A 52404-nucleotide genomic window follows, 5' to 3' on the forward strand; every position below is an offset into this window, starting at 1 on the left:
AGAGAATTGGACGAATCTTTTCAAATTGTAGACTCGAAGTCACTAATCTGGGCCCTGGGGAAATCTTTTAAACCGAAAATCAGCTTAGATTGATGCCTCTATCCATCAAATAAATAGTGTACCCATAATAAACCATCAAGTTTCTTGGTATTCCCACTGCCAATACCACCACCACCATCATTTGGCTTTTGCAAAAGGGAAAATTCCTGATTAGTATCCTATACTTTATACCTACTGTCACTTTGGTCCCCGAATTTTAAAATGTAACAATTCAGTACACTTTCAAAACTTGTTGACCACCTGTCGTTAATCAACCGTTAACTAGCATTTGAAAAAACACACAAATGTCCTTCAAGTGTCATCTAATTTTCTTTATCAATCATCCAAACGTTGACAAAAAATGAATAGTCCCAAATCTTTGCTTCTTCTACTCAAGAAAGTCAGGGTTAGGTCTCAATGGACATTCTGTTGATCCCAACTTTCTTGAATAGAAGAGGCAAAGATTTGGGACTGTTCATTTTTTGTCAACGTTTGGATGATTGATAAAAAGAATTAGATGACACTCAAAGGGTATTTTTGTCTTTTCAAATGCCACTTAATGGCTAATTAACAAGCTGGTTAATGACAAGTATTGGATTGGCACATTTTGAAAGTTCAAGTACTGAATTGTTGCATTTAAAAGTTTGGGGACCAAAGTGGCACTAGGCCCAAAGTATAGAGTATTAATCGAGAATTTTCCCTTTGCAAAATTGCAAAAAGAAAAATGTGAAGCGGGAGGGATTTGGGCATTTTGTATAGATGTGGCTATTGGCATTGAAAAATAGAAAAGCTACCGGTTTCACGAGGCACAGTGACATCCCCTGCTTTCCATCGGGATTCACTATAATCACTTATATTTCCTAAAAAAGAGACAAATATCATTCTATAATGCAATGGCACATCTCCTTAATTTTGGCTTGTCCAGATTCCGTGTTAGAGAAACTGGAGTTATCTGTCAACCACCAAAATGGAAGTTGGAAGTTTATCCTATGGAGTATGGACTTGGAGGGTGCCCCTCTGGTTCAGTTGCAAGAGGAAGAAGGGTCGTTTGGCAAGTCTTTTTTGAAAGACCTTCTGGAAGTTCTGACAGTCAAAAGATGTAGTGAGATTTTGCATTAAGATCTTGACAGCCCGAACACCGTTTGGTTAAGGCATGCCTTTTTGCACGTCTTTCCCCGCGAAGACAAGTTAAAAAAAAAATGAAAAGCTTCGTTTAGAGCTTCCAAAAAATCACCCAAAATGGATTTTCATGCATCTCTTTGGTGCGACGCCTTTTGATGGCTAGATATTTTCCCAACCAAACGGGAGAAGACAAAAACATGGGCTGTCGGGCTTCTAAAAAGTCAACAGCCCACACGAAAAGACATCAAATGGGGCCATGCTTCTCCTTACATCAAGAGTGGGGATATTTGGAGGGGCAGTATGGGAAATTTGACAGAACTCTTTTTTCTTTTAAGGGTGGATCAATAGCAAGGGACTCTCAGGAGGTTTTGTGAGTTAAAGAGAAATGTGTTCCATTTTTTTAAAGCCAGTGGGCAAAATCCATTCAACAGAATCAGTTACAATCTTTCTCTTACAACAGTAGGGAGCAAAAACTCAGGAGGATTAGACCATGTATTTGTCTGAGAAAGATAAACCAAATTTTGCACAAGCATGCACCAAGCCATTACAAGATCTAGGAGCATAGACAACTTGAATGGAACTAAAACAGCACATAACCCTCCTGCAATCAGCTATCACTGACCATAACCGAGTACATGGATTTTATTTTCACAGGGTTCAAAAATTACAGTAAGATGATTGGGCACATGGGGTTGCTTTTAGCCACAATATTAAGATTCCCCTCAGTTAGTCCCTCTATTTCATTCATAATCTGGAATCTTACAGATTAAGTTTGTAACTTCAAGAATTCAAATTCAAAAATTACAATGACTAAAATTAAGCAATGACCACATTAAGTTATGCTGGGTGACCATAACCTTAAGAATCTCCATTGTGCTTGCCAAGGAAGAGAGCTGTACACTGCTCAGCTGTATCCTCTGGGCTGGTGACTGCAAGAAAAATGAGAATATTCAAATCAGAACCAGCTAGTACAGAGGGGAAACAAAAGATAAAATACAGCAGTACAAGGGAATGATAAAATAAGGAGCCTGTAACAATGTGCACATGAATTTTCTGATCTGCAATTTTTAGAGTGACAGTTTAAATTGGTTGATTTTCTTTTTTCCCCTAATTGATTAACTTCTTGTCAGCGTGTCACAAATAATAATTTCCTGTTTATTACTTTATGTTTTTAAATGCATCTGAAAAATTATTTCATTTTGTGCAAAATCTACCATTAAGCTTAGTGTCTAAAATTACATAATGATTCTAGTTTGGATTTAAATCTTGTATTTAAGAAAGAATTTAGCTAAGATGGAAAGGGAATGGTAATCAGCCAGTACCCAAAGTCCTACCAATATATTCTGATTTAAAAAAAAACTATGTTTTCCCTAGAATACAATTCACTTTGACCTAAAAAAGAATAATTAAAACTCAAAAAGAAGCATATACTGCAACCAGTATTGATAATGATAGTCAATGGAATGAACAAAGTCATCCAACATGACAAGATATGACAACTGTAGGAGGTAGTTTCATATGTTACAGAGCAATGATTGGCAACATCTAAATGCTGCTAACTACCAAATCAGTTTTTCTTGTTTTTGCATCTACCAAACCTCATGAACCCAACAGTTTCAAATAGACCGGTTCTAAATGTTGAAGTTTCAAATCTAGAATTAGACACAGAAAAATCTTAAAATTAACATATAACTTAGCACAATAGAGCCAGGCTACTCTGATTGAGATTGACACAAATGAAAGCATAATATTCATCAAAATATAAGGGTTTGGAGCTAACCTTTGTGACCAACTGTTCGTTCAGATTCATAAATCTCATAGTCATTTCCTCCCTGAAGAAATAAATTATAGCTCCTTTAATCCAACAAATGATGCTAGAACACATAACTAAGATGAATCGTGATAGATGACAAAAGACAAGAAAAAGTATTTACATGAGAAAGATTACCTTGTAAGTTTTGTCTCCAAAGAAGTGAATTTCATGAAAATCATCAAGGTATCTCAAGCAGTATGTCTTGTCCCAACCATTGGGGAATACCTGTCACAAGTATTTTTTCCAAAAATAAATTTATCTTTATAGATTTCCCTCGGTACAGTTAGTTTCAATTCAGGAATTGTCAGTGCATAAACAGTAATTGGCATTCACTCACGTCAAAGCTTATTTGTCCTCCAATGGAAAATGTCAGATTAAGGTGAGCAAACTTCTCTTTAAGCACAGAAACCATTTTTGGTCGTATGTTGTGAACCTGAAAATAAATATACTTGTAGATATTTTTCTAAAACAGAAAAACAAAAAATATTGAGCATCAAACCAAAAAACTCTTAAAAGAAAGTAAAAGTTATACCTTATCATACTTTTCAAACTCATCCCTCTCCTCCTGACTGCAATTTCTCCCAACCGGTGACACATTAAGCATTCCACTTCGGAACTCTATGAATGTTCCTCTAAAAAACAAATAAGAAACAATCATACTCTGATCTTTAATTAGAAAAAGTAAAGGAATAATACTTAGGAATGCACCAACCTTTTTATTGGGATATCCAAGTCAGCAATATAGTGGAGTGTAAAATTAATGAATTCCTGTAAAATTTTGCAATCCATGAAAACTCCATGGTTACGAAAGTAGATCATGATATTTTCTAGGGAAACCTAACTGGTGAGCATATTTTCTAGTTAACCATGGAATATCAGCATAACTGGTGAGCATATGGAGGATCAATATCACACAATGGCACCAGATTAGGAATCTAGCATGTCAAAACTTGATCCAAGTGGAGAAATGGGCCCTCTTTCTCTTCTTTGTTTTATGGGGACCTTTGTTTTGAAACCAATAATCATGTGGACTTGGATAGATATTTAGAGTAAACTGACAAATAACTCTTTTGACATGAGACATGTCCTAGTTAGGTTCATCTAATTTTAGATCTGATCCTTGCATGTGTACTATGATGTCATATCTAAACCATTGTTTGGGGCTCCCATATATACCTAGATTTTTCACAATTATAAATTCTCTTAAAAGCAGCTATTGATTGCAGCACGGGAGTCTAACCTTGAGTTTTTCTTCTCCAAGAAATGACTTTAAGCTCTGCCACAGAAAAAGAGTCATTATTAGATGAATAGTGCTCAGTTTAAATAAATGTTAGCTCTAAATGAAGGAAATTTGGTATGGCACTTGATAACTCCAAGGTTTAACTAGAGCGGTATTAACATGAGAGATGGTTATCTCCACATCAACAAAATGTTAATATGCTTATCCTGATCCACAAGAAAAATAATAATAAAAAAATGCATCATAAATGGGTTACCAACTTCCATTTTGTAGTTCATAATTATCCAGTTATGTTGTGCTGAGCTTTATTAACCTACAATATAGTGCTACCGAATTACTGGTAGTCCAAGAGAAAATTTTCACAAGAAAGATAGCTGGAAATATAGTTACATTTCAATAGTTCCTCTATATACATGGTTTTGATTTATTTCCCAAGTAATTGATATGCAAGCACATGCTCACAAAGAATTCTGTTGACAAAGTTAGCTTTACCCACAAAAGTGCCTTGACTAGCTCCAAAGTTCCCACTTTGGTAGAACAGTTCAATAATATTTGTAAATCTACCAACCTAAGAAGCCTAAACACGGATAGTATAAACATTGATATGAAGAATATGGACTTCTAAACATGGGAAAGGATTTACATTATGTTGACAGTGTATATAACTATTTTTAAGCAGAGAACCATTATCATGTCTTCATCCAATGCAAATTCATCAAGATTTACAAAAGTTATTAGCAATACCTGAGTGCCAATAAGCTTTCCACCTTTGTGAGCCACAAGGCCATTTTCAGAAAAAACATAATCATAATCATTGATAACTGCAAGTAGAAGATATTGTCAGACACAGGACTTTAAACATGAATATGGAAAATAAGCATTCACTTGAAGATTTAATCAAGGATTATATTTAAAGAAATGGATCCATAAAGTGGGGTAAACATGAAATCCTTAAGAAAGAAGAATCCTATAGTTTACGACTAATTTTCCATGATACCATTCTCCATTCAACTTGAGTCCTATTTAACACAACATAAACGTTAAAAATTTAGAATTTGCAATAGATGATGCAGAGTCCAGGATTAGTTCATGCAATCAAGTCAGTTCAATTTATCAGATGGAGTCAAAGGGGATAACTAGGAATGCAAGTAGAGATTCAAACACTAGATATATTTAAATGCATGATTCAGCTTATGGTTCATTGTCCAGAGGAAATAGCAATATAATTGAATAGCATTGTATTAAATTGTAATATTTTCTCTTGGATTCTTCTTTTTTCTAAATATCCAATTTTATAGTCTCATGTTTATTATTAATGCACGTTTTCATCAGTAACAGTCAAAATTTGATTATTAAAGAAGTTAGGAAATGTGTACATCGTAGTTATTACATCCACTAATCGCTAGCTATCTTACATGTTTACTAATTCATGTTTAAAAGAAAATCCCGATTTATTGTCTTCTTACATGATTAAATTTGATCTATAATGATTTCAAAGACATGATAGAAAACTTAAGCATTCTTGCATTGATCAAAAAAAGCTTAAGCATTCTTGCAATGCACCGATGCTTGCTAGGATCCCATGCAATTCTTTCCTTATCAGTCATCTTTCAAAATCCTCGGTGGCACAAAGACTATTTTTCCCATCCCTCGATAAAAGAAAAAGAAATATATACCATTAAGCTTTTTTGTTTTTCTACTTGAGGATATATGAAGCAAATGCAGTCTGAATTTATGGTCTCAAATATAACTAAAAAAACATCTTTCCCATGATTTGGAGTTCTCTCCTTTTCTAGAAACATATTTTCAAGTTTCCAGTTCATAAGCCTGGAAAGGTTTCCAGAACAAGTAAAGAGAACCGACAATGAAATCTATTAGAATAGAACTCTAAGTCTAAGGTTCACATACTCACAAAGGAAAACAACAAGGCTAGAGGAATTAAAAATATGTAAATAGGCCAACAAAGTTTATTAAGTGAAATGGAGAGAACTGCATTTTCTATGTCCAACATGTTCGCAGATTTACTGCATCCCTTCCATGTGCTTAGGAAATAAAATCAGGACATATTTGCCCTTGTCCTGATACTCAAGCAGTGCTAAAATCAAACAAAACCTATTTCAGTGAAAACAAGAGTGAGATCAACAATGAAGAAAACTGTATCCTTTCTGAACAGGGGATTACATTAATGTTAAATTCCACATGGACATTTAAGTTGCAAGGCATGCCGTCAGAAATACAGAAACCAGAAAAGGCCTAAATTTCAGGAGATCTACAAAGCAAACCTGTTTTCCCTAGCTGTTCTGATATCTTAACAAGATCAGATCCTCCAACAACACCAACCGCAACAACCTGCCATTAGATAAATCTTTTATAGTTTAAATGAAATCTACTCAGGAATGTTCTGCTTTGGAAAATCCAAAATTGACAAGAAAAAAAAATGTCAGCATCACATGTTTAAACTTAGAAGTGAAGATAGGTACCAATCAAGTACCTCACGAAGTTTCTGCATGAATTCTAACATCTTTTCAGTTGCTACCTGGCATTTAAGAAAGACAAGATAAGTCAGAGAAAGGAAAAGAAAACAGCCTTCAATACTTTCCCAATATAGGTAAGAAAACACAACTCACATTTTTCTTGTATAAGAATAAGAGGTGGATCAATCCAAAGTTGACCCAATTATCACTAAAACTTGGTAAAATCTTAAGAAATTTGAATACTGATCTCGTTTAAAGTACTGCAATTATGGTGAATTAGTTAGCTAAGGGTGTTCTCTTCCCCTACTTCCTTAGCTAGTCAATGGACAAAATAACTAGATGTTGTCTCATCTACTCGGTAAACTTGGCAAAATTGAACCTCCACAAACCTGGCAACATATATCCAGGTTGAGCATGTTTTGAAACACAGTCTTTGTCTAAACATATAAAATCTGTACCTCTGGAAAATTCCCCAGAAGGGAAATCAGAAAATGCATTTCCATACGAAGAGATCTTAACCTAAAATTAAAAGAAAAAACAACAAAGACAAACCAAAAACCCAAACAACTGACTAAACTACAATTTGTGCAATCCACTTCACAGATCAAACCACAAGAGTGACTACAACAAGGATAAGAAAGAAAAGTTATACCTTTCTTGGAGCTGTGAGCGTCCCATCAACATCAAATAAAGCAATTACACCCGGCTTCCTTCCTGCCATTTCTAATTACCAATACCTGGCACCAAGTCCACAAACATATAAAACTTTTATACCATCGTGAAAACAATCTGGAGACCATTGCTCAAAACTCCAGAAGTTAATACGAACTCAATTGATTATAGACGTTGTCAACTCTGCCGGTTTTGATGGTATCGGAGTTTGGATACTATGGTCAGACAAAATCTGTCGGCTCACGGGCTCAGAGCCTCAGGCGAGTTTAAAATTCCAGTTAGCCTCCACGAATGTGCATAGAACTCCTAGATGGGCTAGGAAACTCAGACGAGCCGACTAAAATCAGCTTGGTTCCATGCACAAGGCCGTAGCTTTGATTTCACACAATGACTAGGGAAACAGTGAATCGTTCTTGAACTAGGAAATTAAAAGGGAGAATACGAAAAGTAATGACCGAGTCAAGGTGGGTAGTGCAGAAACAATCCGACCCAACAGGGAGGGAGAACACGAAAAGTAATCGAAGAACGCAGGCATGTGATCGCTCGAATTGTGTCCAGAGCTAAAATCAGTTCCAGATCTACACTAAGAATCAAAGAAATATGAAGAAAAAAAACCGAGGAATGTACCTGTAATAATTCAACAAAGTAAAATTGGCGCGAAATCCCTCCAAAACTAACGGATTCCTCTGAACTGGCAGAGTCAGTGAGTCACAATTGCAGAAGCAGATCTTAAACGCGAGAAACTTGGGGGGATGGTGGACCAAATCAATAGATCTTTGAGTTTTGCTGAGCGCAGATCTAGAGATCATGTGAGTTAGCCCACATTCATTCTTATAGGTGCATTCGTGAAGAACTTTTAATTCAGTGTAAGGCTTCTATTCATTTATACTGTACACGGTTGATCCAACTGTTATAATCGAAGATTGAATCTCGGTTAGCGGTGACAGAGCCCCAGCCAATAGAAACTATGTAGATGTAGATTTCCAAACGGATAGGATTGAATTTGAATAGGATACAGTTTGATTCAATATCCGAATATCCCAACGACGCAACGATGGAAAATATGGAACGTGGATTCAAAATTCAATTATAAGTAGATGCAGTACACCTCAGAAAATCTGAAATTACAGTCTATCCTAATACACTAGTAGTTCCTATAAATCGCATCCTGCCCGTAGATTTAATATCGATTCACGGTCAGATTCATTTCACCTGTACGGTGAGGTTTAGATTTTTGAGGTTGACTGAGCTATAAAATCCCTTTTCTGGGTAAAAATCCATTTCACGTGTATATCCGTACAACCGATTTGATGTTTATTTTATATTTTTTGTGGATTTCAAAAAAAATTATTAGTGTGGTGCAAAAGAGTCAAGCTGATTCATTCGATTGAAAGTCGAGTCCCGATCTGCTAGTTAGAGGGCGCTCTCACACCAACCTCACAATGTCTCCCAATCACATTGGAACATCTCCCGTATTTTGTATTTCATAGCGCCTCGCATTGATCTCACAGGAACATCCTACCATATATTGGGAACACCCCTCGTACTTGTTATATTACTATTCACGGGATGTTTTCAATGCATGGGGAGGCTGGTGTGAGGCACCACCTTATATGAGGAGCAGATCGAGCAAATCTCAATTTTTGAAAGTTGGCTCATGTGAAGGATTTTGAATCTGTTCCTCATACGACCTGACAGCATGTTTCAACCACACATTCGGAACATCTTTTATACTTGTATATTATTATTCATGGGAGATATTTTTAATACATGGTGGGATGTGATTGTGAGGTTAGAGTGAGTAGTAGATCTCAATTCAGCTTGACAGAATTAAATAAAAAATAAAAATGTGTTGTAAATAGATAAAAATGTATTTGGTATCATGTCTTTTCGGCATCATAGATTTACGATTCATAGATAAGGATTTTGAGAGGGGGAAAGTTGGTCCATGGGATTCACAATCCCATCGACCAAGAAACCCATATTCTTTTTTTCATATTAATGTGAGGACTAGGAAAATTTATTTTCTTGGGTGTCAATTATCTAGGTAGGTGATAACCATTTAAGTTCACATTTGTGCCCCATAGAGAGCGCCCGAGAGACACCCCACAACACATTTGAACTGTGTATTGGGAACATCTCTCAATGCATGCTAAGATGTGCATATGGGGTGCTGATGTGATCTCTACCTATCTCCCACCTAGGCAAATACTTTTCCACTTTACTTAAGAAATAAAACAACATGCATAAATAACTTACCAAAAAGGAAACGGAACCTAAATTAAAATTCTTAAAAGGATCCTTTATATGGGTATGGCTCTATGCATTGTTGGATCAAATTGACTCATGCGGCATGCAAAATTAATTTGATCTGAATATAATGAATCAGATTTTCAAATATGATTTTGATTTTATGATGCCTAAATGATACCTGAATTAGGATTAGATCTGACACATTTGCAGTGGAGCCCCTCGCTCATTTAAAGGTCCAAATTCCATAGTATCAACACGTATAGGCTGATATTGGATTTTTGGAATTTAGATCAGATCAGACAATAAGATTCAATTGGAAATTGGATCGAATTCGAGTCACTAATGAATTTCCCGTATATATATATATATATATATATATATACCGGAAAGATATGATATCAGAAAAACTTCTGACTAATCAATTGGAATCATAAACGTGGTAGTCAATCAGGTGTTATCTATCAAAATTCATGGATATATATAGTATTTTCCGTAATTCTTTTTATAAAAAACACATGTGTATATATGATGAAAACAATTGAAAAAATACTTATATTTTTATTTTTCTTTATATAAACTGTTATATTTTTTAAATTTTTAGAAAATAAATTGGATCAGATCATATTCAGATATCCGACATTATTAACGATTTTGAATTCAAATCTGTATTTGTGAGATATGACTGGATCAAATATGCAATTTGTACTATCATATTGTATTGGGATATACCCTGATTTGAATCCAACCCAATCCATTTTGCATCTCTAAGCTGATACAATCCAATTAGATATGCAAATTGGGCACATATTTAAAGATTTTTCAGTGCATTAGGTCCAGGCTTTTGGATCAGCCCGTTCAAATTATAATAAAATCCCGAACTGGATTTGTGAGCATCAAATCCAGTTTCGTCCTTGAGGCAGCACTCACCCTTGATTAGCAGGGTTTTGGTCCACAAACTTCATGTCAAATTTTGGACCACATTTAACCCAAACCCAACCTGTGCAACTTGGCAGGCCCAACTTGAGTCTGGGCCAATGCAGCCTAAGTCTAATTCAATATATATATATATATATTATGGTGAATTCATTGACCAACCGGAACTAAGCCCAATCAAAATGCATGAAATTGTAAGGTAGGCTGGACTCGAGTTGAGAAGATTGGACTTTAGCTTGAGCTTGACCAGGACTTAGGCTCAAACGTTAAAATTCCTGAATTGACCATAAAGCTGGCCCAGCCTGTCCCACTTACACCCAAGTCTTTAATTAGTTATAGTAGAGACCCAGGATTGAATCGATGGAATTCACCAGGGTTTATGGGTTTCAAAGGACGGAGTACTCGCATTGTGTAATCTCAGAAAAATAATAACAATAGTAATAATAAATTCATGAACATGAAGATCGAATAGATGTCAAATTCCCAGAGAAAAGTGGATAGTGAAGCCAAAATATGTCAACCTTTGTAATTTGTACGGGTTGTTCATACTTCACAGTGGTTTTTTTTTTTTTTTCAAAACAAAAACAAACTAATACGTCAGAAGCAGGCCCAGTGAAACCTGACTCTACGATGAAGCCAAAGGTCTGTTCTTCGTTCACAACTCCACCCCACAACGTATTACAGCACATCTCGATGATGGTTTTAATACATTTCTCGGCCTTATAACTGTAAAATCGGTGTGAGACGCGCTTTGTGAAGAACAGCTCCCATTTCGAATGGAAATATCCAATACGAAAGCGTTCATTTGAGAATGAGGTAAAATTGAAAAGAAGGGTCTGCCATTTGAGAATGACGTAAAATTAACGTAAAATTGGTCTATTATTGCCAATCAGCTTTACCACCGGAGGATCCTTCTACGAACTTTCGTTATGTTTTGTCACATTGTTTTTTTTTTTTTTTTTTTGTATTGAGTGACGCGCAAGAGAAGAAAGAATAGAGATAGATGACAGTGATAGCTCGGTGGAGTTCTGAAATTAAATTCACATGTGCGTCTTATATAACGCGCCTCACAAACGCCCCACAGCACAGCCCAACCGTGTATTGGGGACTCGGGAGATGTTTCCAATGCACGCTGGGATGTATATGTGAGGCGTTTGTGGGGCGCAGATGTAAACTCTCGCCCCACCTAGCGGAATGACATTTTTTGGATATTTTATATTTTTATTTGCAATATCCAATCCATTTACTTTGCGTTGTTTAGTTAAAGTACAAAGTTATTTGATTTGCATTGATACAAAACTTTGGTGGTGCAAATAATTAAGGTGTAAATTCGGATTTAATTTTTGTTTCAAAATTTACCTATTGCAGTAAAATGAAGTAAATCAGAAGAGATTTTTTTAGGTGTCATGCCCTTCGATAGGGGAACTCTTTTGTCTTATTCGTTTTATTCATAAAATATAATATTAAAATCATTTTTAATTCATTTTATTCATAATATATGGTATTTTAGTCATTTATAGTTTAATTTATTGACAATATTCAATATCTGACTGCAATCGAATTCGATCATTATTTTTATAAAATCTGAAGATGAAATTCGATTTCAAATATAAAGGAATCAAACGCAGATCTGCCCATGTCGAATTTAATTGCAGCTTGTTAGTTTTGATGAAATCAGTGTTTTTTTAAGCCAAACAGCTAGAGGATTGGAATCTATCAAGCTTATTGTTATTGTCTGTTACGGTATGCAAGACTGGTTGGTTGCGTTATTGTCAGCAGTTAGTCTAAGTGAAGCAAAACAGATCTAACCTAGCAAATGTGCAGGTGAAAGATTCTACTGTGGCCTGAAGTTTGCTGTTGATGTAGGTTTTCATAGTATGCGTATTGAAGCCGATGTTCTTGGAATTGTTAAGCTCCTATTGGAGGGTATAATCTCTCCTAGGTTTGGTTTATTAGCATCAACATCACCACTGCTGATTGCAGAATCGTCCTCTCTCGCCTAGATTATCTTTGGTCACTCATGTGAGATGTAAAAGAATTCTAAATTAAGGTAATTTGATCATAGACTTACGAGTGATCGGTGATCTGTATTTATAATGTTCTGTTACAAGAAATGAGAGACCCAAAAGTTTGATGAACTCTCAGAGATAAATACAATATTTAAAAAAATAAATAAAGGAAGAGCAAATAAAGATAACAGAATAGAGATAGAATGCAGAACAAGATAATAGTACATGGGATAAGTGTGAAGAAAGGATAAGTTCCTAATCATGTAGGAGTCTGAAAGTTTGCTAAGAAGGCATAACTGTCAAAACCCCCTGTTGAGTTGATGGGTGGACTGATCACTCCAAGCTTGGAATGAAGGTTGTAAAAACAAGGAGCTCCAAGCACTTCAGTGAAAATATCAGCCACTTGGTCAATGGTAGAGATGAATCGGACATGGAGTGTCATGTTGGCAACATGCTCACGAACAAAGTGAAAATCAATTTCGATATGTTTCGTGCGGGCATTAAACATGGGATTGGTAGCAAGGTACATAGCACCTATGTTGTCACACCATAATGTGGGTGGATGGGAGATGGTGACACCTAATTCCCGAAGCAGAGAGCATAACCAGAGAGTTTCAGAGGTGGCAAGAGCAAGACTGCGATATTCAGCCTCAGTGCTGGATCGAGAGACCGTGGTGTGATTCTTGGAAGACCAAGCGACCAGGTTGTCGCCTAGGTACACACAGAGTCCGCCTTGAGAATGTCGATCATCTGGGCAGCTTGCCTAATCGAAATCAGAGAAGATGTGAAGATGAGTAGACTTCGAGGGCACCAAGCAAAGACCATAGTCAACAGAGAAGTTTAGATAGTGAAGGATTCGTTTCACAAATGCCCAATGGATTGTGGTAGGAGCATGCTTTGTTGACGACATAGGCTAGATCAAGTCGTATAATTAGTAGATATTGAAGAACTCCAATGGCTTTCCTGTATGTGGATGGGTCAGGAAAATGATCACCATCTGTTTTGGTTAAAGTGAGAGAGGTGGACATCGGAGTTTTAATGGGATTAATGCCTCCAAGAGCAAGATTGTGAAGGAGGTCATGAATGTATGTCCGCTGACTGAGGAAGATACCAGAGGAAGTTCGAATAGCTCCTATGCCCAAGAAGTAGGAGAGTTGACCAAGATCCTTTATAGAACCAGATCATGTAAGGAAGAGATAAAGCAAGAACCAGATCTAGCGAGCAAAATGTCATCAACGTATATGAGAATGTATGCAGTCACAGATCCATCATTGTAAATGAATAAAAAGGAATCAGCTTTAGAGGATGTAAAGCCATGACTGAGAAGAAACTGCTGGAGTTTAAGGTACCATGCCCGAGGATCTTGCTTAAGTCTGTATAATGATTTGCTAAGGCAACAAACATAGTTAGGATGGTCAGCATCCTGGAAGCCTAGGGGTTGACACATGTAAACCTTGTCCAACAGATTTCCATGCAAGAAGACGTTATGTACATCAATTTGGCGAACATCCCAATTATTGGAGACCGCAAGACTAAGGACCACATGTATCGTAGTGGTCTTAACCACAGGACTAAAGGTTTCATGGTAATGAAGGCCTTCTCTTTGATTACAACCCTTGGCAACCAGCTAGGCTTTGAATCTGTCAATAATTCCATCGAGTTTCCATTTAATGTGGAACACCCACTTGCAACCCACTACATTGATGTTGGGTGTAGGAGGCATGAGTTCCTAAGTTCTATTGCGTATGAGTGCATCAGTCTCATCTTGCATTGCAGCTCGCCATTGGGGATGGTTGTTGGTAGTGAAAAAATTTGTAGGTTCAATGTCCAATAAAGGGTGCTTGGAAGCACAAAGGGGTTGAGCCTAAATATTCCAGATTTTTCTTGAGTTGTCATTGGATGAGTGGGAATGATTTGGTTTGAATTTGTATGATGCATTGGGAGGGTGGTGGAATTGTTGAGATGATCTATAGATGAGGTGAGCCCAGGTGGGGGCCTATCAGGAACATATTAGTTTTCTGAAATGGGTTCAAAGGGGGTAGTTGGTGGCAAGGTAGAGGGTTGTAATGGTGATGCATTTTGTGAAGACATAGCCAAATAGTGAATAACTAGAGGACATCCAATAGAGATGACTGAAATTGAGGGCCCAATAGCTGGTGGAGAAGAGCTATGATGAAATGGGAAGGCCAGTTCATTGAAAATAACATGTACCATGATGTAGCACCGCCTAGTTGATAAGTCAAGACATTTGTAACCTTTATGAGATGGGTTATAACCAAAGAAGACACAAGACTTGGATCGATACTCTAGCTTGGATGAATTGTACAGTCTGAGATGAGGAAAATAAAGACAACGAAAAACCTTGAACAATTTATAATCAACAACCCGTTCGAACAAGATTTCATAAGGGGATTTGTAGTGAAGTACTCGGGAAGGGAAATTGCTTAATAGAAAAGCTGTTGTTTCAAATGCATCATACTAGTATGATCGAGGAACTGAAGCGTAAGCGTAAATCCCATTTCAACAATTTGACGATATTTGTGTTCAATCTTGCCATTTTGTGGATGAACATGTGGGCAAGAGAATTGATATAAGATGCCTTCTTGACTTAAGTAAGAGTTGAATGTTCGATATTCACCCCCACCGTCACTTTGGAAGCTTTTAATAGGATACCCAAGAAGCTTTCCAACATAACATCAAAAATTAATAAAAACATTTAGAGCATCTGATTTGTAGAATAATGGAAATATCCATAGGAATTGACTGTAACAAACCAAAAATGAAATATAATAACGGTAGCCCTTGGTGGACTTCACAAGACATTGTCCCCATAGATCAAATACAATAAGCTCCAAAGGTTGTTTGTAAATAATTTTTGACGATGATAAGGGAAGTTGATGACTCTTTCCTTGGGCACAGGCAGAACAAAAAGTGAGAGAAGAACCCATTGTGGGAAGATCAGAGGCATGCACCACCCTTTGTACAACATCCGAGATTGGGTGTCCGAGTTGAGAGTGCTAAGTGTTTAGTGAGGTCCGAACACCAACAAAGGCTACCACTTTATTCTCTATGTGAACTTTATTCAAAGGAAGGGATAAATGATGGAGGTCATCCTTAAGTGGCAAGCGAAGCAAAGAACCCATGCACTGATCATTGGTGATACATTTAGTAGAACGGAATTCAAATAACACACCATTGTCAGAAGCAAATTGAGTAACAAATAGAAAGTTTTTACTAATATGAGGGACATGCATAATATCTTTCAACAATAAGGGCCGAGAAGAAAAATAAATTATAAATGAACTAGTGTGAGATATGTGCAAACCTTCACCATTATTGATGGTAACTTGATCAGGGCCAGTGTAATCTGAGTGTAGCAGAAGTTTGCTAAGGCCGACTATCATGTGGTTTGTGCCACCAGAGTCAAGATACGAGCAATCATCTAGAACAGATGCCGAAGATGCTATGTAAGCTAATGGAGAGGATGGATAGGGATTAGGCTTCTTAGACTTTGGTTTGAACTCCTTATTGTATCTCTGACGGCACCAGAATGCTGAGTGGTTGTGTCCTCCATAGATTTGACAGGGGTTATTTGCATATTTTGACTTAGTTGTGCTTGAGGATTCCTTATCATCAGGTTGTCAAGGAATTTTGGAGGTGTTGCCTTTTGCAGAGTAGTGTGTAGATGGGAAAGAAGAGAGTGTTTGTTGTTGAGCCTCCATTCTAAGCTCCTAACTCATAAGAAGGGCTTGCAAATCGTCAAATCCAATATCATCTTGCTGAGTTTGGGTGGAAGTAACAAACGAACCATACTCTGCACCAAGTTCGTTGAGAGTGTAATGAGTCAGGTCCGAATAAGAGAGAGCAGAGCTGGTTGTAGATAGACTATCTAAGATAGACTTGATCTTTTGAAGATAAGCATCCATCAAGTCTCCATTCTTTCTGATACCCAAGAGCTGATTTTGAAATTGGGTGATGTGAGTTTTGGATCATGATGCATACAATGTAGCAAGGTTGGTCTAGACTTCTTTCACAGTTTTGCATCCAACGAATTATGCGATGACAAATTCTGTTAGAGTGGAGATAAGCCAGTCATTAGGAGATGGTCTTGCTAAATCCAGAGGCTATGGGTCGGATTCACCTCATTGTTATTTGGGAGGTGATGAGGTGGGCATTCCAGGCTTCCATCAATAAAGCCAGTCATACTAGCACCGACTATGAAGATGAGGAATTTCCACAATACATAGTTCCGGTCGTCCATCTTGACTAATATCATGTTTGAGAAGTTATTGTTGCCAAAGACCAGAGACGAGGTAGCAGAGGGTAGGGTATTCAGAGGGGTCGAGTTGGTGACTGGAGTAGAGCCATTCGAAGCGTTTGAGGTGGTCGACATTCTGTTTGGAATGATTGCTTTGATATCATAAAAGTATTCTAAATTAAGGTAATTTGCTCACACACTTACAAGTAATTAGTGATATGTATTTATAATGTTCTGTTATAGAAAATGAGAGACCCAAAAGTTTGATGGACTCTTAGAGATAAATACAATATTTCAAATAAAATAAAGGAAGAGTAGATAAAGATAACAGAACTGAGATAGGATACAAAACAAGATAAGAATACAGGGGATAAGTGTGAAAAAAGGATAAGTTCCTAATCACGTAGGAGTCTGAAAGTTTATTGATAAGGCATAACTGTCAACAAGATGACATGCCAAAAAATCAGTGCACATATAGCTAAGTAGTGTATTCAAAATCGCACTGGACCAGACAGTCAGATCGGAAAAATTGGGAACTTGTCACTTTCGCTTCACCCCAAAAGTGCTTTTTGGCCAAAAACGTTGATTTGGTCAGTAAACCGTTGACTTGGGTAGTCAAATTTCTGAACCATTGACCCGAATAATAGTTTTTGACTTTTTTTATTTTTTTATTTTTGACCCAAAAACCTAATCTAGAATGGTTCTTTATCCAGTCCTGTTTTAAAAACCTTGTAGCTAAGCATGCCCTTTCAATTCAAGTAACTATCCTATCATTACATGCATGGTATTCATGTCTTTACTTTCTTTATCTAATTGTTCCTCGCATATGGATGACCAAATTTGCATTAAAAAAGTGTAATGGGTGATGTATTGAAAATATAACAAGTGAACTTGTTTTATGATAAAGAAATGTAATGGACCTTGAGAATGAGTTGTAATTTAATGGGTAGAGTTGTAGAGGGGCTTATAGCTTTGTAAGTTTAAGTTTATATACTTTAGACCTCATGTGTTTGCCTATCGGTATTTAGCAAAGGCTAACACAATATCAATGTTCGTTTTACAGTATATTACATCTTGTGGTAAATAAGGATTCCCAAGTGTCATGGGGCTAGTCAATGAGGCCCCATGCGGCATTCAATTGCGTCAAATAAGTTTACAAAAGCAAGCAACAATACACAAAAGGAAACAAAGAAAGTCACGAATTAGTCAAAAGGCTCTTTGTATTGCATAAAATGATGGCAAGTATAAGCATACGGTTTAGTGTTGAGGGGACATCATGCTTAACCTTTACACGTTCTTAATTAACTCAACTACCTATCTCCCCTCAAATAGTAAGTTAAGTTTTGGGGGGAGTGATAGAAGGAAACACCAAAACGGTAAAAAATCATATTACATAATTATAATAACGCCATTGGCATACCCCATGTACAAAATACATACATAGCCCACCCATGACATACACATTGACACTCTAAATGCATGATAACGCACGGTAGAAGGTGCTTGACAGTGCAGTGAAGGAGTCACTTGTGATAGTCTCCCCCACTCAATTCGACCTACGTCCTCAGAGATTGGCTTCAATTGGTCTCTTGGAGTTGCTAGAACAGAAGGAAGATTCTTCGGTTATTCCATGAACATGTTGTTGTCCAAGGCTTAAGTGTACACTTAGGTGGAAGGGTTGAAGTGGCTAACTAGGTTAGGGAATCCTATGGCTAAGTCCTTTCCTAGCTGCTTTGAGGTATGACAGTTGACAATTCGGCTTAGTTGTAGGCAATGTTTGGGCTAGGTCATGGTCAAAATGATGTTTTGACCCATGCATTTTCGCCCAAGAATGGTTGCTCACAGGGCTACTACATGGTTTGGCTTGAGAAAAGATGTGGAAGTGGTCCCTAGGGTAGCACTCTCTCCCCGATGGTTGACATAGTAGGTGCGGCTATAATTGGAGATGGCTTTGGATCTTCTACTTTGCTTGATAGTTGATGGTGGGCACAATGACCGTTGTTGTTGGAGTGATGAGGATGGCTTGTTGGGTTGCTGCTTCATGCTGGCATCAAGGTTGAGCTTCAAAGTGACTACTTCGATAAGGAATGTGGAGGTTTTATCTTGCAAGGGGAGTGCTCATCCAATATGCATAATGAGTCAATGTGAGGCATGAGTACTGCTTCTGCCTGCGCCTAGAAAGTTATTCCCAAAACAACTTGGAAGTCGTCCAGGGGTACCACTGATAAGTCAATCTTTCTTGTCCAAGGTCCAACTTAGAGATCAACCCCATGGGCCACGCCTTCGATAGCCTTGGCGCCAAAGTTCACAGCCTCGAGTCACCTTGTCTCCTTTCAGGTTAAGTCACTTGGCCTCGGTGATCGAAATGAAGTTGTGAAATGCCCCTGAATCAACTAGGGCCTAAGTCGGCTTCCCATCGAAAATAATGTCTACATACTTCAGCCCCTTTTGGGTTTTCTTGGGTTGTGTGGGATTGGCCCCTTTCTTCACCATATCATTGAAAAATTGTAGGGAGCCCACTCTTGGTGCCTACACAGACTTTTCCTCATTGCTTTGTTCATCATCACTAAGTTTGGCAACAAGGGCATTAATATTCTTCCTGTAGGGCAATCACGAAGCCAATGCTTCTCCCCACAAATAAAGCAAGAGTGTGGGGTCCATTGGATCTTGGCTTGTAGTTGTGTTGGTGACCCTGTTCTTCTAGTGGCTTTTTCCAAAAGTCATGTCTTGCTAGCTTGTTGAAGTTGGAGTTATCATGAGGGCAGCGTGATTGATTTGCTCCCCCACTCAAATCTGAGGCACATGGGTTGATTGGCTTGGGGACTTCTTCATTTGACAAGCAAAGTTCAAAGTATCGGATACACTTAGTGTATCGAGAACGCAATTTTAAGATATGTATTGAGATACACCTTGGATACGCATGCATATTGGAGAAAAATTAAGATGCGCATAGAAACACTATAAAAACTTTAATATAACATAAAAATACTTCAATAACACTAAATATAAGGCTTTAATAAGATATACACATTAAATTAATATATTTTAATAGAATTCATGAAGAGCCACATCATAGTCAAGCATACGTGAACATCTAAACAATGTTTATTAAAATTATAATCACATCAATATTTACAAAAAAAAATAATATTTGAAGAAAATATCAAATTAACTTTGGATATGATAGATCAACCATATATTAAGAATATATTCAACCCTTATGGGCAAATTACAATAAAAAATAATTAATTAGTATTTGTTTTTAATTCTAAAATGTACAAAACAACAACAACAAAAAATCATATTTGAAGAAAAAAATATCAAATGAACTATGGATATGATATATCGGCCATATATTAAGAATATATTGAACTCTTATGGGCAAATTACAATAAATAATTAATATTTATATTTAATTCTGAAAATTACAAAAAAAAAACAACAAAAATCATATTTGAAGAAAAAATATCAAATGATCTATGGATATGATAGATCAACCATATATTATCACTATATGCAGTTCTTATGGACAAACCACAATAAAAATAATTAATTATATTTAATTTTTAATTCATAAAATTACAAAAAAAAATCATACTTGAAGAATAAATGCCAAATGGTCTATGAATGTGATAGATCAAACATATATTAACACTATATGTAGTTCTTATGGACAGTTCACAATAAAAAATTAATTAATTTTTAATTTCAAAAATTACAAAAAATTCAAAAAAATAAATATTACAAAAAAAATTCAAATCTTACATGGATATGGTAGATCATCCATAGGTTTCTAACATATTAATTTCTTACATTCAAATAAAAAAAAAAACATTTTTCTATTTTTTCTTTATATTTTATTTTTTTCCAATTTTCCTCACAAAATCCATAGACCTACACATATAATCAAAAAATTTGTGATTTTTGACATGGGAAATGTAGATCATCCAAGATTATAACACATTCAAGCATTCAAACAAAAAAAGCAACAAATCAAAAGGATTAAATGAAAAAAAAAAGTTTAAGAACTCACCTATTTTTGTAATATTTCCCAAAACTTGAAAAAACTTTCTCAAATCTTTACTTTTGATGCGTTTTTGTTGGGTTTTTTTTTTATTGTAGATCTAGCAACGTAGGCAAGTTTTCCAAAGATTTGGAGTGGTTTGGGGGGGGGGGGGGTATCGGTTGATACACCCCCGTATCAGTAGTGTATTGACCGATACGACATTGATACGCCCAAAACACCCCTGTATTGTATCGATACAGTACCCGACACACATGAAAAAAGACAATATGTCCGATTTTCATGTGTATCCTGTATCCTCTTTTCAAAGATACAAAACAATACGACCCTGTATCGGGTGTATCATGCCAATGCTTTAAACCTTGCTGACGAGGTTGTCTCAGCGAGTTTTTCTACCACTGCCATTTTTGTGGCAAGGTCTTGCACATTGCGGTGTTGGAACTCTAGTTCCTTCCATAGCTTCAATCCATCCATGAAATTGAACAATAGATCCTTGTCGAACATGTCCATGATTTCCAATGTAAGTGTTGAAAACTCTTTGACATATTCGTGGAGTGAGTCCCCGTGCTTGAGTCCTTTCAACTTTTTTCGGGCTAGGCACTCAATGTTTTCCAGATAGAATTGCTGCTTCAATTCTCTCTTGAAATCAACCCATGTGTTGATGGTGCATGTGCCACGTTCAATGTCTTGGCATCGCCTGCACCACCATAGCATAGAAATGTCAATCAAATACATGATTGCAGTACGAACTTGAGTTGTGTCATCATCAATGTTAGCAGCACGAAAACATTGCTCCATTTGCCAAAAGAAACTGTCAAGTTCTTGAGCATCTTGGGAGCCGGCATAAGGTGTAGACTTCTGAATCTTCACATGAGCAGAGGCTAGTGATGTGGAGGGTCTAGGTGTGTTGGCCATTGCTCTCTTTAGAAGGGTCATATCCCCACTCATGTCGTCTAGTTGTGCTTGGATGTTAGCAGGGGCGGCCATGGCAGCTTTCATGGCCATCCACTTTCTCTTGATTTCTTCTAATTGTGCTTGAACAGCTACGGGCATAGGCATGGCTCTCTTCCATGTTGACCATTTAGCTTTCATCTCGTCAACTTGGTCTTGTATGCTGGAATGGGAGGAACTCCCTTCCTGTCGAGGTGGCATGCCAAAGACTTCCTTGAGGGTGTCATTCAGGATGTATTGGACTTCGTTCAAGATGCCATTCATGTGGGCTTCTAGCTCCACCATGGAGCTCTTGATGGTTTAACATTAAGATGGATTTCTTCCACTCGATCACACATCTCCCTAACTATTACCTTGCAACAAAGGATGTGTGTGTCAAAAGGCAGCAAGCTTGTCAACCAACTTGTCATGCTTGCTTGATTTGGATGTATAGCCCTTTGGGGCTTTCTCCACAATGGCTTCATTGGTCTCCTGGGCATGGGTAAGTCCATGTTGTACCCCGTCGGTGAACTCCTTGTTGTGCTTCATTGCGCCACCACCAGTGTCGTGCAAGGGTCACAATGCGTCAAGGGCAACCTGGCTTTGATACCAATTGTCATGGAGCTAGTCGATGAGGCCCCGTGCGGCACTCAATTGGGCTGAATAAACCTACGAAAGTAAGTAACAACACATAAAAGGCAAAAATAAGACACAAATTAGTCAAAATGCTCTTTGTATTGCATAAAATGATGACAAACATAAGCACACAATTTAACGTTGAGGGGACCCCGTACTTAACCTTTAGATGTTCTTAGTTCACTTGACTACTTACCTCCCCTCAAAGAGTAAGTTAAACTTTTGGAGGAATGACAAAAAGAAATATCAAAATGGAAAAAAATCATACTATATAATTACAATAATGATATTGGTATACCCCCATACAAAATACATACATAACTCACCTATGACACACAATAACACTCCAAAGTATGCTGAGGCGCGATGGAAGGTGCTTAATGGGTAAAGCCGTAGAGGGGCTTCATAGCTTTATAAGTTTACGTTTGTATACTTTAGACCAGTCTATTTGTATTTAGTAGGGGATAAGTCGGTCAACTGGTAAGTTGACCATAATATCAATGTTCATTTTACATAATACATCCCAAGTAAATGAGGATTCCCAAGGGTATCAGTTACTCAGGCAACCGATACTCTCCTTCAACTTGGGTAAACCACTTACCCATCTGCTGAACCATGTCAATAAGTGTCCGAGTAATTGATACTCTCTCTCAACTTGGGTATGTGTTCTCACCATCTCACCTCTCTTTACTCTCTAACTATATTAAGTGTATAAGAAAACCAGAAGCATGCTTAGGCAAACAAGTTTTAACCAGGAGACATTTCACCGGATAACCACATTTACCCAGGTGAGTAAAAACGAATGAAACTTATGTGTTATGCAGAAGTTGATTTCTTGACTAGTAAATTTGTATAAGCATCGATGGTGGCTTTGGAAATTTTATAGCACAGACTGTGATAGGGCAGCAATTTCCCTGCAGCACCTCATCGTTGAAATCCTATAAAAACCAGGGCAACAGATCATCGAACATCTCTTCTCTTAGGTCATCAATATTTTAAATTACTCCATTAGCGTTTTTTTCCGGAGAAAACGAAGACAAAACATGATTGCAGTAGTCCAAAATTCCAAATGACCACTGTTTCTTCGGTTCTGCCAATAATCCTTCCTTTCCATATTTCGGTTTTGTATTCAGTAAAATGTATTATCCTTTCTGCATTTAATGTAGAATGACATTTTTTATTTCTTTATTATCCTTTCTTTTGACAAAAATTCTTTGTCCAAGCAGACTGCAGACGCTAAACAGCCTATGGCGGCCCGCCATTTATGCGGTTGGAACCGAACTTGTGAAGGATAAATTTCAAGCCAAGGCAATTGGCAAAGTTCATTCTTTTGTTGTTCATATTATGATCGCAGTCAGAGAAAAAGAAATGCTCAAAAAAAATCTGAGCAAAAGAAAGTGAAGAATTGAGTTGTGAACTCCATCACGAAGTTTCTGATCGCAGTCAGAGAAAAAGAAAAGCCAAAAAAATCTGAGCAAAAGAAATTGAATAATTGAGTTGTGAACTCCATCACGAGGTTTCTGATTTCAATTTTTAGTGAATAAAATAAACACTATAACATGTTTTGGTGTATAGTAATCAATCCAAAATGCCATTTAAGTCATTAAGTTCAATCATTTTTGCCGTTGTGAAGGGACCCAGTTTCAGTATGCTTCGGGGGATTCAGCAGAAAGCCAGAACTCGGGCTGTTAATACCACTGTTTTCAAAACCAGACGGTCAGATTAGAAAAATCGGGAACTAGTCACCTGACCGGTTTCGTTTTTTTCTAAAACCGTTTTTTCCCTAAAACTGTTGATTTTAATCAGCAAACCGCTGAACCGGACGGTTAACCATTCAAACCGTTCAAACGGTTTTAACCATTTTCCAATTTTTAAATTTTTTTATTTTTTTGTCAGAACGGGCCAAAAGTTTGAGTTGAATGGTCAGACCATTGAATCAGTAACCGGATCCCTGACCGGTTCGTTTTTAAAAACCATGGTTAATACAACCATACGTTCATCTTGAAATCAACTCATTCGAACCTCCAATATACTAATATATAAAATACACGACAAACAAGCTAATCCTTGGGTTTCTCAATTTATCCAAGCAGGGACTATCTTATTTCTATTATCTCGAGGGTTAATATAGTAATTCAAATAATCTATATAGGTGATCTGGATCATCCATAGTCTTTAGCCCCATCTTGCATTTTTTTTTCCCGAATGATTTTAGCCATCCAAAGTTTCCGTTTTTTATTTTGAAACTTGTCGAAAAAAAAAAAAAAAAAAAGGAGGGCTTATTCTGGGCACATGAAACTATGAAAGGCTTCAAGGCTAGCAAAAAGGAAAGAAAAAAAGCAAGGCTTTCAAGGTAAAATTTGCCCCAGGAACAAATGGTGGTCAGAGAAACGCACAGGTTCCTTTTGGGTCCTGGCCATCTTACCATGTGGAAGATTCTTGGGTTGTCTAGGCTTATTTTTGGCAAAGTTCATTACTGCTGTAAAAGTTAAAAGGCTTCATAATCGAGTAAGGGAGGGAGCTTCCATGCACCTTACTTTTGCTATGTGGAGGGATCCTGTGCCCAATCCAGATCATCCACCAGACAGGGGACCTACTGGATTGACGTTCAATACTAAATACCTGACCTTGTATTGGGTTTGTGGCTTTTTGCAACCAATAATAGCCATTCAAATTTTAGCTTTTTAAGGACCAAAAATTTTCCCATACAAAGGGTGGGAGAGGAGTACGGAGACTCCTGATTCCCAAGTTGGAACGTTGAAGAAACAATAGGAGTGATGCAGACGGCAGACTCAACATAATTCTGGTTACTGCATTTCTTTTTTCTTTTAAATACTTAAATCTGCAAGTTCAGGCAAAAAAATTATGGCAAGGATCATCTGAGAGGCAATAATTATGGTATAACTGCCTGGAACCTCCCCAAAAATTGCTGAAAATGTGACCCTTATTTCTCATGAACAAGGGGGCTGTAGATAGGGTACCACATATTACGTGCCACATATTCCACAGTCTCCTCCTGCATCGACATAAGATCAATAAACAACAGAACTTTAAAATAAGATTGTTATGTGATTTAACTTTAAATTTTTACTGCATTTCAGGGCCCTTTTTAGTATGGCCGTAAATCAAGGCTGGGAATCATCTTAACACTATTTTCTCACAATAATGTAAAAGAAGATCAGCACACTCATACCTTTGACATCTGCATGAGCTCTCTGGGCCCTATTTCGCCATGCCCTTCAGCTAGATCTTCAGCAACAGCTGCTTGCACAACAGCTGCTCCAACCTGTGTCGTTATGTGCCGAATACTGCATGGTACACAACAGGTTATGAAACTAACCAGGTGGCCACACTTTTACATCCTATACCAAGAATACCCACTTCTTCAACTTCAACATCAATCTCAATTTATTTATATACTGTGCTAAATGCCATACGGAATGTGTAGTCACGTCAAAAATGTAATTTTCAATCACTGTATAAAACAGTGAACTTATGCTCTCAAATGCAATGAAAAACCACGATGAAACCATGCATCATGAGTGGTTTCCAAAGATCCTATTACTAAATGGCATAACATCACAATAATTGCAAAGAAGCTAACTAACAGCAAGCCAGATTGGGTTATTCATCAAAAACAAAAAAAAAAAAAAAAAAAGCCAGATTGCATCAGATGAAAGAAGCTACCAACTAGACAATCAAGCATCTGTAAAACAAAATTAGCAAATACAAGCATGCATACGCGCAAGCAATCCAAAAGTCCGAGGACTAAGGGGCTGTTTGATAACAGATGAAGTAGCTGAATTGAATGATGCACTGCTTTGTCTTTTAGTGGATAAAATAATTAAGTAATAAAGCATTCAAGGATATAGTAATCTACCCAACTTCAGCTTCAGCCATTAAGGAGCCCATAACCTCATTAAAAACTTACTAAAAGACAAAACAATAAGCTTTTCAGTTCAGCCATTTCAGCTGTTATTAAGCGGCCCCTCAGTCTATTAACTGAACCAACAAGGCAATTATTATTGTTCAATTAGTCAAGAATTTTGAAGAAATTGATCATTCAATGGAAGGTGCTAATTTGGGCAAACCTTATTTGATAACTGGGACATGACTAGTAAAAATACACAGATGACCTTAATTAGTAATAATAAAAATAACTGTATAAATTTTCTGTTCCAAAAAGTGCCTTTTCAACTAATAATTGTGGTGCTCCATTTTCCAGAAATAAGATGTCCCCACATGACCACACTAGAAGACTGCATCAAACGACATGGAATGCAGAATATTACCTAGATATAGAAGGGAAAAGGATGCCATTCTGGATTTCTTCATCTGTCATATATGATGCAAGACTGTAAAAATACCAGCAAGCTAAATTAGTAGAGTGAATTTAAAAGAAAGCATTTTAAATAAATAACAACATGACAAATCTATAGACCCCATGTTAAGTTCCATTTAAATAAGTCTTGTATCAATGGTAGCGCTTCATAGACATTTTTACTGTCTTATATCTATGACAAAATAAATCAGCAGACTCAATTATACTTGATTGTGCCCTACGTGTCACCCCAGTAAATAAAAATATGGAGAAAATTGAAACTTCTTTTGAGGGTACCTGTTTTTATCCAGGTTCTGATGAAGTTATAGAACTGATTATCAGGTGTGCAGACAATATTCAACAAATGCAATGCAATAAGATTTTCAAGGATTGCCCAGATTCGACTAGGGAATATAGAAGTTATGATGCAGAAATACACAGTAATGCAAAGAGTCTCGGTGTGGTACAAGAAAACCGCATCAACCTCCTCCACATTCCAAAACTTCTAGTCAGCATTCATTTAAGATCTCACCAGTCCAAATGAGTTCTTCCAAAATTTGGGTTACATATCCACCAAACAAGTTCTACAATTATACCCAGTCAGTTCAAGACTCAAATATCAAACCAGAAATTCTTAAATGTTGCTCAGTTATGGTTCCAGTTCTTTGTACACATTAAAATTAGTGCTAATAAGTTAAACTGAAAAGCATGAATTCTATTCACACTGAGTTTTACCATTCAGCAGCAGCTTGCAGCATCCCATCTGAAATAAAATGAGCACCTGACAGAAGAGTTCCCAGACCAATCCTGAAAGAGGACATCATATTAGAAGAACATACGTGGATATCTGGTGGCTGAAGCAAGATGTGTAGTTCTAAGATCAACCCTGAACAACAAAACAGTACATACCCTGGAAATAAATACATGTTATTTGCTTGATTAACATGACCTATCTTTCCATTCCCTGCACGTATGAAAAGGAGTGTTATTTGTTGGTGTCATAAAAATTAGGAGTATTGACAAAAGAACCACTATTTTTCCAAATTCCGTCCTGCTCAAATTCTAATTGATTGAAAAGAGCAGCTGCGAAAGGGCTCCCACTAGCAAAGGGCTACCAAAATAATGTTGACAAAAGAACCATTATTTTTCCAAATTTCAACACCTCCTTGAGGTGCAAACCCACTCCTTCACTAAAATAATGTCGTAAAAAAAGCAGGAAGGCTACCAAAATGAACATTTGCGAAAGGGCTCCCACTAGCAAAGACTACGTTTTCTCCCGCATGCTTGAATGCATCAGCAGCTGTGCACTCAGCTGTTCCATAGAAAATGGAAAAGAAGATAATATTCAAAAAAGAACAATATGCAATAAAATAAAAGAATCCCTCTTCTTGAAAAAAACTGTAAGGCTTGAAGTACAAACCATTCATGGTAGGATTTGACATTGCAAATATGGCAGGCCTAGTGGACTCTGATTCCTGCATCGCTTTAAGCACCTGCCATATGCTCCAGAAATAGCATCAAACATTACAAATATGGAAAATAACCAACTGTTAGAAAGAATAAGAAATAAAAAAATAAACGTCAGAATATAATATTCATCAATGACTATAGGGAATTGAACCATGTGATTTAATGCAGGCAGTTGAAGCAGTAAAATAAGGTTAATACAATGTGATGTTAAAGAACTAGATATATTGTGGCATACAAATAATATTTGATAATATAAAATACTTCAATTTATTTCTTAGAGATTATATGACCTAGGATAAAGTGAAAAGAGAAAAAGGAATCATGTCTTAGGTCGGATATAGTTGAGACATGCATTGGAAACAGTTGAGGTAAGACATGGATGATAATGATGACATTTATTTACAGAAATCAGGTTATAAAAGCATTAGTATAGATGTTTCTACTGTAGCTACAGTAGTCCGAACCAGTAAGGAGAAGAAAGAGAAGAAGAAGAAGAAGAAGAAGAAGAAGATGATGAAAAAACTGTCGAACCTGATAGCTAAACCCTATCAGTCGACCTCTTAATAGTGATTAGGCTTCTAATTAAATGTACAAGGACTAAATTGCCCCTAGTTAAGTATGGGACAGAAAACCTCTAATAAGACTGCCACATAAGCTCATAACTTAACCAAGGTGAGTTGACTAATCTACCCTTATTCGGCTAACTCTAACACTCCCCCTCAAGCTGGAGAATATATGTCATATAATCCCAGCTTGTTACATATATAGTTCACTCTCCCTGAGCTTAAGGCTTTTATAAACAAATCTGCCCACTGATCACCTGAGCTTACATGTTCTGTGCTTATCTCTCTAGTAAGAACCTTCTCCCTCACAAAGTGGCAATCAATCTCTATGTGCTTTGTTCTCTCATGAAAAACAGGGTTGGATGAGATATGGAGCGTAGCTTGATTGTCACAGTACAACTTCATAGGTTTATCCATGTGGAACCCAATTTCTTGTAGGAGATTCCTCAACCACACTAATTTACATGTAGTGTGTGCCATGGCTCTGTACTCGGCTTCAGCACTGCTTCTAGCCACAACCGTCTGCTTTTTACTCTTCCACGTCACAAGATTTCCTCCAAGAAATGTGCAGCAACCTGTAGTAGATCTTCTATCAGACACAGAGCCCGCCCAATCTGCATCCATGTACCCAACTACTTCAAGTTTTCCTCCTGGTTCATACAATAGCCTACGGCCCGGAGCTCCCTTCAAATATCTTACAATTCTAAGAACTGCATCCCAATGAGATATACGAGGGTTCTGCATAAATTGGCTCACCACACTAACTGCAAAGGAGATGTCTGGTCTCGTGATAGTCAAATAGTTTAGCTTCCTCACTATTCGTCTATACCTTCCAGGATCATCAAATATTTCCCCTGTATCACTGCTCAACTTAACATTTGGTTCCATAGGAGACTCAGCCGGTTTTGCACCTAACAGTCATGTTTCGTCCAATAGATCGAGAACATATTTTCTTTGGCACAGGTTTACACCCTGTCTTGATCTAGCAACTTCTATACCCACGAAACACTTCAATGTCCCAAGGTCTTCTGTTTGAAAATGATTTTGCAGAAAGACCTTGAGTTTGTCGATCCCCAATTTGTCACTGCCAGTTATGACAATATCATCCACATAGACCACTAATAAAATCTTTCCAGCTTCTGAGTCATAGTTGAACACTGAGTGATCAACCTGGCATTATTTCATTCCAAAATTCTTCACCACTTCACAAAACTTCCCGAACCAAGCACGAGGCGATTGTTTCAACCCATAAATTGCCTTTTTCAGTCTGCATACCTTACCAGCCTCCCCCTGAGCAACAAACCCAAGTGGTTGCTCCATAATATACCTCCTCTATAAGATCACCATGAAGGAAGGCATTTTTTATGTCAAGTTGAAATAAGGGCCAATCATACATAACTGCCAGGGAAATTAACACACGGACAAAGCTTAATCTTAGCCACTGGAGAGAAGGTCTCCATATAGTCCACTCCATTCAACTGTGAATACCCTTTAGCAACAAGTCTGGCTTTCAAATGCTCCACACTACCATCTGGCAAGTAATTAACAGTATACACCCATTTACAACCCACAACATGCTTACCAGGAGGAAGAGTAGTGAGCTCCCACGTGTGAGTATGCTGAAGAGCAGAGAGTTCCTCCTCCATTGCCTGCCTCCACCCAGGTGAACTAAGAGCCTCTTGGACATTGTTAGGTATGGAAATAGATGACAATAGTGAAACAAACTAGCGATGTGAGGCGAAAAGGCGAGATATTGAAACAAAATTGGAAATGGGATGGAGAGTAGAACTACGTTTACCTTTCCGTAAGGCAATGGGTAAGTTAAGTCCTGAAGGTTCAGCAACAGGAGCAACGACAGGATCCGCGAACAAGGTAGAAGCTGGAGGAGGGGCCAGTGTCGTTCGACGTGTATACACTTGCCGAATTGGTGGATGAGGTGACGAGTCAACTCCAACAGGAATACCCGGAACAAGATCACTGACCGGAAGAGGAAGAGGAAGTAAAGGTGGAAACGAAGATGCTTCAGTTCCTGAGAAGAAGGGAACAGACTCAAAAAAGGTGACATCAGGACAGACATAGCACTTCCAAGTAATGGGATTGTAACACTTGTACCCTTTTTGAGTCCGAGAGTAGCCAAGAAAGACACACTTAATGGAGCATGCATCCAACTTGTCTATTCCAGGACTCAGATTGTGAACAAAGCACACACAGCCAAAGATACGAGGTGTTAATAGAAAGGGAGACAAGGTGGGGAACAAGATAGAGAAGGGAGACCGACCATGAAGAATAAAGGAAGGCATCCGATTAATGAGGAAACACGCAGTAAGTACAACATCACTCCAAAACCATTTAGGAACACTCATATGATGAAGAATAGACCGAGTTGTTTCAAGGAGATGATGGTTCTTCCGTTCAGCCACCCCATTTTGTTGAAGAGTGGATGCACAAGATGCCATGTTGTTCTAAATATTGTTGAAAAGAAGTTAGAAAATATTCACGACCATTATCTGAGCAAAGAACTTTGATTGGAACACCAAATTGTGTACGTATTTCAACATGGATTTTTTGAAAAATGGAAAATAATTCACTCCTTTCTTTCATTAAATAAATCCATGTCATTCTTGAACAATCATCAATAAAAGTGACAAAATACTTGTAACCATTATAAGACTCTATTTTGATCGGACCCCAAACATCTGAATGAACCAAAGCAAAAGGACTCAACATGTGACTTTCAAATCTAGGACTGAAGGAAACACGACGATGTTTCCCAAACTAACACAACTCACACTATAACACTGACAAATGACTCAAAGACGGAACTAGTATTTTGAGTGCCTTGAGAGAAGGATGTCCCAGTCGACAATGCCACTGTAGAGGAGTGAGTGAATTCTGAAATGCAATTGACGATCCACCACCGTCAAGGTAATACAATCCACCAGCTTCATGCCCCCCACCAATCTTCTTCCCCGTCCTGAGATCCTGAAAAACACAAGAGGAATGGAAAAAAGTAACAGAGCAGTTAAGAGTCTTGGTTAATTTACTAACTGACATAAGATTGAATGGAAACTTAGGGACATATAGAACAGATGATAAAGAAAGAGAAGCCATGTCAACATTGCCAACACCACAGATGGGAGAGGAGGAACCATTGGCAAGGGTAACAGTTTGAGATGTGGAAGTTTCAGAGAGAGAAGAGAACACACCTGGAGTCCCGGTCATGTGATCAGAGACTCCAAAGTCAATAATCCAAGGAGAGGTTTTAGATGACAGGCAAGCTATACCTGAGTGGGCAAGAGTAGCAGTAGTGTGCTATGAAGTGGACTGAAGGAACCGCTCATACTCATCACGCGGTACACTCACCATCTCCCTTCCAGAAACAGATGTAGATGTGGAAGGAGTTAGGTCTACATGTTGATTATCACTGACACCAACCCCACCAGCAACAGCATGATTGGCCAATTTAGAGGGAGGGCGGCCATGAAGATCATAACAGAAATTTACGGAATGTCCTTCCCTGCCACGGTGAGTACATTTCCTTGTAGAGCTGCCTTTTTCTTTGCCACGACCTCCCCCTGAGTCATGACCACCACCACGACCAAATACGGAGCCACCACGACCTCCTCGGGAGGCATGTCCTCCCCCTTTCGTACCACGTCCACCTCCTCTGGCTGTCACAAAAGCTGATCTATCAGACTGTGCGGGATTCTATGTCTGTCTCGAAGAAATCCTGCAAAGCCGAGCAAACACTTCCTCAAGTGTAGGAAGGGTAGAGCCCCCCAATATTTGGGTCCTAACTGGTTCATACTCTGATTTCAACCCCACTAAGAACCTTGTGACATCTAGTTGTTCCCTCTGTTGTTGTTGAACCTTAACATCTAGAGTAAGAGGATAATAGACATTGAGTTCATTTCTGAGGTTCTTCGTACTAGCATAGTACTCTTCTAGGGTTTTATTTCCTTGTTGCAGACCAAAGTACTCCTAATAGAGCTGATATACCCTTGTAGTATTATCTTGCCCAGAATACAGCTTCTTGGCATGTTCCCATATGTCCTTAGCTGTATCTAAGAACATGAAGTTGGCACTTATTTTGGGTTCCATACTATTCCATAGCCATGTCATGATTTGAGCATCCTCTTGTTCCCAATCATCAAACCCTGGAGAGTGAGCCGGTGGTTTATCTTCTTTCACATGCTTCACTTTTCTCTTTGCCTTGAGAAAAACTTCCACCGACTTGGCCCATGGAACATAGTTCTCACCATTCAGTTTAATTGAGGTCATCTGTACACCTAGATGGTCAGAGGAAACCACCACACTAGGTTTCTGATCACTACAGCCATCTCCCATTGCTGCCATGATACTCCTTCAATGCTGCCTCTAATCTGAATTCCCAATCACCAACTAAGTGCTGCTGTCAAGAGTTTGATGTTCCAGAACCTACAGAGTCCCTAAACACAATGATAGACACACACGCCTTTGTTCTTATCCACACCACTACTGATTTCACAAAAAAAAAAAAAAAAACACAGACTACACCGACATTAATTCAGCACTTACTAACCACATGCAAGCTCTCTTACAACTACTCAACAGAGTTTGTGCATCACAAGCACCACCACGCAGCCATAGCTGTCACACACAATACAGACCTACTTTAACGCTTTTAAGAGGGCACCACAAGACCAACAAAAACTCAACTAGTACCACTGCATTACACCTTGCACCATTCGGCCACCTACAGTAGCAGCCCTTACACCATTTGGTCACTGTAAACACAACCTGTACTTGGAATTTTTCCAAGAACCAGGGCAACAACCAACCCAGATCTCTAGGTTCTGATCAGTCCTCTCAAGTTCTTGAAGATTTTCAACCCAGAAATACCAACAGCACATAGAGAAGAGATAACCAACCTTCGTTTGAGAGCTTCAGCCAACCATTCACTGCTGAAGTTGTTTTCTTAGGAAAGGAGGTTCTGTGCACCAGAAAAAAAGAAGAGCTGTGATGTTTCAGGCCTGGGACGAACCACTTTTCTCCATTGACAGCCCAGAGAAGAAAAGGAGAGAACTGAAGCACGAACTGAAATTGTCACGAACTGAAACAGGTCACGAACTGAAGTTGTCACGCTTTGATACCATGTTTCTACTGTAGCTACAGTAGTCCGAACCAGTAAGGAGAAGAAGAAAGAGAAGGAGAAGAAGAAGAATAAGATGAAAGAACTGTCGAACCTGATAGCTAAACCCTATCAGTCGACCTCTTAATAGTGATTAGGCTTCTAATTAAATGTACAAGGACTAAACTGCCCCTACTTAAGAATGGGACAGAGAACCTCTAATAAGACTGCCACATAAGCTCATAACTTAACCAAGGTGAGTTGACTAATCTACCCTTATTTGGCTAACTCTAACAATAGAAAACGCAACTCTACCAATAAAAAATACAAATCTACATAAATGGTATAAGTTACTAGATTCATGTGCACCATGCTGATCTGCATCCAACATAGAACCAGTGTAGTTATCCTTTCAGAATCATCACTACATGGGATAATGCATTGATGTTGTATAAAAGGCAAGGTGAGGTGTTTCAAGTTGAAGAAGTCTTAATGGAGGGTTTTTCCACAAGAAGAAAGAACAGAGAGAGAGAGAGAAGATATATATGGTCTCACCAGCCTGTCCAACCTTGGGATTGAAGTCTACAGACTTTATACCAATCCTAAGGAGGTTAAATGGTCTCAAAATCACAGATGAGTCTCACTTCTTGAAACTACAAAAAATTCAGCTATAAATTCTATTATTTTACTAAAATGGAAATAGAAGAATATAATGCCTTGTATAAAATGGATAGGTAACCTATCTTGCTCAATAATTAAATGAAAACCAAAAAAAAAAAAACATGAAGAAAATAGGCTGCGGAATCACTATTTAAAAGGAAAAGTTTTGAGCCAATAAAGATTCTCTTTTGGAGCTCATTTTTTTCCATAGAATTACTTGGGAGGATGAGTAGCTCAAAAGAACTCTGTCTACAAATTTTTCACATTTTCAAACTTAAAACTGATTATTAGAGTAACAAGAACCACCAGAATTGATTCTCTAACAATATTTGTTAGTGTATTCTCTTCTTCAATATGATTGCCAGAGTGGCCTTATACATAGGTGTAGGTTAAATGACAAGACTGGACCATGGATGGGTAATTAAAAATGGGCCGAGGATATAGGCTGACATATAGAACCACCATAGGTTAAGGGCATTTTAGCAGAAAGGAAGCCCTGTGGTAAGGGCTTGAGGCTGCATGAATAAGACCCAGCTGTGTTGCATTATCCTCAGTAAACGATAGAGGGCCACACTTCACTAAATAAGTATCACTAGAGAAACCATTGCAGGTGACATACAACACATGCCATTTATCAACAACTAATCTGTCTTTACCAATTAGTTTTTTTTTATAAATGAGAGTAGTTTTATTAATTCAAAAAACAACAGTACAGTCAGCCTAGGAGGAGGCACGAGGTGTTACCTCCCCCTAGGACTGAGCCATAAACACTAAATATACACAAGCCTGAAGCATAGTTACAAAGTGGCCCAAAACAGATCTCCCCTTGACACCCCTTGCTTCGCCAGAGAATCAGCTATTGCATCTGTTGATCTGCTGACCCACTGAAACCTGACTGACATATTTCTTGTCATCCATTTAACTTTCTTTAACAGATCCCTGTAGCCCCAACAAGCTGTCTTTGCCAATTAGTTTTAAAATGCACATACATTCTCGTTCTGGATTAGTTTGAACAAATCAAAAGAGTAAAAGCTCAAGTCTTCCCCATCTGCAAGTATGCAACCATTGACATAAGATAAAAACATAGGCACCTAGTAACGCACACCTCTTCATTGAAGATACCACCAACTCCAGAAAGACCGAGAAGCACATGGGGTTTGACTTTTTTAACCTGATAAATAGTCATGGAAGTAAGAATCAATCAATTATTCATGTGTAAACTTAAAAAGAAAAGATGTTTGAGTGAAAAACGGTTATTAAGCAAAAGGGTTTGGTCTATCTTCCAAAGGGGAAAAGTTTTGAGTTCAAAATCATTTCTGTATTTTCATCCCACTATAATCAAACTAAAAGAAAGAAAGAAAGAAAGAAAGAAAGAAAGAAAGAAAGGGGAAAAAGTCATGAAACTTGGATAAAGTCTGTTGAGGATAACCAACAAAAATTTACCACTTCAGTGAGACTAGCCCCTTCCCTGAGTCCTTCAATTTCTCCTGGACCAAACCCTCTTGCAAAAGGTGCAGCCGCTGCATCAATATCCTTTCTCTCTTTTGTTATAAGACCCTGCACATCTTTCTCAAGTGCAAATTAATCATCATGGACATCGGATTACATGCAATTGAAATAATGAAGCTTTTGAAATCCTTCACTGTAGGAATTTTTTACACAACTTGATTATCACATTTATACATGGATATGTAGGTCAATATGTAAACAAATGGTGCAGCAGCATAGGTAGCATGATTACTTTTACAAGCCCAAAAAAGTTTCATAGATTCTTCTTAGTTTTGTACACACGCATACAAAAGCTACATGATGCTTTCAGTAAATAGCTAATGAGATGGGTTGCATGCACATAAAATAAGAAAGTGGTTAAGGGACCCCAGACAAAAATAATGGTTGAACACCGTATACCATACAAGAAGAAAATGAAGCAATGCAAGTTGTGAGCAATAAGAAATTAAGAATGAGATCATACATCTTTATCGAGTAACCAGAAATTATGGTTTTCCATTCCATTATCTCCTGTCATTCTTGAAACAGCCTGTTTGGCCATATTAAGAACACCTATTCCTGCACTGAATGTCAGACAAAAGCATTAGAAGTGCGAGCTAAAGCTGAAAATAGAATGCCTATGCAGCTATTTCAGAATTGATGTATATGAAAGTACACCCAGAGTCTGAGACTCCAAAGTCATGGGATTTTGCAAGTACCTCCCAGCTCCCACTACAACTATCTTTTGTTTCACAAAGTCTTGCAAAGATCGACCCTGTGCTCTCACAGCACCCAGTAGTCCAGCTAGTGCAACACCAGCAGTTCCCTGTTAGCCATGAAGCCATGAAGTTCCGGCGCAATAAAAGAAACATTAATAAAGAAATTATAGAATAATTCTATAATTAATTAACAATAGTGTAGATATAAAAACCAGGAGAATGTCATAGAGGCACTCACCTGTATGTCATCATTGAACATGCAAAACCTTTTACGATATCGTTGGAGAGTTTCAAAAGCCCACTTCATTTGAAAGTCTTCAAACTGGTTGAGTTGTCAAGAGTGTCATGGCACTAAGATAATGATTATTAAAGATAACATGCTTTATCATATTACTGAAAGAAATGAACCTGTACTATAGCCTTCGGCCAACGTCTGAAAACAGCTTCCATGAATTCATCAATAATGGATAGATATTCTTCTCCTTCCAAACGAGGTTGTCGTAATCCAAGATCTGTAATTAACATAGTCTGATGATATCACGCCAAGAGAAAGGTAAAACAAGCACATAATTTAATATAAAGTACATGACATGTTTTTTTTTTTTTTTGAAAACAGTAAAGTGAGTTCACTAAAAATCAACTATAGAAACCCCTGTACAAAAAGAAATGAATAGAGGATATACAAAGAAACCAAAACAGTAGGGGTGGCCACGAGCCGAGCTTCTCACGAGCTATTCAAGCTCGGCTCGTGAAAAGCTCAGCTTGGCTTGGTTTAAACTGAGCTTCGAGCCAAGCTCGAGCATGATATATAGGCTCATTTGCTAGTCAAGCTGAGCTCAAGCCCAATGAAGCTCGGCTTCATGCATACATATAAATAAATAAATATATATATATAATAAATAATTTTTATTGTATATTAATACTTTGTATATAACATTTTTTTGTTATGTATAATGATAAATAATTTTTATAATTCTTATGTTTTTGTGTATAAAACAAAAACAATATTTATATGTATATTTTTTATTTTTTATATGTATAATAATAAATGATTTTTATAATTCTTACTTTTTTGTATGTAAAATAAAAAAAATAGTATATGTATACTTTTTATTTTTTAGAAAAAAAACTTGGCTTGCAGTCGAGCTTGAGCCAAGCCAAGCTCGAACTTGCGAGTTTTGAACCAAGCCGAGCTCGAGCTCAAATCTCTAGCTCGAATCGAGCTCGAGCGTAACACAGTTTCAGCGAGCCGAGCTCAAATAGCCAAGTGTTCAGCTCATCTCGGCTCGAATCCACCCCTACGAAACAACCTCATACAGCCCTCAATCCCCTAAACAAAAAAAAACTACTCCCTCCTTACAACCAAAAAATTAAACTCAAAAAAAAGCACTTGGATGTCTGTCTTTAAACAACAGATGTACAATCATCCATGAGTGGATCATCCCCATAATTTTCCTCAGAACAACTTCTTTTGATTTTTGAATTCCTTCAAATAATTTGTTATTTCTTTCACTCCACACAGTCCACAGAACAGCTGCGGGAATAATACCCCAAGCCACCTTTTCAGCTTTACTCAGACCACTCAGCCACTAAGCTTCTATGAGTCCCATAATATCCGCAGGGAAACATAGCTTAGCACCAAATAATTCCACCACTATTAACCACACCCGGTGAGTAAAATTGCAGTGTAACAGCAGATGACTAGATGATTCCACATTCCCAATACATAGGGGATATGCCATGTCTACTAACCCTCTTTTGACTAAATTGTCCTTGGTTAGAATCTTATCCAGCACTGCTGACCAAACAAAAAAGGCTATCATTGAAGGCACAGTTCTAACACATTCTTTGACTTGGGAAAGATATAGCTTCCTCCTTTGAAATTGCTTTAAAAAACGACTTTACAGAGAACATACCTGACTTCTCAAAACTCCACTCTTTTATCTTCCCCTATTCCAGATATGTTCAAGTCATACAGAAGCTGGAGCAATCTGATTAAGGATGCCACCTCCCAATCATTTAAATTTCTCCTAACATGTGTTAAAAATTTAGGGGTATGGTTTCAATAAAATCTTCTTTGCTGATCAAAAAATTAGGAGTATGGGGTGCAGGTCACTTTGTACACTAAAATGGGGTGCAGGGCACTTTGTACACTAAAATGGGGTGTGGCACTTTGTACATATGGGTAAACCATCAGGGTGCTGGAACATTTCACATAACACTTTCTGCATTGCTAATTTTAATAAAACTTCAGTTACTTATCAAAAATAAATAAATAAATAAATACTCAAATTAACAACACAGAAGCTCTCAACCCATAGGAAATTCAAAATTCTAGATAGAGTGGATTTCCCTTGATGTCAAAAAAATTATCACAACTCTCAACTTCCAAGACAAGGGCAGCCCAGTGCACAAGGCTCCCATCAATGCAGGGTCTGAACTTTGAAGGCACATGGATCTAAATTACTAAGAAAAACTTTAATGCAACGATAAAAACCATTAAAAATAACTTGGGTTAAGGAAAAGGTTAGGAGAAATGGGTATAGCAACTGAACAGGATTTGCCACAATAACCACAATATCCTACCAACCACAGGAATTTTGAAGCAATCTTTGTTTAATCCATCTCAGATCATGCAATTAAAATAGAAGGCCTAGCATGGAAAATAACTAAAATATTTGAAGATTACAGTAAAATGTCTTTTTTATTAATCAATAAAAGATAACCTTCAATAACCAAGATCACTCATTTAAAAGCCATGGTTTCTTACAATAGGCAGAATAGATAAAAGGGATTGTTTACATTCATATTTTGGTAATTAGTTTACTATTTTGTCTGACTATAAATTCTGAAGTACAATGTAATAATTTAATGCTATCTCTACATAATATTACTGCTGCAGGTTATATTACTGTAAATTCTGGGTCATCATGAGAAACTGCTTTGAGAAGACCTATAGGTTCAAGACCAGTGTTTTAAAAGCACAAGCCACACACACACACACACACACACACACAAACACAAAGGGCATTTTGTGACCGAGGTGCAAGGCACAAGATTATTTTAATAAAAATTGAAAACAAAATCAAAATAAGTGAATAATAAAGTCAGGAATCAGGATAAAGTGGGTTTTAAACCTAATTATATGTCAACATAAGGAATCATAAGCATTCCATCCTCAAAATTAAATAATTGAATAATCTAAAACAATTGTCGGTTTATTCTCAAACATATATAAAAGATGAAGCTCTTTCAAAGGTTTCACACAAGTATACTAGAAAGAAGTCTAGGAAATTGAATTATATACTCACATAGAGGGTCTTCAAGAAGCCTTTTATTGTTGGTTCCAACATCTAACATAACTGGAAGTATCTGCCATAAATGAAAATAAGGTTTATCAATACTACAAGTCCAGGACCATGCCAACGAAGAGTACACATTTTAAGCAGGATAAAGGAAATCAATATTAGGGACATCTCTGGAGATGGTCCAAGGATGGAGTGTTCTCTGTCAAATCTTTCTACAGCAATCTGGTGGATCCTATGGTTAATTATTTCCCTTGGAGTGAGGCTTGGTTACCCCATGTCCCATCCAAAATAAATTTTCTTGTCTGGTCAGCTGTGATGGGGAAAATTCTCTCCAAAGGATCCTTGCTGCAAAAGGGAATCAGTCTAACCTCAGTGGAGAGCACTTTTTGTCGCTATCACTCTTTGTTTTCTGACCACCTATTCATCAGCTGCTGTTTTACAAGAAGCATCTGTCATTTTTTTCTGCAGCCTGGTGAACAGTATTAAAGCTACCCCAGATATGTTAGGGAGCATGTTATAGGTTGGAAGATACAGGGTTTAGCCATAGGGGAAAGGCTCTTTGGAGCACAATTCCCTAGGTGGTTCTTTGAAAAAGTCTCTACAAAGAACTCTTTCTGCATGGGGAATCAATCGAACCTCAGTGGAGTGCACTCTGTGGATCTCACTCTGAGTCCACTGACCACCTATTCATTGGCTGATGTTTTACACAAAGCATCTGTGGTTTTTTTTTCCTGCAGCCTGGTGAACTGTAGCTGGTGCTACCCAAGATATGTTAGGGAGCAAATTGGAGGCTACAGGGTTTAAACAAAAGGGGAAAGGTTCTTTGGAGCACAATTCATGTGGAGGTGATGTGGATGGTTTTTTGGAAGGAGAGGAACAGAAGAATTTTTTACAATAGAACAAAACAAGCATCTGAAGTAATTAGGTGGAATGTGGCAACTCTTCACTCTTGGCTCTCAACCCATGAGCTGTTTGGAGGAATGCCACACCATGGCTGTCATCTCTTTTGGTTTAAAGTTGAAACAGACAATATTATTTAGCCATCTTTGTGGAATGAATTTATGAGTTTTTGTTTGTACATCTTGTACTCTAATGTGTAGGTCAATCAATGTGCATGGAACATAGTGATACATGTTTACACTTTACAGTAACAGATTAATGAAATTCCTTATCTTTTCTCTAAAAAAATATTGGGATTTGGGAATATCTCATTAACATTATTTTTTTAATGTGTACATGTTGCATGTATATATTTTTTTAAATTACTAAAGACAGAATAAAAACTATGGATAAAAAAGACATGATAGAAAATGTCAAGTGGTATAGAAACAAATTTATTTCCAGTGGTATGCCATAATTGGTAATAAATACCGGCATACTACTATTACATGTTCAATTGTTCAGTAAAGAAATATACAATCCTGATAGGAGAGATTTAAAATTAGTGTTAACATTATAAAACTCAGGTAGCTAGATAATACAAACATGCAAGCCACCAAACATGTGAACACATTATGTTAGAAGCAGTATAATATATACATACTTTCTGTGGGTTGATGCCAGCAGCAGCAACATACATATCAAGTTTTCCTATGGGTATCCCAATTCCTTGAACCCCAAGGTCACCAAGGCCAAGAATGCGGCTTCCATCTGTCAGCACTATCATGTCAACCTGTGAAAACAGAGGAACAACCCACTATAATGACAACAGAAAGACAAACAATGTTTTGAAAACCAAACAAGCATGTAGTAACCATTACAAGAAATTGCAATTCCTAACAAAATAAAACTTTTTTTCTATTATGGCCAATTGGCCAATTCATGATGAAAAAACAATAATACAGAACCTGAAACTGTCTTCAAAAACCCATTATATTTATCAGTAAACCACTATATGACAACAGAAATTACACAAATAACCTTGTGAAAACCAAACAAGCACATAAGAAATTACAATTTCTAAGAAAATACAATCTTTTTCTACTATGGCCAATTGGCCAATTCATTACCAAGGAGAAAAACAATCACAATTAAAGGACCTGCAAATGTCTTTAGAAACCCACTATACTTATCAGTAGATAGTTTCAGCTGACAGACATACACAGTAAGTCTCTCTTTTTTGAATAATATGTTAAAGCATCTGAAGTCTTAATCAACTGAAATGCAGAATTTGAATACTCAAAATGCTAGAAAGACTTCCATATCACTCAGCATTCAATTGTTCAGAAATTACAGAAGGACTAGAAAATCAAATACCTAAAACTTCAGAAAAAAAAAATATAAGCATGAAAATATCCCAGCTTAATTCAAAATAACAAGACCAATAAATTAACGATGTGTCAAGTGAAAGTTATATACTAGCTTGCATGACAATGAATAGGTAACACCCACATGCATTAGAGGCACATATAGATGAAAAACGAGACATGTTAGTGGATTATTGAGAAAGTAGGCAATCAGCCACAAATTTGGGAAATATGGAGCCATTGGCCATTGGCATGCATATTGGAAAACAGTAGACACTTCATCAAGAAATTCTATTATATCAAACCATTATAGATCACCTTTGGACTGCTTCATCATCTAAGCCACTTTATTAAACCTTTTGATGATGATGACACCACATTGCAGAGAACAAGTCAACCATCTAAACAGGATCCATTGCTTGTCCAAAAAAATAATTGAATTGGTGTAGTGTCAATTCTCTGGACCTCACTATCCATTTGGGATGAAATGGTGTATTTGTACAGAAGGGTAGCATCCAGCATAACTAACGTATAGAGAAAGCAACCAAATTGCAGACTCCCCTTGCAAATCATGCTTGCAACACAAGAACCAGCATTTTCTTCTGGCTGAGTGATACACTGCCTCCTTTGGTTCAGAAAGGCATCATAGAAGATAAATTGGGAGTGTCATGGATTCTAGTCAAATGGGTAAAATAACTTTGTATTTTATCATTTTGTGGGAGAGGTTTGAGTGGCTTAGGGAGAGCTCTTTGTTCGACGGGTTTGGGGCAAGACAGGCTTCTTTTTTTTTTGATAAATGGCAAGGCAGGCTATGTCCTCCCTGTAAATTTCAATCTGATTTTTAACAATGGTTAATAAAATTTAAGGTGGACACCTTTCCACCTGGAGAAAGTTTTGGGTTTAAAAAATACTTGAATGGTGTAAGCTCAGGTTTTCTTAAAAATTAACTTCTTTATAGTTTTCTTCTTGATCTTGTTGCAAGAGTGTTTATTGATGTTCAAAGGGGTGTTATTGTCTTTTCATTATCCCCAGCATGGTTCACTAATTCGATATCAATGGACATTTCACCATGTAGAGATGGGGAAATTTTGGAGATGTTCTGCTAATTTCACTAAAATATTTGGAAAGTTTTAAAAATTAGGGAAGTTTTCTAGAAACATGGAATACTTAATAAGCCTCCAAGTAATTATTAGAAAAATTATAATTGCACGTTTAAGGTTCAAAAAGCCATAGCAAAGAACTGTATAAATCAAATATAAGAAAATCAAGAGACTTTAATAGATGTCTTTCTTTGCCTCCCATTTAATCTGTCAATCATCTTCTCTCTGTTAAATTTGTCATTTACTTGCCATTTTGACTTTTGTCTTTTTTTTGTTGCTATATCTTTTTATTAGAGTGAGAATCCTCTTTTATAGTTGTAAGTATTTTCCTTTTTCTTTTTGAATTACAGTGACTTAGTGTTGAAGGCATTTTTTTAATCCAAATAATATTTAATAAATTAGAACTCAAATAAGCGGGTTGGCTAGTCTGCTAGCCAAACCATTAAAACTATAAAAGGAGTTCCCTCTCTTTAAGTGGGAGGGGCAGGTGCCCTTCACCTAGGAGGAGGAGGTAGTTACATAATTACCCCACTCCCTATTTAAGATCCTTAAGGGGAAGCTAGAGAGACAGAGAGACTCTTCGGAGAAAATTTTCACAAGAGATTCTTAAGAAAAGCAAAGATAAGGAGAGAAGAAAAGAGAAGTGCTCAAGGGAAGGCAGGGAAGGAAAAGTCTCACTAATACAGGTAGAAAAAAGAAAGTCCTCTCTGTGAATACTTCCCATATATGTCTTCTATGTATCCTTCTTCCTCTCTCTTTTATTTTCACTTTTGAAAAAGGAAATAGAGGGAAATAAACCATCTACAACCAGGTGTCTCTACTTGGTTGATTATGGTCCCTCTTTCAAGACAAAGTTAGGGATTAAACCATCTAAAGTTAATTCTTGAAGACTGATTGTGGTTCCCTTCAAATGAAAATGAAGAGTAGAGGAGAATAAATCATCTACAACCAGGTGCCTCTACTTGTTTGATTATGGTCCCTCTTTCAAGACAAAGGGATTAAACCATCTATAGTCTAATTTTCGAAGCTGATTATGGTTCCTTTCAGATGAAAATGAAGAGCAGAGGGATGAAAATCGTCTACAATCAAATATTCAGTTTGATTGACTATGGTTCCATTTTTGTATGCAAAATTCCATGGATTAAGGTTGTCTACAATCAGAATTTCATCTGATTGACTATATCTTATTGTGAAGAAAGGAGTGAGAAGGAAATTTTCTTTGTATTAAAAAGAAAAGAGAAATATATTGATGTATAGTTTCTCAATTGTATTTTCTTTTCTTTCTTCTCATTCTTGTACACTTGATGTAAAAGAAAAACAAATGAAAAAGTTCTTTTTAAGTACCCTATTGCTCTTTTCTTTTGTACTATGTGTTCATTTCTCCAAGTCAAAATCAAAAGGTGTTCCCTACTTTCTTGTGTAGATGTGATTAAGGGGAAGAATCCGTATGATTCCCTGAATGGGCCTTACCCAAAATAATAAAAACTCAATCACTTGATTGAGTGAATTATGTTGCATGAGAATTTATTAAAATTTTCACACCAACACTTAGTAAGTAAATCATATCAAAATTGTAACCTAATTATCCAATCAGTTATTCTCCTTTGGTTCTTTTGGGAAAAGATTTTTAAAAACTTGTACTGATCTTAATGAAATATTGGAAAGCTTTTAATAACATTTTAAAATTTTAAAACTTAAATATATAGTCTACCAATGGAATCTGAAATATCAGCAACGTATTGGAGATATTTGGGAAAAAAAAAAGATTCCCAGAAAATTTCAATTGCCACCTAGCAAAATGGGGAGATTTTGGGGAAATTTAAATATCACTGATATTGTGAACCATGATCCCTAGAGAGAAGAAAAGCATAACTTCTCTTATTATGTGCTTATATCTCCATGATCCTGCCTAGTCCTTTTTTAGCCAGCCAACAATCACATTTGAATTCCCTTCAATCAAGATGTTCTTTAAGTTAGAGACTTAGCCAACTAGAGACCAATCAATACTGAATTGACATGGAGAGGTGTTTGCTTGTGGGGCTGACTTAGCTCAGTAAGATAATTTTGGGATCAAACATATGTTTTCATGTAAAATTCCATGCAGTTGTGAAGATTCATGATGAAAACACTCTTCCATATTTAATGTCTATCCCTGTATGTGCAATCCTAGGGCATTTTCCAAATGTTTTGAGTTTTCACAACTGTTATGATCCTCTAAGGGCATTTCTTGAAGTGCATGAGTGATAAATCTCTTTGGTTGAATTGCTAGTGATTTTTTCATTGGTGTATCCCCTTTTGCCTCTATGGGAGTTGACTATGAAGGGAGAGGTCTGTAGGTTTGTGGCTCCACATAACAGAAAGGATGTCAAGTACTGATGAGTTGAAGGCTATCTCAAGATCCAACTAGACTTCCATGGGGATGTGTAGAAATCAATATTCAAACCACAATACTAAAACTTAGTGGATATAATATCCTAGAATGGATTTACTCATCCAAGCTCTATAATTCTATATCGGTGGCAAAGGCAAGCTAGGCTATGTTATTGGGAAAGACATGCAGACTAAGGTTGTAATCTGTTTTTTTCAATATAATAAAATTAAAAAAAAAAAAAGAGCTGCAAACTAAGCCTAAGGAGCTTTCCTATTCTAAGTGGCTACAAGAGAATCTTATGGTGATATTGTGATGTTATGGTTTGTCATATCTGGAAACAGCATATAATGTAGTTCAACTATACAATCTGAAACAGGTACACCATCAATAAGTAATATAATTAAAATTTGTCTATAAGTCAGTGCATTCAAAGATTCACAAAATACCTCTTCAGCTGGCCAGTTATATATCATGGACATCATCTCTCCTTTATCTTTTGCACTGAAGTACATCCCGCGTGGTCGTCTAAACAAACCTCCATAGTTTTGGCATACCAATCCCACAGTTGGAGTGTATATAATAGGAGCAAAATCTTTAATGTTATCAATAAGAACCTAAGACACAAGTTATAGATATCACTTTAGATGAAAGTTTAGAGCTAAGTAGAAATTTACTAGCTTATATTGGCAGCTTACCCTGTAGTACAATGTCTCATTCCTGTCATGCAGTCTGTTCAAGATTCTCCATTTAGCTAGGGACACAACATTATCTGGTTGGTCACGGGTATTTTTCTCCAGGGATCGAAATGATTCCACTAACAATTCAAACAAAAGAACATTGGCATTGGATTTACCATGTTTTGAGTGAGAAACATCATAAAAGCCAATTATGTCGAGAAAAGAGATGCTAAAATGAAATCCATTGAAGATGGTCATACAAAAGGCAGATTACAATATGGTAGTTATTTTTATTTACAGAGTTTCATGCTCTTTGAAACCATGGACAATCTTTCTGCTAACACATATGGACATAACTAAAAAGATACGGGGTTCTTATGCAAAAATTTTTAACCTTAAATGTTAATTACACCATATACTAGACATTCTTTGGATGTTATAGACTTCAAAAACAAAAATATCCATGCCTTATCCCAACTATTGGGTCAGCTACATGAATCCTGTTTCACCAATCCATTCTATTTAAAGCCATATCCACTGTTATACTATTGGTGCTTAATCATTTCTTACTACTTCTATCCATGTCCTTTTTGGTCTACCTCAAGCTCTTCTAGCCCCTTCATTGTATAACAAAACACTTCTTCTAACTGGCAAAGTTGGTGATCTTCTATGCACATGCCCAAACCATATTGGTCTACACTCTCATTTTATCACCTATTGGAGCTACTCCTAGGTTCCTACAAATAACTTCATTCCTAATTCTATCCTGTCTGGCTTTTCCACTCATCCATCTTAGCAATCGCATTTCTGCCACATTCATTTTCTGGACATGTTTCTTGGCTGCCCAACACTGTTTTATAGAATTTTCCTTTTAATCTAAGTCGTATTTGTCTATTACATAAAAGTCCAAATGCACCCCTCCGTTTTGCCCATCTCGCCCTAATTCTTTGGGTAACATCTCAATCTCTCCCTTGTTATGAATTATTGAACCAAGGTACTAGAAATGGTCACATTGAGTTATCTCTTGGTCTCCAATCCTAAGCGTATCTTGGTTTACACTCCTATTATTACTAAATTTACGTCATATACTCTATTTTAGTCCTACTTATTTTAAAACTTTTTGTTTCTAAGGCATTTTCCCATAAGCTTAATTTTGCATTTAATCCTTCATTAGTTTCATCAATTAAAACAATGTCAGCCGCAAACAACATGAACCATGGAACTTCCTCTTGAATATGTTTAGTCAATTCATCTAGGATCAGTGCAAATAGATAATGGATAAGTGTTGAACCTTGGTGAAGACCCATAGTAATTGTAAAATCTGAAGTCTCTTCCACCGATGTTCTAACATTGGTTATGACCCCCACATACATATCTTTAATTAGGTCTATATACCTATTTTGAACTCCTTTCTTTTCCAAGACCCACCATATTACCTCTCTAAGAACTTTACCACATGCCTTTACTAGATCAATGAACACCATATGAAGATCTTTCATCTTCTCTCTGAACTTTTTTATCAATCATTTCAAAAGAAATATAGCTTCCATGACTGATCTCCCTAGCATAAAGCCAAATTGGTTCTCTGATACACTTGTTTCAAGTCATAATCTTTGTTCAATTATTCTCTCCCAAAGTTTCGTAGTGTGGTTCATAAGTCTAATCCCCCAATAGTTAATTACAACTTTGTACATCACCTTTGTTTATTTATAAGCGATAAGCGGAATTTTATTAATAATAAGAGAAACTATCAATGGATACAGTATGGAAGTTCCAAGAGGCACGAGTTGCAACCTCAAAGAGAAAACAGGTTTACAATTGAGCCCAAAATAAGTTGTCCCTAAACACCCCTTGCTTAGCAAGAGAATCTGCCAGTCCATTAGTTGATCTCATCTCCCACTGAACTCTCACTGTTATGTTGCAGGTTAACCACTTAAATCTTCTCATCGCCCCCCTAAGGACTAGGCACCATGCTATTGTTTCTCCAACCATCAGGTATCTTCTTTTCTTTCACTATCTTATTAAATAGTTTGGTTAGACATAACAAGCCTACCTCTCCCATACCTTTCCATACTTCTGTTGGAATCCAATCAAGCCTAATGTCTTTCCCTTTTTCATCTCATTTAGTGCTTCTTTTACTTTAGTAGGTCTAACTCTACGAAGATACGTATTAATTTTAACACAAGTATTTCTAGATTCTCCTCCATTATCCCCTTCTCCCTGTTGCTCATTTAATAATTTTCAAAATAGTTTTTCTATCTTTGTTTGGTTTCCTCATCTTTTACCGAGATTCTTTGATCTTCATCTTTAATGCACCTAACATGGTTTAAATCTCTACATTTCCTTTCTCTTAACTTTCCTAGTTTATATATTCCTTTTTCTCCCTCTTTAGTGCCTAATTTATGGTAAAGCTCATCATAAGCCTTACATTTAACTTCATTCACTTTCTTTTGAACTTCCTTTCTTATAGTTTTATATTTTTCCTAGTTGTCTACATTTTTAGTTTTTGCCATTCTTTGTAGTATGATCATTTTAATCTAATTATATTTTGGGCCTCTTCATTCCACCACCAAGTTTCTTTAGTGCTTTGCCACTTCCCTTTATATTCTATTTAAGCCTGAAATAGCATTCTAAAAATTGACCATATTTATAAAAATATGGGGAGCTAAAAAGACCCACCCATCCTTAACAAACCAACGAGTATATTATAGGAGCAACCCAGAGACCATGTGTTGAAATGATCTTGTAGAAAAAGCCAGATAAACTAAAAAGTGGTGTTAAGATTCAAAACAATGTCTATGCATATAGGGTTCAGTATTTCAGCATTCCACTTTGCAAAGCATTGCAACCTGTGTGACCAGGGTTCAAATCTTGGAAACAGCCTTTTTATATGTGCTAGGGTAAGGCTGTGTACATTCGTCCCTCCCCAGACCCTGCATTGGCTGGAGCCTCATGCACTGGCCTGCCCTTTTTACTTGCAAGTTGCAACTACAGAAACCTAATATTAGATCTATACCTTATTTTTGTCTTTTTTGTTTTTTGTTTTTTCATTTTCCTTGCTGCTTTTGTTAATTCCTTTTCTCATTTTCCATCTCTTGTCACATGCAACAAAAAGTTGACTCAAGACAGACTTGTTCCACAAGTTTCATGCTCAAGAAAGCTGTCAAAGCATCTCATAGTTTCAGCAATACAAGGTTTCTCAAAGTTTTAGATATTCTAGTAATGAGTATATATCTACTTCTATAAACCCATCTAAGATCAAATTAACTCCATCATTGCTTCAAAATAAATATAGCATGACTAAAACATGAATGTACAACACTCGGACTTACTGAAACGATCATATTGCTGCTCAAATGACATAACACGAGGTGGAAGGAGGCCACGGAGTCCAAGTCTATCTCTTTCTGTCAAAGGAAAGCCAGTATCCTGTCCGCCAAAAGATCAAACAAAGAAAGTTTCACATTATCTCATCAACAATAATGTCACTATCAAAAAAAGCAATGTTCTAAAACTTGTTTTGAAAAATCATCCTTCCAAAGTTTTTTTCAAATTTTGAACACCCAAGAATATTAAAAAGATAGTTATACCAAAATCACTCAGAATTCCATTCACATAGATATGTCAAAAAGGCCACATCTCAAAAATAAATTGCCAGACTTCAATATATTTGAAGTTCTGTTTTTTAAATAATTAACTAGTGGAAGGCAGGTACAATGCATGTATTTGCAAAGGTAAGCATCAAAAAAGCTAACTACATATAAGTTAGTGAATAGAATCCATTGATTGGAATAGTGGTACCAGATCAATAGAAATCATCTGACTAGAAAGAAAAAAAAAAAAAGTCCACTAAGGTCTCTGAAATAGGATGATTAGATTATTGTCATCCCATCAAGTTCATATTTTTTTAGTTATCACTAGGACAATGTCTAGCTACAGAATTCTGTAAAGATCAAACAGGCCATATGAGTGGCAACAGGATAGTCATTTCGCAAGCTCCTTCCTACATTAAGATCTTCAAAATAGAAATCTACTGATTCAACACAATAAGTGGTGAATGTGCGCTTAGGTAATGACACATTACATAAGGCCCTTGTCAGATGTAAATGTTACAGTTCATATAGATAAAAACAAGCCTGTAACTGAACAGAGTGGTCAGTGTGGGTGATGGCACTAGAAAGAGTGATCATGTGGTATGTGCATGACATGCAACGGAAACTGGAAATCTTCTGAAATACAGCATGCTTTTTTTCATTTGTAAACAGAGTTTATTGGCTAAATGTCCTAAATTCCTCCTTGGGTGTTGTGGTTTTTGAAATTGCTGAAAAGTGATGTCTCCATCAAATGAGAGGTTGGCAGCTTTACTAGTGTATTTACCTAAACTTATTGTCATATTTCCAACATGGATAAGCAAGCAAGGTTTTCAAGCTCCAGCTCTGTCTAAAATCTATAAAAGCTACAGAAATCCCGATCTGTGAAATATCAAAATCTAGAAATCTAACATAGAACCCGCATAATTCAATTATAGGACCGACATAACCAACAAAACTCGTGAACATAACCAAACGCTACTTCACATTTGTAACTGGAGTGAACATAGGCATTCATGTATGTGCTGCAAAACACGACGATTTCGGCGGAGCTCTCTAAATCTGTAGAATCAATATATACTAAATCCACAGGAGACCAGAACTGGAACGGTTAAACTATATAATATAATATAAGACAGAATACAAAATTCCATATAAACAAAATTTAGTTCCTACTCTAACAATGAATTATCCTGCCAAAATCAAAATAAATAAATAAATAAACAAAAGCTAGCCTTTTAACATAAACAAACTGTAAACTTGAATAGAATTCTCACTTGACTTGAAGTCTTGACGCAAAAGCATCGCCATTATACTGACCAAAGGAAACAAACGGAAAAGAAAGAAATATGCAAAATAAGCAATTCTAAACCTTATTAAACCATGGATCGTGCAGAATATCGGCCCCGCGCTTATGCACGATGCAAGGACCTGGAATCGCAGCAGAGAACCGCCGCGCCTGGCGCAGATTCGACGCTGCCGCTCGAGCCAGATTCCACATTTTAAGCCCTCCGCTACGGTCCGGATCGGAGAAGACAAAAATTTACAGAAATTCAGATCGAAAACACACTAGGAAGCTACTTCCACTCAGTATCGCCCTGCTTCTAACCACATTTGTCCTGTAACTTGGTTGGATCAGACGAGAAAACAAAGTGGCGTTCTAACCGGTGTGACTTATTTATACTCTACGATCTCCACATCTCTCTCCCTCTCTTTTTGCATCTGCTCGAAACTTTAGAAGCTGTTGGAAGCAGGCCAGATTCCAAATTGCCCGAGGAAAAATCTACGGGCAGGTTTCAATAGCTGAAAAGGCGAGATGGATGGACGTCCAGACGAGAATGGGGTGGGGGGGGGGGGGGGAAGGCGCATATGCTGATGCTAATACTCATATCCTCCCACAAAATAATAATTTAAGTAGATGGTCTGCACGTGGAGAGCCCCGATTAGGACTTATAGGAAAGGCGATGATGAATTGATTCCCAAAATGTGGAAACTGTGGAATTTATAATTACTTTTTCTTCCTTCCATTCTTTGTTTCTTTCCCAGTAAAGTGGGCTGTGTGTATAGTACAATCATTCACGGGTTCAAGTATTTCAACGAGGACAAATCAATTTCATAAATCTGCGTCATTTTATTATTGTAGTCCTGTTGATTTTGTTATTTAATCAGAACCGTTCACTGATTATCAGCTCGCAAACGGTTGATATCTGATGATGATAAGGCTGTGTTTGGTTGCGATGCAAATTTATTTGCACTGGTGCAAAATTTTCATTCTCTTTATCTACACTTTCATACATTTGTACTAATACAAATAAAATTGCATTGCAGCAGCCTAAAAGACGATTCGAGAAAGAAGGCGCGTTTGCGTTTCGATATTC

General features: G+C 37.1%; 2 protein-coding genes across 2 annotated transcripts; both read right to left on the reverse strand.

Moving 5' to 3' along the window:
• Positions 1-1779: 1779 nt before the first annotated feature.
• LOC148879995 (phosphomannomutase) lies at positions 1780-8374 on the reverse strand. Its single transcript, XM_088961778.1, has 12 exons — positions 7988-8374; positions 7341-7425; positions 6706-6750; positions 6497-6563; positions 4959-5035; positions 4215-4250; positions 3687-3742; positions 3507-3606; positions 3312-3407; positions 3110-3199; positions 2942-2993; positions 1780-2090 (listed from the first exon to the last, which is right to left on the reverse strand). Exons 2-12 carry the CDS (start codon positions 7407-7409, stop codon positions 2020-2022), a joined length of 759 nt encoding a protein of 252 aa, XP_088817904.1. The 5' UTR covers positions 7410-7425; positions 7988-8374; the 3' UTR covers positions 1780-2019.
• Positions 8375-25065: 16691 nt separating this feature from the next.
• Positions 25066-52000, reverse strand: NAD-ME2 (NAD-dependent malic enzyme 2). The gene is made up of 19 exons (XM_088961779.1): positions 51399-52000; positions 49769-49865; positions 46455-46573; positions 46206-46373; positions 41586-41714; positions 40046-40106; positions 37143-37246; positions 36973-37056; positions 36735-36841; positions 36500-36599; positions 35971-36084; positions 35633-35698; positions 28145-28217; positions 27950-28036; positions 27634-27688; positions 27460-27531; positions 26696-26758; positions 25597-25711; positions 25066-25419 (listed from the first exon to the last, which is right to left on the reverse strand). Exons 1-19 carry the CDS (start codon positions 51525-51527, stop codon positions 25348-25350), a joined length of 1815 nt encoding a protein of 604 aa, XP_088817905.1. The 5' UTR covers positions 51528-52000; the 3' UTR covers positions 25066-25347.
• Positions 52001-52404: the final 404 nt, after the last annotated feature.

The sequence above is a fragment of the Nelumbo lutea genome, chromosome 1 (assembly GCF_056320005.1).
Source record: "Nelumbo lutea isolate HS-2025 chromosome 1, American lotus-T2T, whole genome shotgun sequence".
Taxonomy (NCBI): domain Eukaryota; kingdom Viridiplantae; phylum Streptophyta; class Magnoliopsida; order Proteales; family Nelumbonaceae; genus Nelumbo; species Nelumbo lutea.

What these genes read in the sequence shown, in the direction of transcription:
- LOC148879995 (XM_088961778.1), bottom strand. Translation starts at nt 7,409, where the DNA reads ATGGCAGGAAGGAAGCCGGGTGTAATTGCTTTATTTGATGTTGATGGG. An exon ending in TCATGCAGAAACTTCGTGAG is followed by an intron (nt 6,564 to 6,705) that starts GTACTTGATTGG and finishes ATCTAATGGCAG; the next exon opens with GTTGTTGCGGTTGGTGTTGT. An exon ending in GAAAGCTTATTGGCACTCAG is followed by an intron (nt 4,251 to 4,958) that starts GTATTGCTAATA and finishes TTTCTGTGGCAG; the next exon opens with AGCTTAAAGTCATTTCTTGG.
- NAD-ME2 (XM_088961779.1), bottom strand. Translation starts at nt 51,527, where the DNA reads ATGTGGAATCTGGCTCGAGCGGCAGCGTCGAATCTGCGCCAGGCGCGG. An exon ending in GCAGCAATATGATCGTTTCA is followed by an intron (nt 46,574 to 49,768) that starts GTAAGTCCGAGT and finishes TTGAATTGTTAG; the next exon opens with TGGAATCATTTCGATCCCTG. An exon ending in TTTCGCAAATGTTCATTTTG is followed by an intron (nt 27,689 to 27,949) that starts GTAGCCTTCCTG and finishes TCATACGTGCAG; the next exon opens with GGAATGGAAAGATAGGTCAT.